Below are 72089 nucleotides of genomic sequence, written 5' to 3'. Positions count from 1 at the left end.
CCGAAATAATTTTGTTTGACCTTGATACCATTCAAGGCTTAAAAGTGAAAATGGAGTTGAATTTATTAATTTTCAATGAATGAAATGCCGGAGAGCAACTTAGTTTGCTAAGGCAGGAGTTCTCTTGCCATGCATGGAGAAGTGAGAATCCCCTCTACCGGTCTCTTATTTGAACATATTCTTTTCCTTGAATAAATGGACCACAAGCTGGCTTCCCCAGTTAGCTGTACCTCACTGTGGGGTAACAGCCAGCAGTAAAATTTAGTGCAGAAGTATATACTATGCCAGGAAAACCCACTCTTAACACTGCAGAAGTTAAGACCATTCTCAGAGGAAAGTATAAATTCTTAATTCCTACAACTCTGTGCCCTTTCCCTCTTCAGCAGACCTACAATTAAGGTATGGAGAAATTAGATAGATATATAGATAGATAGATAGATACAGAGATGTGGCATTTAGAGATATGGACATATAGAGATATGAATATCTATATCAATAATGGGTTTATAAACCACTAATGATATATAAATATATATCTCCCACTCCTCCAGCATTCTACTGTCTTGAGTATGCTGTAAGGATGCCCCAAGATTTTTCCCTGCTTCTTTTTTCTTCTTCTTCTTTGTTTATTTATTTTGAGAAGGGGTGGGCAGAGAGAATAGGAGGGAATCCCAAGCAGGCTCCACACTGTCAGCCTGGAGCTTGATGCGGGGCTCGAACCCACGAACTGTGAGATCATGACCTGAGCCGAAATCAAGAGTCGGACGCTCAACTGACTGAGCCACCCAGGCGCCCCCTTTTCTCTTCTTATTCTGCACATTTTCCTTGGGCATTCTCATGGCTTCAGCCACCACCTACAGGCTAATGGATCCCCAAATTTCTAAGTATTGTCCATATGTCTATAAATGACCTCATTACCTCCTTCCCTCTAGGAATGCCATTATCACCACCTCTCACAAACTCACTCAAGAATTTCTCAGGCACTTCAAGGGAATAGTTTTGTCTGATCTTGAGGCTATTAAAGACTTAATAATGAAATATTATCACACAGCCTCTCATTAATATTATCAGCATTAGAAAACTCAGGACCATCCTAGGTCCTACCTCTACTTACCCCTTACATCACATGTGTTTCCAAATCCTGTTGATTTAATGTCTCTCACATCTGGCTTCTTTTTTCATCGCAGTTCTTACTCTCAGAATTAAGCCTTGATCGCCCACATGAAGAGTTACTCAGGGACTAGGGAGGCAGGCTATTGTATGTGGTGCCGAAGTATCTGAGTCAAGGTTTGAATCCTAACTTGGCTGCTTACCAACTGGGTAACTTAATCTATCTACACCTATACCTTCTTGTAGGGTTATTTTGAACATATTAGCTCAGTGCTGATGCTCTTGGGGTTTTGCCTTTTTTACACAGTGAGCCTTCAATAAATGATCACACCTTGGGGTTGTTGGAGGGGGGGTGGGCTAAATGGGTCAGGGGCATTAAGGAATCTACTCCTAAAACCATTGTTGAACTAGATGTAATGAACTTGGATGTAAATTTAAAAAATAAAATTAATAAATAAATGAGCACTCCTTACTAGAAGTTTGCCCTATCTTGGGTACCCACCAGATACCAGGAATACCTCCTCTGTTATAACAACTCAAAAGGTCTCCAGACATTGCTAATATCCCCTAGGTGAACAAAAGTCACCCCCGGATAAGAACCACTGTCCTGACGACAAAGTCCAAACTGTTTTCTTGACTCACAAGGCTGTTCACAAGCTGAAGCAAGGTTCTCTCTTCTCTGCTTCTTGCCACCCCATCCCATGCTTCTATGCGCTAGTCGCATCCTGCCTTTCTGGCAAAGCCAGGTCCTTGCCCAGAGCTTTGCCTCCCCTTGAACACGGTGTCCCTCTGCCGTGATGCCCTCCTCCCACCTCCCCCCTAACAACCTTTTCCTTTCCATCGTACATCCAGCTCCAATGTCCCCTCTTCCCTGGGTCACCTGATCACAGATCCTTTCACACGACAGTTACTGCTTTTATTTCATACTTTTTTATCTTGCTTAGTACATTCTGTGTTTGTCCATCTGCCTACTCTACTTACCCTTACTGTAAATTAACTTCTAGAAAACACATATCGTAATCTATTTATCTCTATCCCCCCATAGTTGATAATATGGCATCTAACCCATCATAGGTATTTCGATAAGTATTTTCAAACAAATTGGACTGCCCTATGTTCCTCCTATTTACTGAGCCCCCTCTAAGTGGTAAGTAGTGTATACTTTAAATTTCCCTTTACCTACTGAAATATTCTCATCTTAATTGTCATTTGGTTAGACCCCTTTGTGACAGTCAAACTAACAACCTAATCCACTCTTGGGCAGTATGTGTTAATGACATGGGCATTCCGCATCCCAGAAGCCGGTTGCCAGGGCAAGGGACTGTGGGTAAGCACACAAACTCCACAGGCAGCTTTCCTGGGTCCAGATCAGTCTTGGTTTTGTTCTTTGTCTTAATTGGTAAAACGAGGGTGTTGATGGTATTAACTTCAGGGTGTGATTTTGAAATTAAATGAGGTAATGAACCTAAAGCACAAATAAATATTGCATAAAAATTGGCTCTGATTGTTAGATTTATACGTCTGTGTAAGAACCTATTGAAATAACGCCTTTATTGCTGTGCTAAGACACGCAGGGAAGTCTGGTGACAGGCAGGGATTTTAGAATGTGTAAAATCATGCCATGTAAGCAATCTCATGTTTTAGTCCTTAGGGCAATCATATGTCTACCATATAACAAATGCCCCCTCCCCCCAAAAAATGATGTCTTCTTCCTCCCACAACTTCTTCATTGATCTTTAAATGCTTCTTCATTGGGGCGTCTGGGTGGCGCAGTCGGTTAAGCGTCCGACTTCAGCCAGGTCACGATCTCGCGGTCTGTGAGTTCGAGCCCCGCGTCGGGCTCTGGGCTGATGGCTCAGAGCCTGGAGCCTGTTTCCGATTCTGTGTCTCCCTCTCTCTCTGCCCCTCCCCCGTTCATGCTCTGTCTCTCTCTGTCCCAAAAATAAATAAACGTTGAAAAATAAATAAATAAATGCTTCTTCACTATGCTTCTTGAAATGCTGACTTACCCTCACATTTTATATATATATATATATATATATATATATATATATAAAATATAAAATACATGTGCGCCCAAGTATGTGTATATAGGTGTTGTTTTTTAAGGACTACCCTTACTCAAACATGCTATACACATCTTTCCCTTCACCTAAATGTTAGGAAAAAATTGGCCTCTGGCAGTAATTACTAGGCAAGTTCAAGTGCCAGTCATCCCAGTGTTTAGAGCTGTACTCCCTATGTGTTCTGCAAGAGCAGTGGGTGTCTGTATCGGCTCAGCTCTACAAGCAACTCATTCGACGTGAACCTACAAACTCTGAGGGGAATATGGAGGTAGGGTATATACGGGTAGAAAAGTGTCGGACTGACTTATACGTCTCCTATTTCTACCATGTCTGGCCTTCTTCAGGGAGGAAAAAATCCTATTAACAGACATATTTGGTGTACAACTTATTCCAGTGCACAGCCTCTTCTGAATCTATTGTGTGTTGTCCCTGAAAGTATTGTCCCCTGCAACGTCTTCACTCCATACATGTCCTTTATCTCATCCATCTTGGGAGCCCTTGAGTCTTTGCATAGACAACCAAAAAAGTAGTTTGGATGGGCTTCAGTACATCTAGAACCTTCAGCGGTCTCAGTGGCTGCATTAGAAAATCACGTGATCGTCAATACCAGTAAATGACATCATTTGACAGCTGTCAGAAGCACAACGGTCCAAGCGGGATTGCTGAACCGGGATTCTCCACTGTGAGCCTGATTCGGTTTATAAATATCTGTATCACCATGTGCATGTTACTTTTCTTCTCTGGACCAACCTCATCATTTTTCAAGTGGGAATCATAACATACGGAGAGGTTGTTTTAACAGTCAAACAAGATACCGTATGTAAAGACTCTTGCTGTTTTAAAGGTTTACATATTAGTGTTGAACGTTAAAATATTAAAGCTTAAATGTCAAAAATTTTATACGACCTTATTGTCATACTGCAGAAGTTTTGAGACCATGACCTCACTTCTTGACATAGCACATTTGCCATATGTAGAGTGCCTCTGTGGGACAGAGACTATGCCACCCTCTGGAGTCACAAAGAAGAAAGACACAAATCGCCTGGAGGAGCTTAGAGTTGGTAAAAGACGGGCACAACAGTGCATTGAGCTGTAGTAGGAACTATAATACGGATGATGTAGAACAAGCAACAGAAACACCAAGGAAGGAGGACTGAACGCCCCGAGTTAAGCCATCCTCGGCAGTACATGTTCACGTGTGTGCTTAGAACTCCAGAAAGCCAAGTTTTATCAATTTGTATGCTGTCTTCATGGAGCTGGATGAGAATATACAGACGTGGAGGTCAGTGTTGTGGTGGGAAGCATTCAGAAGCTACTAATGGCCAATATTGATCGCAGCAGGGTTCATAGAGCAGCTTTTTAAAAACATTTACCCCTCTAAAATCAAATTGGGTAAGTTTATCTAGACTTCAAAGATTTCAGGTTTTACATGTATTTACCGAACATTTACTGTGTTCCAGGCACGGAACTGGATGTTTTTACTGCATTATCACATTTAAAAGCTAAATAAAGATGGAGGTAGCTTTAATTTAATCCCATTATAAGCTTCTGCTCTCCGTCATGAGGCCGTTGCTATATCCTGGCTCACAGCCCATACTCACACTACTTTGCTGGAATTCTGTTGAAGAAGAAATCTGTTCTAACCAAAATATTCTAAATAATTTAGCTGCCAGCCTGGGAATAAAAATAATATCTCTTTGGTAATGGATTTTTTTTTTTTTAAGGAACTGGCCTTGAATACCTACATAATATCACTTTTCTTAATAAACATTTACATGCTCTTCAAAGTTTTCTGGTAATTTGTTCAGCAAATGTGTAAATAAAGGAAGGGGATTTGTTGATGTATCGCTTGCTTGGGGTGGCCGCAACAAAGTGTCACAAACTGGGTGGCTTAACAGCAGACATTTATTGTCTCACAGGCTGGAAGTCAGAGATCAAAGCGACCGCAGGGCTCGTTCCTTCTGAGAATCTGTCTCATGCCTCTCTCCAGCCTTTGGGTGGTTTGCTGGCAATCTTTGGTTTTCCTTGGCTTATAAAATCATTACCTAGTCCCTGCCTTCATCTTCAGATGGCGTTCTACCTGTGTACATGTCTGTCTACATATTTCCGTTTTTTAAAATAAAGACACCCACCATATTGGATTCCAATCCACCCTAACGATTTCATCTTCACTGGATTACCTCTGTACAAAACACACCCTACTTCCAAATGAGGCCGCATTCTGAGCTACTGGGAATTAGGACTTTGGCATATAAATTTTAGAGGGACACAACTGAACACGTGAGAGGTGGTAAAACACCTCTCTAAATACTGATCCTGGAGGGGCGCCTGGGTGGTGCAGTCGGTTAAGCATCCGACTTGAGCGCAAGTCACGATCTCGCGGTCCGTGAGTTCGAGCCCCGCGTCGGGCTCTGGGCTGATGGCTCAGAGCCTGGAGCCTGCTTCCTATTCTGTGTCTCCCTCTCTCTCTGCCCCTCCCCCGTTCATGCTCTGTCTCTCTCTGTCCCAAAAATGAATAAACGTTGAAAAAAAAATTTAAATACTGATCCTGGAGAGGATTATAAAATTAATTCACGATAGAGGTATATTAAAGAGCTAGAGGGTGCTTCATGGAAAGATCTGAGGTATTACTGATTGCAAACTCCCTGAAGAAAACGTAAATCATTGCTAACAACTTCTTGAACTTCAATTTACTGATTTCATTGAGGTTAGTGATAATCATTCAATTACTTTTGCATTTCACCACTGATTACTAACAGCAAGAGGTAGTCACTGGTAGGAACAGTATCTGTGCGGTCACAGCGGTTGTGGGGGGGGGGGGCAAACACACATCCATGTGCATGCATATGTAACAAAATAAACTTTGAAAGTGCTTTCAACCCTTCAAACTTTGAAAGTTAACTTTTTAAAGAATACATATTACCCTCAAATGAGGCTTTGCCAGATGGGTCAACCCAGTATTTATTTTTCATTAACACCTTTCTTGTATGATTTTAAGGAAGTCTTTTGCAAATGTATTATGTGCCCCAAATAAGATTTAACTAGCATTTATAAATGTATTTCATCGTCATTTCACATTTATTATCTTATTTGATGCTAGATCTAGGAGGGCCATAGAGTACTGAAATCTCTACTTAACTGAAGAAAAAAGAAGGCCCAAGAAAAATGAATAACATATCTACCATCACACAGAATCCGTTGGGGAAGAAACTAGGTTGAGAAGCCAGGTTTCTTTCCACTTAAAGCAAACAAAATACAGCCAAAAACTTCCCGGGAGATACAAAGGTACCCAAACACATGTTTTGTCACATTGTGAAACTGCACAATTCTTAACACTAAAGTTGTTGAGTTACCCATTTGGTTTTACCTTTACCTCTTCCTTACTCTGATCTGGGTAATCAGGAGTTAGAAGCAACCTGACCAGAAATGGTGCCAAAGATGTTGATGAAAGGAATTTCTCCTACAGCAGCATGAATTGGTTTCACAATAATGCAGCTCCATGAGATTTAGTGGATTTTGCTTTCTTACGGATTAAAAAGCCTTTCTTATATGAAGCTAATTCCCGGGATGTAAATAACCCATCAGAGGTCAGGTTGTAAATGTCCATAGCCGAAGTCAGGGGTTGTAACCACCCGAGAAGAAGAAACTCTAGAAATCGGATGGCATTTGTGGAACGGAAGTCACGAATCTATGATCTATGCCTCTCTTGGCCATAAGTGACACAAGCGTTTCATTCATAGTCAGTCACGCGGTCTCAATGAGTGAAGCGCTCTCCACAGACTTTGCAAGTGCATGTTCTGCACCCAATCCTAACCTCTCTTCTGGGTTCTCATTCGCCTACTGGACATTGTACTCACTGAACCATCTTGTCATTTTGTTCACGGGCTATATCAAAAGCTAAATTCACAATCTTCCATCAAAACCAACTTCAACTCGTAACCGCATTTCTGGCAGGTGTTCTTGGCACACCCTGGCTCAGAAATCCAGTCATTTTTAAACTGCCCTCAAGCCACCCCCAAGTACTAAAAATTATTTCTTTAAGTGTTTCTTTCTTTCCACTGCTCTGGACAGGACCTTAGTTTAGGCTTTAGTGCTTAATTCCTACAAGAAAATAATGGCCTCCTCCTGCCTCCCATGTGGGTTTGGGCCTATAGAAACAAGTCTTGGCTTGCTCAGGACCCAGCCAAAAATGTACCTCCTCCAACCCCTATAAACTCATCTCCATGAGGAGCAGGCCACATTCAGTTCTCTGTGACTCATTAAGCCCACAGATCTACTTTCTCTTACATGGAAAGATGGGGTGGCCGTCTCATCAGGCACCTTTTCCGTCAGCCTCCTCCAGCTCCCTTAGAAGTTATTGATCCTGTCATGAGCTTTTCAGATGGTTAGAGTGCATGAGTCTTAACTGACGTCACAGAATAGCCACCTTCTGCCTGTTTCCAAATAACATCACCTCAAATTGTTAACAAAATCTCAACTCCTCAAAACTATATTGACAGACTATTTTGTTATTCTAGACTATGGTGGTTTAAAACAAAAGATTTCTCTGGCTATTTCTCCTTATGCAATCAATACCTTTTTGTAGAGACTTGGAAAATAAAGAAAAACAAAGAGAATGGTTTCTTAAATCATCCTATAACCACTTAAAACACTATGAAATTGTTCTCTTTCCCCTACCAGTACATTTTAATTTTTTTACGTTACTTCATCTTCATTCTTGTCCAATGTCATTAAACTATCTATACAGTCTTCAGGTATATAAAATGTATTGTAACTTAATCGATTACTTCAATTATTAGATATTTGGTTTGTTTATAAAATTTTGCCATTGGTTAAAAAATCCTTGATGGATATCCTTATGAATTTTGTGCACACTTCTGAGAATACCTACTCATCACAACCTCACTAACACAGAAAGTGACACCTACTTCTCAAATATCTTAACAGGTATTCAACTACCAAAGTGGATGCTTTCATATGAATGAAAGACTGTATTTCTTTTCTGAATTGTAAGATTATATAAATTGCCCTTTTGATATGGCTGTTACTTCTTTCTTACTGAGGTATAAAGGTTCCTTACAGATTAAAGATGTTATATTGTGATGGAATTTTAAGCTTCAAAATGCTCATGGGATTTAGCAATCGGGAGTCATTTATGACTCTACAGAAGTAATCTCAGTGGAGAGGCTGATATGGGATCCACTTTGCCAAAATTGAAATATGAAGGAAAATAAGGAATTAGAAATCTGGTATTGAAGTAAAGAGAGAAAAGAAAGAGAATATTATGTAGAGACAGAAACAGGATGTAATGTAAGGAATTGGTTGTGTATGTTTGTTAGTTTGCATTACTGGGTATGGGAAGAAGATAGAATGATCAAATCATGAAATGAGATTCCAGAAGAATAAGAAGTATATGAGACTGAGAATCTAGATAGATAAAAACAGATTTGGGAAGGATGAGAGAGACTCTTTCTCAAGAGTTAAAGGTGCCTGAAAATGCAGACATCTGGAGCTGTGGAAAGACCAATGAAGGAGATCGATTTACCATTTTCATCTCTAGGATATTTGTCTCCTTTTCGCTAGCTGAGACACTGATAAAAAAGAAAAATGACATGAGAAATGGCAAAACAATGTCTTCACTTGAGCAGCATAAAATCAGTTTTCCTCCAAAGAGATGGATAGAAGATTTGTTTTTATAAATTCTTTCAAAGTCATAAGGGCTTTGACTCTAAGGTAGAGGCTCAAAATTAGTTGAAAGAGGCATTAGAAATATGCCTAAGGAGGTAATTAGAGAAAAGACAAAGCTGATTAAAATAGGACTTTTAAAGAGAGGCTTTTTCAATTATTATTTTGAAAGAGGATAGAGGGTAGAAAGGTGTACCTACCTCTCCTCCTTAGCATTTTCTACAGAAAAAGCAATTAAAACCATAAGGTGTAAAACTTCATTTTCCAATAGGATGACAGAATCTACAAAAAAAATACCTAAGAGAAAACAATTTCACTGAGTGCCAGACAGTGGGGAAAAATGTAGTTCTTCAAGTAACATAGCAGCGCTATGAATCCATGTTCTATCACTGCTATAACAAATCATCACAAACTTGGTGACTTCAAACAACTCAAGCTCATTATCTTACAGTTCTAGAGGTCAGGAGTCCAACACAGGTCTCACTGGACTGAACTCAAAGTGTTGGTGAGGTGGTGTTCTTTCTGGAGGCTCCGTAGAGGAATCCATTGCCTTGCGTTTTCCAAAAGCCAGGGCCACCTGCATTCCTTGACTTGTGGCCCCCTCCTCTTCAAGGGGAGCAATATAGCGTCTTCAACTCTCTTACTCACTCTCCTGTCTCTCTCACTTATACCCTCATGAGTATATTGGGCCCACCTAAATAATCCAAAATAATCTCCCCGTCTCAAGATCCTTCAGTTATTCATACCTACCAAGTCCTTGTGCCATGTAGCACATTCACAGGTTCTGGGGATTAGGACGTCGACATCTTCGGAGAGCCATTATTCACCTACCACAGTAGACTATGTAGTGTCGTTGGTAACTAAAATGCTCTTTGAAATCCTCATTTGGTGATAAGCCAAAGCTAGGCAAGGATCTCCTTCTCTGGTTTAAGAACACACACAAAAGTAAAACAGTATTTGATGTATAATTTATATGCTGAACTTTCTTTATCCACAGGGCCTGTATGCTGAGGTAGGGAACAGCAAAGACAGGGGGAGCACTTTGCAGCAGGATTGAGTTTGAAACCCTTGAAGAAAGGATTTAAGGAGGCTCTGAATTCAAAATTGTGTCCAGCCCTGAAGTTTGAAACTGCTAAACCAAATTTGTCTCATCATCAGCCCTGACTCAGTATGAGGTTTCAGTGTTTCTGCCTTGTTTCTAGATCACTTCCTTATGATTACTTTTACCTCTTCTCAACTTACCTTCGATGTTTACCATCTTGCCCCATTCACTTTCCCCCATCTTGAATTTGCCCTTTTGTGTAGGGGACTGATATGGTCCTTCTTACCTCAGTCCCCTAGTTGGTTATGAGTTTTCCCCAGGCCTTAGAAAGTTGTCCATTTCTGACCTTCTCTGGGTACTGAGCTAGTGAAGCCTTTCCCTAAAGTTCGCCCATCTGCCCACCATTCCTTCCAAGTTTACCACGGCCTCTATGAGAGGTAATTAGAAAGTCCTAGAGTTCTAAGTTTTAGTTGAAAATTGATTCACATTTTCCTAATGATAGTAATCAGTTTAGGAGAATTCCAGATACAAAATCAACTTCAACTAATCATTTGACAAAAGGCCCAGGGGAATGCTTTTATCACTATTCCAAAAAAAAAAAAGTTTATTTATTTTGAGAGAGAGAGAGAGAGAGAAAGTGCGAGTTGGGGGAAGGGGTTGGAAAGGGAGAGAGAGAGAATCCCAGGCAAGGTCCACATTGCCAGCAAGTATTTTGTGAGTTCAAAATAAAAGTAAATTCCTTTTGGGAATAATAATCAAGATAGATACCTAGATATTTCTAGCAAGTGTTCCTAGAAGGAAACTAAGACTATCCATCACTAGGCTAAGGACTCAGATTAGCAGCCATGTTCTATTTGGTTTATGTTGCCAACGGCTCCAACTGGTAGGTGTTGGTTAAATATGAAAAAAGGAAAGAGGAAAGCCTGAAGGGCGAAAATCTTGAGGACATGGGGCATACTTCTATTCAAGGAATAGGATTATCACTTTGGGATGGGGTTAGGGATGGGGACATGGTTATAGACCTCGAAGAAAGTGATGGATATGTGTTCATGGGGAAGAATGCAGGACATGTCCAGTTGGAGAGAAAATGGCCAAAATTACAAGGGCAAAAATTAAAGAATCTCAAGGAGCTTGTTGTGAGATCAGCTTTGCTGGAACAAAGAAACAGTCCAAAGCTCCAGGAAGTGCCAACTCTTGAGAAACAATGGATCCTGGGCTGGGGGGTTTAGGCTGACCCCCTATAGGTCCTGATCTGCAGGCTGGTACACTGAAAACAGAGAGAGAGAGAGAGAGAGAGAGAGAGAAAGAGAGAGAGAGAGAGACCAAGTGTAATGAACTTCAGTCCCAGGAGTGTCGGTGCCATTGTTTGGAGGAAGGGAAGTTTGTGTGTGTCAGGAAGAGGAGACGATTTGTTACCTCATGGGCTTCTAGGTGCATCGTGGTATGCATCATGATAGAGATCAGAGTCTGAGCAGTGTCCCCTTTGCACAAAGGACTGCTCCCTTATCTGAGATCCATCCACACGACCACATGGCCTGTCCTGCCAGATGGAGGACATTTTTCACATAATGCACTTGGCAGTGAAAGCAAATCTATTTTAAGCTGACTGTTCATTTTTCATGATGTGCATTACAAAAGCCCTGGTATAGCCCAATTCATTTATAAGTGGACTTAAAACACTTTAAAATACAATGAAGCTATTTGGCTAAATGCGGACTCCCGGGAGTTGGGTTCCTGTAAGGGAGAGTGAGATTTAGTCTCTCTGTACCTATCTTAAAAATGTATAAAACAGGCAGGATTCAGGTTGAAGTATAACAGACTTAGTGGGGTCCTAACCCACGGAATGGAAAGACCACACAACAGAAGGATTGGAACTTATTAGTGGGGATGGATGAACCACTCTGTGGTTTAGGCTGAAACGCCTGGGATTGCTTTTCAAATGTTTTAAATTTGATAATATATATACATATATAGACACACACACATATATTAAAAAAGCAAATGCGTTTGCCAAAATCTTTCCCCTGTCTTCATTCTTCAGCCCATATGGATTTTAAATGTTTGTAATCCATGCATCTCTGATGTGTTCGCACAAGGCCCTTGGAGGACTGGCTCATAAAAGATTGCCCCCTGAGGAAATTTCTGTACAAACCTTTTCTCTAAGAGTTGCCATGTTTTGCTCAAGCCTGGACCCTAACCCTTTGCCCCACTTTTCTCTGAGCAAGCAAAAAAGTGTGGACGTTCAATCCATAATTCACTCCTAATTCTCTAAGCTGTATGACTCTTTAGATTTCTTTTTTTCTCACTCAAGAAGAGAGGTTGGCCAGGAGAGTGGGGACCTGAAGGCTCTCTGGTCCCCTGGCTCCAAGTCTAGGATGCTGATGCCCCCATCCAGTTGGCCTTCAGTGACTTCCAGCTTTGCTGACTGGCTTTCTAACTTGCTCCTAATGCAAAAGTTCCTTCTTTTGTTTGATTTTTTCTTTTTTCTTTTTTTAATGTTTATTTATTTTGGAGAGAGAGACAGAGAGATAGAGTGTGAACAGGGGAGGGACAGAAGGAGGGGAAGATACAGAATCCGAAGCAGGACCCAGGTTCTGAGCTGTCAGCACAGAGCCCGATGCGGGCCTTGAACTCACAAACCGCGAGATCATGACCTGAGCTGAAGTCAGAGACTTAATTGACTGAGCCATCCAGGTACCCCAAAACTTCCTTCTTTTGAATGTAGGAAATTAATTACTGAAGGAACCAGAATACGTAAGGTAGGTTCTAGTTAAGGGCAGCACTTAGCTCTGGCAAATGGCAGGGTCAATAAAAAGAAAAAAGGCTAACCAGCGGCCCTCAAAGTTTCTGGAAACTTACCCTTCGAACCCCTCCCTTTCCACTCAGCATGCTTGGAGTGTGAACACCAAAGAATAAATGCCAAAGGAAGAAGGTGGGAAATAAAAATGAGCCCTTCAAGGTCCTTTACCCGGCTTTACCAAAGAACCCTACAGAGAAACACAGAATTGAGAACTCCCACTGCCATGCACGCCTCTAATTAAGTGAGAGCAAGTGCAATGCAGGAAGTTAGGATATCAGATAGGCTTGGGTTCAAATCCATTTATTTCTTCCCCTACTAGCCAAAAGACTTAGGATTTTAGCTAAGGATGCTTAAAAAAAAAAAAGAAACAAAACAACAACAACAAAAAACATGAGATGAAAGATTGACACACAGAAGTCGGTTGCAGTTGAAGAGGTTGATCTAACACCTCCCTGGGGGAAGCAGTGGATGCCACGGGAGCATCCTAAGGCTGCGGGGCTGGGACTGGTCGCGGCACATGTTCCTCCAGGTTTCCTCACCAGCCTAGCGGAACCAGGCTGCCATATTTATTTAGGGCAGACTTGAAGTTCAAAGAGCAGCATGCAAGAGAGGAAAAGGCAGAAGCGGGAGCAGGTGACTCTGGCATTTGTCCACCAGGGCAGAGAAAACAGTGGGTGAGGGCTGGCGTAACCAATATGACACATGAGTCCTCCTTGGCCAAGGGTCCTTCCTTCCCTGCCATCTTCTCCAGTTGCCCTCAGCAGCGTGGGAGACTGGGGCCTGGGGAGAGGGGGAGGAGAGGATCCATCAGGAAGACGGAGAGCAGATGCCTTGTCACCCTCCCCACCCCAGCCCCCCTCCCCGCCCCCCCCCAGCTCTGCAAGGCAATGGTTTCATCTGCTTTTCATGGATTCAATGGACTATAAAACAGCAAGAAAGCAAGTGGAAGGACCCAGAGAAGTGGTTTTGAATCTGTGCCGGAGAGTGGCCTCTATGCATTCCTCTCTGTAGGCTCAGGAAAGAGGGATGAGGCAGGGCAGGGGCCAGAAGGAAAGTTCTTGGGGGTCTTGCCCCCCCCACCCACACACACAACCTTGTTGAAACCAAAAAGTTCTGCTTTTTATCAGTTTTAGGGTTCTACTAAGGTTGTATGTGAAGAAAGGCAGCTGCTAATAATGACAATAATGTTTTAGCTCTGGGACTTGTGTCGGGGTCCCTGGCAAGGGTAAGTGAGGAGGGGGCTCACACCCACTGAGGCCCCTGGCGGGGAGTGACTGCTTCTGGAAGGCCACAGCCAGCCTGCAGCAGCGGCAGGAGGTGGGGCCCAGCCGAGCCTGAGAGGCGGCGGCACAGACAGCAAGGGCAGTGGAAAGATTTCTGTCTGTCTGCAAAGAGTTGAGGGTGAGCCTCCCAGAGGGCAAGGGAAAGAACCCAATTACTCACCACCCTCCGCTCCTGTGACTGATTTCTGCCTTCATTTTTGATATTTAATTGATTATAAACTAACCAGAAATCCCAAAGGAGCCCCCAGCCTCCGCTGAGGTAGCCGTTCAGCTGGGGCACAGTCAGAATCTGAGGATTTTGTGGCTGAAATGTATAGCGAATGACCCGGGTCTGGCCGTCTGTGTGACACACAACAGCATACATTGCATGACTCATGGAAGTCAGGGATGGAAAAGACCTATTAGGTCATTTTTTCCATCTTGCAGCCATTGCAGGTTTACTCTCTGCCAAGGTGGGATTATATTCAAATATTTGGTCCAGTCTCGTTTAAACCGATTCAAGTAATAGGGCTCCCACAAGCTCCCCTGGGATCTTAATTCCACAGGATCATTGATCTCAATCTTCGGAAAATGTTCCTGATGTTCACTTTAAATTTTCCTTTGCTCAATTTCATCCCATTAATCCTGCTTATTACCCCTCAGGCCACCCTAAATAATATCCCTTGTTCTTTCATGTTGACATTCCTCCAGCACTGGTAGGGAGGAGACCGGGGAATACAAAAATGTCTTCTTGGCTTGGCTTACAGTCCTAACTATAAAATGAAGAATAGAAATGTTCTGAATAATAGCTTAAGATATTGAGGCGACTGTGTGTATCAGATGAGAAAGGGTTTTCCAGATTGCCCAGGAATAGTTGAGACAATCAATGGCAGGTGTTTCTGAGTTAAAACTTTACATTCTGAATATTCTGAGTCAGAGAGTAGCAAAGATGAAATGTCACATAATCCGCCATACTGCCACCTAACATGGATAATGGGCTATGTCCTCATAGCCTTTGGGGGAGATAATTCTATATAATCCTCTGATTATTTTTCCCCAGAGGGCAGGGATCACTTCAAATAGCCATAAACCACATTAGTTAAACTCTCAATGAGTAATGTCCCTTTCCAGGGCACAAGGCAGAGCAGACTTGGGGGCCAGTAAAGGCAGCCACCACCAGACCGTGAGGCCCCCAGAGTGGGAGCCAGAGCGGGCTATCCCGCGTACTCCTCCAAGTGTTTTCCAGGTGCTTGGGTGCTTACTAAAATTCAAATTGTTGGGGGTCCCTCTCGGACCGAGTGTGATTTTGGTGGCCAAAGCCGAGAAACCGACATTTTTAATAAGCTTCATGACATTTGAAAAGCTGAGACCGTGGGGTGACTCTAATCCATCACCATTTGGGAACCCCTTGGACTAGAGTCCAAAGAGAAGGGTTTGGCTGGGAATAGGACCGATCAGGAGCCAGAGACGAAGTAGGCTCAAGACTGAGAGCAGGAAAAGGCCAGTGAGCAGTCGTTGGTGGGTGCAAAGGTACAGCGTCCATAGCCTGCACTTACTGGTTGTCAGAGCACAGTGCGTGGATGTGCAGGTAGAGTAAATAGGTAAAAGGTCTGGCTGGACGTTGGTCCATGCAAACAAGGGCTGAGCCCAGATTGGCAACTTTTTAACTTGTTCTTTGCCAGCTGCACACATTACTCATGTAAGGGAAACCTGACGGCGAAGAGAAGGAGAAAAATGCCAGATTTCAAATGTGTCAGCCTGCACACACACGTGTGATGTCAAGGAGTCTCACGCCTGACTCTGGCCTCTGGTTTCCCGTGAAGTAGTCTTAGCACACAAACTAGTGTTTCAGCCAAGAACGTGGACGTGAGTGTTCACCTGTTTATTTTGATACAAATAAAAACTGGAGAGAAACCGAATGTCCAAGAAGTAAGTGGAGACCACAAATTGCGGTATATTCTGACAATGGAATTCTCCGCATGGAAAAGAGATGGATAATTGATACCTCCCACAACAGAGACGAAGCTCAAAAATACTATGCTGTGAAAAAGTCAGACATAAAGGAGTACATGCTCTAGGATTCCACTTATACAAAGTTCTAGAAGAGGAAAATCTAATCTTAAATTAGGATCTAAATAGGATTGATGGCTGCTTCGGGACAGGGACCCTCGTTGTTAACAGAGAATACGCAAGAGGAAACTTTGTGAAGACACGAAAATACTCAATATCCTGATTGGGTTGGCGGTTACACTCGGGCGTAAGCATCAGTACGCATCAAACTGTTCAGTTTAGAGGGCTGCATTTAATTCTACCTAAATTCTACCTGAATAAAGATGATTAAAAAGAAAAACCCAATTACATTTGAGATTTTTTTCCCTAAGCTAAATTTGCCTTCTGTCAAAAATGTCTTTTTTTAATTCTCCCCTAGCCTGCTAATGACCAAGACCTTATTAATAATTCAACAAATATTTCCTCAGCATCTATATTCCAGGTTCTATTCTAGGCACTGGATCAATTTACTGAGCAAAACGTATGAAACTTCCTACCTGGTGCAGCTTACGATTAATTCCCAGGAAAGAGAAGATTCCAGAGTACCCAGTCCCAGAAGATAGTATGTCTTTTCATTACAAGCTTATGATTTCATTTTTTTGCAGATATCTTTATGTGGCGTGACGTCGTGAGGCTCCTCTGTGTGAAAGGTATAGATTTATCACAATAAGATACTGATCATAAACAATTGTGAAGGAAGCTCAAGAGGAATTCTTTTTTTTTTTTTTAATTTTTTTAACGTTTCTTATTGAGAGACAGACACAGAGCATGAGCAGGGGAGGGGTTAGGGAGGGGGAGACACAGAATCGGAAGCAGGCTCCAGGCTCTGAGCTGTCAGCACAGAGCCCGATGCGGGGCTTGAACTCACAAACCGTGAGCCAAAGTAGGTCACCCAAACAACTGAGCCACCCAGGCACCCCTCGAGAGGAGTTCTTAACGTCTCATTTTCCCAGTGTGACTGAGCCAGACTGATTTAAAATGGAAGTGATCCCGCCACCTTTCTCTGTGATCTTGTACAAGCCCCCAGCTCCTCACTCCCAGAGACACTCTAGGTGCTCAAAGAGATGATATTGTTCTGTAATAAATCGCCGTCTATTCAAGTAGGGTGTTGTGACACTTGAGAAAGGGGTTTCTGATCCTTCTAGTAACCTTCACATCCTCGAAGTGTCCACAGTTTGAATGGCACAGGTCTTGTTTGCTGTTCCCAGTCAGAGCTTCGGTGTTCCTGGTGCCAAAGGGACCCTCTCCGTTCTCACGAACACCCTTGTGCCCAATGCCAGACTGCAGCGCTCCCTTGCTTTTCAGCTTAGTCGCCCACCCTAGGCCCTCTGCCCAGAGTCCCTTCCCACTGCCCTATGTCTTCCCTGGAAAACACACCCTCTAGTTAATACACTTAGCAAAAGCTGTCTTCTATGCCCCTTGTTGGACGTGTCTGGATGTCTTTTGTTCCTTGACCAGTCCTGGGGGGGGGGGGGTGCGGGAGGAGGGGTACTCTGTGTCAGGTCTAACCACCTAGACATTTACCTCGGAAATGTCCACTTGTAGAGCCATCAGCTGTGAGTATCTCTCGGGGGTATGTATCTTTTTAGGCTGAACTGGGAAAGGCTCCTGCAAAACAAGGATTCCTGGGGAGCCTGGGTGGCTCAGTATGTTAAGCATCGGACTATTGATTTGGGCTCCGTCATGATCTCACGGTTCCTGAGATCAAGCCCTCTGTCTGGCTCTGCACTGTTAGTGCAGAGGTGTCTCTCTCTCTCTCTCTCTCTCTCTCTCGTTATCTCTCTCTCTCTCTCTCTCTCTCTCTCTCTCAGCTGTGCTGACAGCTCAGAGCCTGGAACCTGCTTCAGATTCTGTGTGTGTCTCTCTCTCCCTGCCCCTCCCCCACTCACACTCTGTCTCTCTCTCTCAAAAATGAATAAATGTTTAAAAACATTAAAAACAAAACAAAACAAAACAGGGATGCCTGGGTGGCTCAGTTGGTTAAGCATCCAACTTTGGCTCAGGTCATGATCTCACGGTTTGTGGGTTCGAGCCCCACATATGGCTCTGTGCTGACAGCTCAGAGCCTGGAGCCTGCTTTGGATTCTATGTCTCTGTCTCTCTGCCCCTCCCTCATTTGCATTTTCTCTCTCTCTGTCTCTCTCTATCTTTCACTCTCTCTCTCTCAAAAATAAACATTTAAAAATTTTTTTTCAAACAAACCAACCAACCAACAAACAAAAAACACAAAGAAGTGTTCCTATCTCTCAGAGCCTTTCCAATACATGGTTATAGGACAGGATGGGATAAAAACAAAGATGTGATGCTTACTGGAAATAAACAATGTCCAAGAAGGAAAAAAATATATATCAAGATGTATTGTTGGATTTTTGTCTTTTCTCTTATTCCCCATCCTTACACACACACACACACACACACACACACACACACACCACAAACAAGATACAGAGTAGAGGAAATAGAGTAGAGTTAATGCACCATCTTGAACAGAACAAAAGAAACCATTTTTAAAATACAATTTGGTAACACAAGTTCGTCAGAGTCAGTGTTTATTTTTAGGCAGTGTTATGTTCCAGGAATTAGACTAGGTGCTTTCCCACACATCATCTCGTAACAATCCATTGAGGTAGGGATGACCTTCCTCGTCATAAAGATGAGGAAACTGAGACTCACAGAGAGTTAAAGACTTGCCCAGAGTCACCTAATTCAGTAAAGGATGCAACCAGACCCAAGAGTCTGCCCTTCTCTCTGACTCTTAGAGAGAAAAGATGGTTATGGTCTTTTAGGGAACAAAAGCATTTTATAATTAATAGCACATTAGTTTTTAGCCTCTGCTTACAGAATACCAAAATCCAGCGTGTGCGTTTGTTGAAGAGGAAACACCAAATCTAGCGCACTGAGGAGGCAGGGCTCTTAAGGTAGGGGTCTCATTTATCACAAGTGGAGTTATCAATCCCTTGTGAGTATGCCCTCCACCTCCCCTCTGCTTCAGTTTCTTGGCTCAAGCCCCACCCTCTGACAAACAGTAGTTAGAAACCCTCCTTGAGTAGGTCATCTGTGCCCCAAAGGGCTAAATCTTCATTGAAACTTCTCACTGGTGGTCGGAACGTGGGAGACGGGGGTATACAGGCAAAACATGGTTCAACTTTCAGTCGTGACTTCTTCAGTGAGGGTGGGGACTCATGGGTGCTTGGATTGACTTCCCAGACCCAGAGGAACACCAGGACCTGTGTAGAGAAGCCCCTTCCCACCAGAAAAGTTTCTCATCAACCTAGAGACGGCCTGTGCCTAGGGAGGTAGTGCTTAAAGCACACCAGTGATTTCATAATGTTTTTATTTCTCTGGGAACACAACCTACTAATAATATGTCAGTTATTGTTTTGTTTGGTTTTGTCTGTCAGACACTTGAATTTCAATCATATTTTTTAGGAACAACTTGTTTCAAGCCCTTTATGGCTGTCTCCATAAAGAATGCTTACTAGTAGGGGCGCTTGGGTGGCTTGGTCGGTTAAGCGTCCGACTTCGGCTCAGGTCAGGATCTCACGGTCCGTGAGCTCAAGCCCCGCGTCAGGCTCTGTGCTGACTGCTCAGAGCCTGGAGCCTGTTTCAGATTCTGTGTCTCCCTCTCTCTCTGCCCCATCCCCATTCATGCTCTGTCTCTCTCTGTCTCAAAAATAAATAAACGTTAAAAAAAATTAAAAAAAAAAAAGAATGCTTACTAGTAATTGATCCATCACAGATGTATTCCTGAAGACTTTTCTGGAAATCAGATTCGGAGGAATCAGAATCATAGCACTTAAACATTAAAGGGGTATACTATGAAGGGAACCATCAGTTACTGTACTAATCAAACAAAAACTTTTCTTCAAGGAAGAAAGTTGTATTACACCTAATTCATCTCATTTGCTCATACAAATTTCTTTTAGATCCTAAACCACCTTAACGTGAGGATGTCACAGATGATGAGTTGGTACCAAAGCGAAACCTATACTAAAATTCCTTTGGGGGGCCTTTGTCACAGCCCGTTGTGAAGAAATAGCATGGCTGACTCTGCTTTGGCTAACAACACAGAGACAGAAAACATGCCCGAGACCAGAGCTGAACATTCATTCACATGGGATAGGAGAAGGTACAAGTGTTGAACACATATACTAAGACCTGCCAACATTTTTCACTTACAAGTTTCTGAAAGGATGGGATTTCATCCTGGACTGGCTAAAGAGGAAAAGGCTAAGCCAAATTTTTTTCTCTGATGTAAATATGTGGCTTCCAGGAATTCCAACAGGAGCCGCCCCTATGACTCCAAGGTCAAAATCCACAACTCAGGGGATTTCTGTTCACGCAAAACCAGCTGAGAGAGGGTGTTTTCTAGGGGGGCAAGTCCACTTCCTGGAAGCTGTTAAGTTTTGGAAGTAAATACACCTACAGACAATATTGGGGATACTGAGACTCTCAAGAAGACAAGTCAAGCTTCCCAATGTCAATCTTCATTCAATTATATCATTTGAAATGGATCCAAAAGGTGCATTTTCTCCTCACCACTTTCTGCTAAAACATCTGAAGATTCCAGAAGGTCCAAGAATTTCGGCCATGAATGAAGATTATTCCAGCCTCCGTCTTCTCTGGATTGTAACCTGAAAGATAATTCCTTGTCCCATGCCCCAACTGCCTACTTCTTACATATGCCTGCAGGATGTTGATTTCACTCTGATTAGTTAAGCAAATATGGCGGTTACCTAGTCCATTCAGTTTGACGCTATCATCTACAAATGGCTTGCATTAAGATCCAAATCAGCCATCTGAAATCTGAAACATGCTCTCCTATAGAGCCTTTTCTTGTATGCCAGATGCAGCCAAAAAATGACAAAAAAGGTAACTGTGTGAGTGCTATTTCTGCTCAGATTTTCCTCTTCTCTGGAAAATTCAGAGAATTGGAGGCACCATCCCTTATTGACCCAATGCAGAAAATTGTGACTGTCAGTGATGGAGTGAACTTACTGGCTGTCTGACTTGGGATTAAAACATTAATGTGTGGTGGGCAAGATAGGTCCAAATTTAATAGCTGCAATTTATGAAAAGAAAGAGCCATCGGGGAGGGGAAAGGCAGAGGTCTAGGCATCTGAGCAGCGTTTGAACTTTTTCCTTTAACACAGATCTCTGCTTTTCTAAAAACCCAACTCTGTCAAATTAGTTGGGTCATTGTTCCTTGGGAGTTTTATTTCTCTACAGGGAGAATTTCCAACACACAGCATTACTTCTTTTCATCCCTAATTGTGATGCCTCCTGCTAATTGAGAGCTGGGCCTTGTGGTTTCCAGAACACTAATTTGTGATGGTAAAACCTTTACCCATCATAAATTATTTCATTGTTCAACAAGGATGTAAAATAATTAATTGGCTCTTTGGCAGATAAGTTCAGCATTTGCAGGATCTGTTTTATAAGAAATTTTATTGATGAAAATGTGTCTAAAGCTTTAGCAATGCACTTGGCTTTAGCATTTGGCAGCAAAGAGGCAAAATCTTAAAGCCAAAAACCTCCCTAGGGCATGAAGCAAAGTACAACTTTGCATCTATATTCCTGCTGTAGGTCATTGGGGGTCTCCTTTTACAGACAATTGGCAAAAGACTTCAGTGGCTGTTTTATGATCCGTTTTGATTTTGTATATGAGCAAATCTCACATTTCGGCCATGAGACATACCCATGTTTTACCGCATTGCCTTTAAACGATTTTTCAAGAAGTTGCATTAACTCTTAAAATTGACAAGAATAAATAGAGGCACCGTAAATTTTTAAAGTTGAAGTCATAGGCATCACACGCTAACTTACTTATTGTTAGGCTGTTGGGAATGGGGAGGGGGGTGTTTGGGTTATGTTTTTTTAAGACACAGAAATGTCTAAAATTCATCATCAGCGAATATGCTTGGCTGTCCTGACACGATGATTTTTAGGAAACTAAACGGGGTCTATATGACACCGATGCAATCAGCTCAGTCCAACAAACGTCTCAGAAGAAAATCCCTGAAACTGATTGTTTAGTGATGAATGGACAAAAGAACCAGCCTGATATTTAAGTTGATACCAGATGAACGGCTTCCTCATTTGTAAGCCTATCTGTATCTTGTACAAAGCTGGCTCAAAGGCACCATGGAAATGCTAGTTGACTGAATTTGTGCTTTCAATAAGCACTCCATTCTGTTTCAAACGGAACATCAAGAGAGGCAAAAGTGATACAGACAGTAGTTGCTCCTTGAATGGGGGCCATTTGCTGTACCAACGTGTGTTTATAATAAACACTTCCAGATTAACATGTCTGTTCCCACATTCAACTGTACTCTTCAAAATTAGCCTAATTGGGGGGAAAAATGCTGGGGAAAAGTAACACATTCAAAAACTGCAAACAAGGAGGTTACACATTTGTGTGAATAATTTCCATTGTATTGTAACTAAGACCAGAAGAACAACCAAGAAAAATGGACTATCAAGCATAGTGTTGACATCTCTTTCTTGCTAACACAACAGAGTTCTGAACACATTTCCATATAATCTCTTCTTTTCAAGAATTCATTATTTGGCTCCACAAAGTTTTCTTGAGACCAAAGCAATTTACTTAGACATTTTGAAAAGTGGTGACTCTTTTTAAAATTCTAAAGAAGTAAAACTCCACAAGGAAAAGTACCAGGGTGGGGTCAGGGAGCTGAGGTAGTCCTCTGGGAGGGGCGAAGGGAGCCCAGTGCTACCCTGGATGTGGCCTCCTCACGGCCCCGCTGGTGCTCAGGGCCCTCAGGTTGGGCAGGGGCCCAGGGAGCACCTTGAGGTCCTGCAAGTGGGGAACTGCTGGTGTTCCAGGAGACAAGTCTCCTGTCTTCCCTCTCCTTGGTGCTGGCTCCTGGGGTATTGTGGGCATGGTTGTGAGCAGTCATGTTCCTTGGTGGGGCTCTGAGCTGTAAATGGTGACCACAACCTCCAGAAGAAGCAGCAGGAGGAAGAGGAGGAGGAGAAAGAGGAAGAGAAAGACAATGGGGGGAAAAAAGCCTTCAATGAATTACATCAGATGGCCTTCTCCAGAGAAACAGAACCAACAGGAGATGGGGGGGGGGGGGTGAGGAGGAGAGAAAGAGAGATGGAGAAATGGTATATATATACATGTCTGTCATCTATCTGTCATCTATCTATCTATTATCTATCTATCTATCTATCTATCCATCTATCTATCCATCTATCCATCTATCCATCTATCCATCTATCCATAAATAGATGTTAAGGAAAAGGATTTATTTTAAGGAATTGGCTTACGTGTTTATGCGGGCTGGGAAATCCGAAATCCACAAGAGCAGACAGAAAGCTGGAAATGTAGGCAAGATTTTATCTTACAGTGTTGAGGCAGAATTTTTTTTTTTCTTCATGGAAACCTGCCTTTGCTTTTACAGCCTCCATCTGATTGGATGAGGCCAACTCCATTATAGAGCACACTCTCTTTTGTTTAAGGTCAACTGACTGTAAATGTTCATTGTATCTACAAAATACCTCCACAGCAACATCTAGTCTGGCGTTTGACCAAACAGCTGAGCACCATCGCCTAGCCCGACCATCACAGAAGTCTCGTGTGGGCTTTATACAGGAACCCAGCGAGGAGGAAAGAATGTGAACAGAACACGGGAAATCTCCTGCCCTTCTTTCACCACCGAAGGGTGACAAGACCCAGAGAAGTTAGTCACCTCTACAGTAACTTTCCAGCCACCCTGGTTTGGGACATCAAAGGGAATGGATCTGAGTTATAATTATGGTTTTGCTCCAGCAAACACACCGCCAAGTAGTGTGGGTTCAGGAAATCACTCTTATTTTCACCAATCTCAAGGAAAGGGGCTCTTTCTGGACTTGGTGTCACCGAGAGAATTCTCTGAGGAGCATTGACTGCTTCTGCCCAAGGCTTCCCCTGCTGCATCGGAGGGACGGGAACAGCAGTGCCGTGGCTGTGCTGGGACCCACACACATTAATCATCTTAAGTGGAGCCAGTCATCTTTGTCACATCATTGGTCAATCAACTTCCAAATATCAGAATGAGGTGTTGGGTAGAGTTGATCCGATTTGGGTGAGTAAACTGACTTGACTTGTTCATTTAGGAAAAAAGTTTGACATGTGCTCAGTCTTAGTCATGGGCTGCTTAGGGTGTTTTTCTTTCAAACTACTCCTCACAGAGGACAACCTCTTTCCAAAAATGCAGGAGACAAGTGGGCACAGTGACACCAGTCCCCGAATAAATTGCTGCACTGCTTTTTCTGTGAGTAAAATATTATAAATTCAAATGACCTCTTCAGAGCATTTAAGGTACAGGAAGTGAGTCATAGAAAGAACCCCCTACGGTCTCTGAATTCTGGCAAAAAAAAAAAAAAACCCAAAATGAAACAAAACAAAACAGCCTTAATTAGTGAGAAGGTAAATTTGAAAAATCTGAGTTAATATTATTTTGAAAAGAAATACCATTTATGACTTTAAAGTTCTTTCAAGTATAATAACTTCAAAGTATTTTTTAATCCAGCTCTTTTGTGAATGTGGTTTTTTTTTATTATGTGAGAATAAGATGAAAACATGCTCATGGAGAGGAAAGCTGTTATGGCAAAGCAATATATTATAATTAAGTACTTCATGTTCTGTTAATGTTTGCTGGTTATCAGAAGGATGAATAGGAAACTTCTACGAAAGCAAATATAAACATTTTAAATGGATGTTTGTTGTGTTGTGTTGTATTCTCTTTCCTCTGTGCCTGTTAGATTATACTTCATAATTTAAAATTAAGTTAAAATTTGAAATTTGTTTTCTTCATGAGGAAAATAGTTCAGTATTCCAGAGCTCTGGGAATTTATCCTCAACGGGTACTTGATAGACTTTTTTAATTTAATGGGATAGAACCCATCCTGTAAACATCTCCTATCAGTGTGGGTTCTCCAGGACCAATAGAATGTGTGTATATGTAGAGAAAGGAATGTATCGTAAGGAATTCGCTCACATGGTTATGGAGGCCGACAAGTCCCAAGTTTTGTAATTGATAAGCTGGAGACTCAGGAAAGCCATGGTTTAAGTTTTAGTCCAAGTGCAGGAAAAAGCTGCTGTCCCAACTCCCAAGAGGCTCAGACAGAGAGAGTGAATATTCTCGTACTCCAACTTCTGTTCTAGTCAGGCCTCCTATGGACTGGATAAGGTTCATCCGCCTCAGGGAGGGTAACCTGATTTCTTCAGTTTATCAATTCAAATGTAATCTCATCCAGAAACACCCGCATAGACACTCCAGAACAGTGTTTAATGAAACTTCTGAGGACCTGATGGTCCAGTCAAGTTGACACATAAAATTAGCCAGCACATCCCCCCAACCACCAGCACACACACACAAACACACACACACACACACACACACACACACAACCTGGCTAGAGATCTACTAAGAGGGCAAGTTGGAGGCTATGCTGGAGGAGAGTGGCCCTGCCCTATGGGGATCTTTCCTAAGAGGAGATGACTTACCGGAGAATAGGGGGAAGACGAGGCCTTTGCTTGCTGCACAGTTTATATCCTCACTTGTACCCACAGACCCAGATGCGAGCAGGCCCTCAGATGACAATGTCGCTGAGTCCTGTGGAGCTGGCGAGGAAGGATTTCTGCATTCAGAACGTCAGCAAGCATATTCTAATCAAGCCTCAGAGGTGAGCACTACTCCAAGCCCCCAGACCTGACCAAATCTGGGGAATCCACACACTCCGGGAGGAATGTGTGGTGGGCAAAAGGACCTGTACTTGGTCCATACAAACTGGAGAACCTGAACTGCATAAGCCCTGGGTTCTAACAGAGGTCAAAGGAGAGAAAAATAAAGAAGATTATTGTTAGACTTCCCAGCACTTTGGCAAGAGGCAGGCACCTTGAAGGATTTGTTTCAACTTAGAAAAAAACGGGTAGACATTTCAACACCTTGAATATTATGTTTCATTTCATGCTTCTTACAATTTTAATGTGTTTGCAAATAGTTGCTCTCTCCCACAATAAACTGGTTGCTAGGACAACCCTTTTTCCCCTCTACTATTAACCTACCTACAGGCTTTATTTGAACTCTGCGTCCCATTCATTTTGTCTGTTCCAGATCCCAACACAAGATACAGAATTACACTTAGTTGTCTTGTCTCCTTAGTCTCCTTCGGGCTGGGTCTCTCCCCTAGGCTTTCCTTGTCTTTTATGATCTTGACACTTCTGAAAACTTGTTGTATAGAACGTCCCTCAGTTTCAGTTTGATATTTTCTCATGGTCAGAGTGACGTGATGCGTTTTTGACAAAAATACCACACAGGTGACGTTTTGTGCTCTTCAGTGCATGCTATCTGGGGGTACATCACATCCACATATCTTTTTTTTTTAATGTGTATTTTTGAGAGAGAAAGAGAGAGTTGGGGAGGAGCAGAGAGAGAGAAGGGAGAAAGAGAATCTCAAACAGATGCCACACTGTCAGCACAGAGCCCGACACAGGTCTTGAACTCACAAACCATGTGATCATGACCTGAGCCAAAGTCAAGAGTTGGACACTCAACCAACTGAGCCACCCAAGCTCCCCTACAGGATGTTCACTTACCTTACTGGTCATGTTAAGCTTGATCGTTTGGTTGAGAAGGTGTCGGCCAGGTTTCTCAACTACACAGTCGCTACTTTTTCCTTTGTAATGAATAAATGTCTTGGGGAAGATATTGTGAACCTGTCCCTCCCCAAACATCTGCCCATTGATTCTTGGATTGACTGATGACTGTCACCTGCAACAATTATTACTGCAGTGTTTACCTAATGGTGATTTCTATTTCCCTCATTTCTTCTGCATTTACTAATTGAAAGTTTTCTGTAGGAAGTCTTCTGTAAGGTATCTTTTCCCCATGCATTTATTGATTCAGGTAATTTATAACAGAATGGGTTTGTGGGTATTTATTTTACTTTGAAAGGGGGGGGGGCTACAATTTAATACTATTTATTTTGTTGCTTAGATTGGTCTAGCTTTGGCCAATGGGATCACCTTCAGTTAGCCCTTGTGTCTTTTCGACATGATCTCTCTCTCTCTCTCTCTCTCTTTCTTTTCTTTCTTCCTTTCTTTTTTTTTTTTAACACTTGCTTCCAATTCAGGCTTCACAGGATAATCCAAGCTCATCTCACATTTTCCTGTCCCAAACCTGGAACCGACCACTTCTCCAAGGAATCCTGGTTTCTTCTGTTGAGAGATGACATTTAGGAACTAAGAACTGGACACGCGTATTATCTTTTTAATGGAAAGTTACTCCTCAGCCTTTAAATATCATCTTGAGATATGAACCCCTAAAGCTGGTACCACAAAGCTGATGCCATCTAGAACATTCACTACTATTTTGTAAAATGCCCCTTCTTCTCCCACTGCGTATTGTCCATTCATTCAATCAAAACTCTATGCCCCGATACTGTTTGGGGCCCTGGGTAATAAAACAGTGAAAGAGATCAGTTCAGTCCCTGCCCTGTGAGGTTTACAGACAAGTAGAGGAGTTAGACTTTATAGAAGAAATTACAAAGCAATATGCTAAGTACTGAAATTGAAACAGCGTGAGGTATTTCAGATCACGCGGAAGATGTGGCGGGGGGGGGGGGGGGGGGGGGGGGGGGGGGGCGGAGTTGAGCATGGGGCGGTAAAGGAAAGCTTCTCAGAATAAATCCTACCGAGGCCAGAAGTGTGAAAAGGGCTTAGTCTCAAACAGAGGGCACTGGGGTAGGAAGCAGAGAAAGAGAAAACATTTTAGACATGGGTAAAAGCCTGCACAAAACAGAACATAGCCTGAAAATTAAGGGAAGTGGCGAACAGAGAGTGTGGTGTTGGCTCGAGGCATATCGAAGGGATACAGCTAGAGGGCAAAGCAGGAGCCAAATCAAGGCGGGCTTTGTTAAACAGATTTAAGGGTCTGCATTTATTCTAATAGCCACTGAAAGCCACAGAAACCTTTTTAGCAGGAAAGTGGCATGATCAGATTTATACCGTAGACACATCACTCAGGCTAACCTGTGAAGCATGGATTTGAGGGGCACAGGGCCAGCAACTGTTTTAGCAATTAGGTGACATGATGTAACTGAGAGAAGGGAGAGAAGTGAATGAATTCTGGTGATATTTAGGAGGTAAAGTCAGCAGAACAAGATGATTTATTGAACGGGGGAGATGAGAAGGAAGCAGAATTCACGGGAGACCACAGTCTAATTGTGTTGTTGAATGTCCCTCAATTTGCCTTTGTCTGGTTGTTTCCCCTTGGTTGGTTTCAAGTTATGCATTTTCGGCAGGAGTATGACATAAGAGATCTCTGTCCTTCATCAGGAGGCACATGATTTCAATGGGTCCCATTTTTAGTAATGTTAACTCTGCTCACCTAGTTAAGGCGGTGTTTGCCAAATCTCTCCGGTCTGAAGGTATCTTTTATAACATTCTCACTAATAAATAACCTGTGGGAAGATGCTCTGAGACTAAGTACCTGACTACCCAACAAACTTTGACTCAACAGCTTTAGTAGCCATTGATGATTGTTGCCAAAATCAGTTATTCTTGCCAGGCTTGCAAAACGGTGATTTTCGAATTCTCTCCTTTGCTGTTTATTAGTTATCCGACAGTTAATAGAATACAGATAAATGAACAAAAAAGTAAATAAAGCTTCTTCTTCACTTTCTTTATTTGTATTTTCCAGTATCACCATGGATGCCTGATTATCTTATTCAATGTATTATAGTTCACTATTGTGGGCAATTTTGACGGCCAAATTTTTCCTGATTTAATTGGTGGAAGCCCCTTTAGGCCGGCTTCAGTGACCTTTTCATCTTTCTCACACAAAAAGATGCTTCAGACCAATGTTTACTTTCTTTGCTCCAGGCCTGGGACCAGCTATCCGACCCCCTTCCCCCACGAATTCCTGTTTCTTTTCAAAAAGAAACAAATTTACAAACCCAGATCTGAGCACTAGGTGTGCTCAGTCATTTTTGATTGCGAGATGACCAATTTCTTAGAAAAATTACTTTTGAGACTCTACTGGGGTCTAGGGAAAAGATGCACACTTCCAGAGAGAATTTGCATTGGTTTTCGTGAAGAGTCTAGAGACATTACCAATCAATAAGATTTCAGATCAAATTCACAGTGGGAGTATTTGGGGGCCACCCAACTAGTTGGAGTCAGGGCCTGCCTCTTCCCCTGATCCCTTTGTTTAGCTGTCTCCTGAAGGAGGCCTAAAGGAGACCAGCCCTTAGGCCTCGTTAATTGCTGTCTGATCACTCTGTTTGAGTAAGGGAAGCTTTGCTACCAGTCTTTGAGATTTCATCTGAGCCCACGAAGGCTCTGCTCTGCTGTCTCCCTCCCTGATTGTCTGATGAACTAACTGACCTATGGTTTTGCGCACGGCTCTTCATTAAAAGTGCCTATAGTCTTGAACTTTCCAACACTGTTTTAAATAAAATGCCCCCCAATTCCTTTGGGGAAAAGCTTCAGAGATCTCTGTGCACTGCCTCTTTTGGCGAAATTTCTGAGCCATTGTTCTGGGCACTGGGTCGAAAGCTAGCCTCTGGTCTTGATAACCCTCTCCCCTGCCGTGGACCCTGGCAATTCCAAGTGAGCTTGGCAGAGGGTTGTTGGGGCCCCAGTGTTCCCCATCGTGCCACGTCTGAGTTACAGACTCAATCCGGTGAGAGGGGCTAGGTGGAGGAAGACAGCTCCCGACCTAAATTCCTGGTATATTGACCGCAAATTTCACACCTTCACCTCGGGTTGAAGGGAATGAGAAATGCTAGCAACTTGCTACTCTTCTTGGTAAGGTGCCATGCTTCTAGGTTGAGCACTGAGTGGAGTGGGAGTCATGTATTTTTGGCTCCTCTGCCCGGAGTGAAGCCTCCAGCAAGGTGAGCTGGGAAAGGAGAGACAGAGCAGGTCAGGGCTCAACCACCACAGACTCTCACCGTTCTTACCGAGATTAGATTTTCTTGAATAAATATTTCCTCATTTGCCCTATGTTTTTAGGCCAATTGCCAGAGACTTTAAATGGTTGGGGTTTTTTTTAATACGTGTTATTTTCTCCAGTTACACTTATTTCACTGGAGAGTGGGTCCGCAGGGCTCAGGCTGCTGTCCCAGCATCAGAACTCCCACTTTTCCTTTAAATTTTATGTTGTTTGTTTGGCATAGAATAGCCATACATTTTTATAGACTCAGATCTATTCATGTTTTCTTGCCTTATTTGTTTTACTTCTTTTATGCTTGGAAATTCATCTTCACCCTGAAACTTGACATTAATAGTCACCTATTTTTATGTTTTCCTAATTTGACACCTAATTGTTAGTACATCAGAATTTATCTGAATATAAGATGCACGATTGCTATCAAAATTAACTTTTCTCCAAATGGAAAATATCCTAACACCACTTGTTGACTATTCTGTTAGTCTCTCAATTTTTTTTATTACCCTTTGTCATTTATTGAATTGTTACATAAAATGTTGTTCCATCTATATTTTTACAGACATCTCATTGCATGAATACTTTTATTTTTATATTTTAAAATCTAAAGCCTTCATTATCGTGAATGTTCAACATTACCTTAGCTGTTTTCATGAATTTATTCTGCCACGTGAACTTAAGACTTATTTTGCTAACTCACAAAACTTAATACAAGTTCGATCAGAATGAATAATCTGTTAATCAATTTGGAAAAGCCAACACTTTTTCTATATTAAGTTATTCCATATGAGTCATGGAAACCAAAAACCTGCTTTTTGCTCCCTTTCCTGTTTCTATTCTCTCTAGGACCTGCACCACAGCCCTACACATGCTTTAATGTATGTCCTCCTTGTAAGGGACGAAGAGTTAATGATTTGTCTGGAGACTTCCAGCACAACAGATAACATCTGAGGAATGACCAGGCAAAGCCATCATGTGCATATTCCAGACCACTGGTGCTAGACATCTTGACGCCAAGATCCCCTGGGTCCAGGGAATAAGTGACTTATGATGGACACCTGGACCCTGTCCTTATTCTGACCAGTTCCTGGATGCCCAAGAGGACACGTGTATCAGGCCACAAACATCAATAAAAACCCGAGACCCCAAGCAAAAACAAGACTCCATTCTTTCCTTTCAGAGTCTCCCAGACACTCTGTCTGTCTGTCCCTGCACTGTCTCTATACCTTCAATAAACTCTTCTTTAACCTCTTGCTGGCTCATCTTTGATTTCCATCCTGCACACAGCCAAGGACCCTTTTGGCTAGTCCTGCAGGACCTCTGTGGGACCTCAGACCTGGCCTGCTGGCATCCATAGAGGAGTGTAATATGCTTTTTCATTAATTTTTACCATCCCTTAAAGCTCTCAGAAAATTTGAAATTTTCTTCCTAAAAGTCCAGTATATGTATTGTTCAGGTTACTCTTAAGGGCTTTTTTTTTTTCATTGCTTTGTTTTGTTTTGTTTTTGACAGCACACATGACTAAGATTTTTCCAGTATGTTACATAATTATGTCTGTTATACAGGATACTACCAATATTTGTGACTGTATCACATCTGTCCACCTTATGAACTCTAATGAATTTAACAGCTTTCAATTTAATTCTCTGGGGACATTAAGCAGCGAATTCAGATTATCGACAAATGAGGATTATTTTCTATCCTCCCCACTGCCTCCATCTTCAAGGACAAAGTATAGTTCCTTACCATCTCATTTGCAATGTTGAGTGCAGAATTGAGGTACTTTGCAGACAAATTATATCCAACATCCATTTATTTAAAATAGCCAAGAAATATTGAGTGGTTTTCTTGTTCGAACTACACAGGCAGGCGATGTCTAGGGCCCCCAGCAATACTGCCTTCATGTGCAGATATAGACCCCAGAATGTCACAGAGCAAGTGCTTCAGGCATGGCTCCCTTCATGCAAATGAAGAAGGCAGATGGAAATCATTGTGATGAAAATCTAATTTTTCAAGAGCTTTGGTGTGCATTATCCACATTGTCCAAGCATTTGCCACAAAAATTTAAGGTCAAGCTGGCCTTCCCAAGACCCTTCCTGCTGCCAAAAACCGTGTGCATGTGCTCAGGGTATAGAACTCAATTTAATATCAGCCAGAGTCAAATGTAATTAGAAAGACAGACTAACTGGAAACAAAATATCGACTGTATTCCAGGATCAAGTATACCTATTTTAGATATCTAGTATTATAGAGCGATGGGCCTAATTCCAGGGTTAGTATAGTGCAATGACAATGTCTGTGCCTGACTAGTCCGGGAAACCAGGGTCAGAACCCCAGCTTTCTTTCACTAGCTGTGTGACCTCGGGCGCTATACCCACGTTAGTAAAGGTTGGGTTTGATTCTAGCCCAAAATATCTATGGCATAAACTTAGCTTTATTTCTCTCTCCTCTAAAAGTCTGGACTTAGTTATTAAGGGAATTATATAGAGGCTCAGCCACGCAGTGACCTCACAGATTGCACTGACGTTCCCAACCTGCGGGCGTGGCCCTCCTCTTCATGGTTCAAGATGGCACCTAAGGTCTCAGTCATCATATCTGCATTTCCAGTAGGGAAATAGGGAAACTTGAAGGACTCTATAAAAGTCTGCTTTTTGCTTCTTTTCCTGCTTCTATTCTCACTAGGACCTACAACCCCCTTTCACACATGCCTCATAATGCAAATATTGTAAGGGACAGGAGTCAATGATTTCTTTAGAATAGATAACACTCAGAAGGACCAAGTGAGAGTGACCAGATGAAGCCATCATACACATATTCCAGACTCCCAGCGCTACACATCTAGACGCCAACATCCCCTAGCTCCAAGAAATAAACCTGGACCCTCACCTTTGTTCTGACTGGTTCTGAATGCCTGAGAGGACCATACGGTCCTCAATAAAAAACCCGGAACCTGAGCAAAGATGACGCTTTCTCTCCTTTCCTTCCTGAGTCTCTCAGGCACTCTGTCTCACCTGCACTCACTCTATACCTTTAATAAACTCCGCTTTCACCTCCTGCTGGCTCCCGTTTGGTTTCCATCCTGCGCTTGGCCTGGGACTCTCTTGGCTGGTCCTGAGGGATCCCTCCTGGGTCCTCAGACCTGGCCTGCCTGTATCAGCAGGATAGGCAGCACAAACTAAAAAAAAAAAAAAAATGACAACAAAACAAAGAAAAAAGACACAGGGTGAACATGACTATCTTTTAAGAAAGATTCCCTGAAGCAGCCACACAACACTTTTCATTTATAGCCCACTTTTCATTTATAGCCCATTTCATTTATAATGTAAGTACAAGACAACCCTCACCTGCAAGGGACATTGGGAAGAGTTGTCTCTATGTCAGGTGGCCAACTAAAACTCAGATTCCACTTGGAAATAAGGAATCTATGGGTATGGGTAGACAACTATTTGTGTTTGCCATTATATTTCACTCTTAGCTGTTTTAATTTCCTTGCCTATAAAACGAGCATAGTAATAATAATCTCATAGACTGTTGTAAGGATTAATGTAACGGCGGTCATAAGTGTAAGATGCTTAACCTAATATCCTACATAAGAAGCATTCAATAAATTTGGCTATAATTGCAAAAAAAAAAAATCACATCAGTAGTACATCCTTTATTGGTCTCTGCTACAAATACCATGTTTTCTATAATAGGTATAAGTTATCTGAGGAAGTACTGTGAATATCAAAACTTGACAGCCACGAGTCTTGGCCTGCGTGGCCCAAACGCACGACGGCGTCGAGTAAGCAAGTTAAAACCTAGGCAAGTAGAGCCGTTGGCCTTTGTCGCACAGATCTGACAAGTGAGTGGCAACCCGGATCCAGAACCCCGAGCCTCCTAACTCATATTCCAAACCTCTTTGTCGTTGATCCGGTCCCTTGCCTTTCACTGTGGCAGACACTTGACTGCTGGCCAGAGAACTGGAACACGGTGACGTATAAAATTTCCCCACTGAAACACTAAGTGCAACAAGGGGACGGAGCAATTGTGCACGTACAGTAAGCAACTTTAAATGGTTGATTAAAACAGTTCCAACCGTTACATTAAAACCTAAGAAGAGGCAGTAATTGAATTGAACAGGTCTGAGTTGTAAACTCTGTTGCTATCTCTCTAGGTCATGTATTCAATCCCCACCCTATTTTAATACAGACTATAAGAATAAAGCCAGTGTCAAATGTGTGCGTATCCATTTGCCGATCGTACTGGAGGGGGAAAAATGTTCTGTTGTCCAAAGAAAAAGGTTTTCAGATATAACCATTTTTATTGAACCGAAAGCATATGAGTAAGGCCTTGGAATTTGAGGTTCTGTAAGAAACGCAACCCTTGTGGGGAGAATCACAAGGCTAAATTCTCCTGAAAGAGGACCAAACTTCCTTTGCCATGCGGGCCACAGTTTGAATGAGAGTGTCAAGTTCTGATCTGATAGCAACTACTCACCCCTGGGACCCCTCCAGCAGGGAGGGTCAAGGGCTCTCAGAATAGCCAGATACGCTAAGTTCCCGGGGATGTTCAGGAGGGGCAGCATGAGGAAGGAGGCACCGAGAGAAAAGATCCTGCATCCTGAGGATCCTAAGACTGAGGATGTGTTTACAGATCTGCTGTCAGGTGGAAACTGCGTCCTAGGTTTTACCATCTCATTCTTTTTACCCACCTAGATCTCTCTTCCTCCCTCTGGCCGAATTGCATTTGAGATGCAATTTGATTTGCATTTTCTCTAGATTTTGTTGTCAAATGCAATCATAATAATAGTAGTAGCCGCAGTAGCTACCTTTTACTGAAAGCTATTCTATTCCGGATATTCAGAGAGGTACTTTTTGTACATTAACGTATTCATTTAATCCTTAGAAGAACTCTATGCGATCAACCTTGTTATGATGTCCATTTAACAGATATGCAAAGCGAAGCAGAAAAGAACAGATGAATTGTCTAATGTCAAACAGCAGGTCAGTGGCAGGATGGGGATTTAAATCTGGTTGATTCTAGATGATCTTAGTCACTACCTTGCGTTAACTTCCATATATCACTTATTTTTTTCTCCACTATACCAACTAAATATACCGTTCTCATATCATAATGATTTTCACTTGCTGGTATTTTGCTCTGGTGTTAACAGCATATGTTCTTCCCGGTGCTGATGACCTCTTCATGATTTTTGATTCCAGGGAAAAGACTATAGGAGAACCTAGTGTTAGTACATTATTTTGCACATAGCAGATATTCAAAGTATTTGGTTGAATACTTTGAAGCGTCTGAAACACAGCATTTTCCCTTTGACTTTTCTGCCTAAGGAGTAATAGAATAGAAATCTGCCTCATTTGGGGCACCTGGGTGGCTCAGACGGTTAAGCATCTGACTCTTGGTTTCGGCTGAGGTCATGATCGCGTGGTTGGTGAGTTCCAGCCCCGCGTTGGGCTCTGCACTGACCGTGTGGAGCCTGCTTGGGATTTTTTCTCTTTTACTCGCTCTCTGCCCCTTCCCCACTTGCATGCTTTCTCTCTCTCTCAAAATAAATAAAACAACTTTAAAAAAATGACTGGAAAGAAAAAAGAAATCTGTGTCATTCATATGAGGACATTTGGGGAATTTTCTTTGGTTGGTTGACCTGCACTGCTTAGATTTCAGTGGCCCTAGAACTAATCTTCACATTTAACAGCTAATGATTTGGTTACTTCTCTTTTTTCTCCAGATATCTTCAAGTGATGAAACAGTTTCTATCCAGGAAATCAGTTCTTTGTTAATTTTGCACCTCTGTTTACATACATATACATATACAACTTATTTCTAAACGACAAATTGATCTGGTCAGATAGTAGCTTTAAAACATTAAGGATAAAGTGACTATAGAAGTGTGTATTTTATTCCATTGCTTGTTATAAGACCAAAAAGAGATTTCACAGATGTATGTTTTGCCAGAATGTTGCCCCCGATTATTCATGGATTCAGTGTCAAAAACCCAGCTCCCTTATTCCCTTCAGCTCAGGCCCAGAGGAAATAATCCAAAGTGATGTCAATTGGCTGTGAGCCAACATGTGACCGAAGCCCATGCACACTCAGAGACGACCCAGACTTAGATCCATATGAGTCTCCTGTGATCTCTTGACTATGACCCTATCCTGCCCTGTCAGCAGTGGTCAGCCCCTCGGGTCTGTCCTTGGTGCCGTTCGTCTCCTCTTTCGCGGAGCACTGCCCACAGGAACGTTCTTACTTCACCATCTGGGACTGTTGTACACAAACGCTTCTGTATATATAGTAAGTGATCACAAGCAAAGGCACGGGTTTCAGTCCCATAGGCAGCCGAGCAGTGCTGACAAAACCTTAACGCTGTATTTCGCGGAGCTAACGCAAAAGAATATTTTTATCTGTTGCCTCCTTGTAGCCTTACAGGTGCCAAGTGCTGGACATCTGAAGACTTGCAGAGACTCCACAGCAAGCAAAGAAGGAAATCCAACTGTTGTAGAAGCACAGGACACAGCCTGCCTTGAACAGAGTTTTCCAAATCACAGAGCTCCAGAGAGACTTGCATGAGCCGCATGGCAAAAAGCCTAAGACACAGAAGCACAGTTACTAAATTAGCTCTGCTTTCGGTAACATCCCTTTCGATTAAAAATCATTACATACAATGGAAGTAGATGTTGCCTTAAAAAAATGATCAGGTATAGCATGTAAGCTATTCAAAATTATTTCCATGTCCATGGCGCGCAATAAATGAAAGTGCTAAGTAAATAAATGTTCGGTGATGATGATTTTCTAGCAAACACGTATTTGTCCCACATATACAGAAAACACGCATGTAAAGAATGGTTCCGGGGCGCCTGGGTGGCTCGATCCATTGAGTGTCTGACTCTTGTTTTCCGCTCAGGTCATGGTCTCGCAGTCATGAGATGGCACTGGCCGTGGAGCCTGCTTAAGATTCTCCCTCTCCTGCTCCCTCTGCCCCTCCCCTGCTCACATGTGTGCACAGACGTGCCCATGCTCTGTCTCTCTCTCTCTCTCTCTCTCTCTCTCTCTCTCTCTGAAAAAAATAAAAAGAGAATTGTTCCATAATGCATTTAAAAATCCTTCCTGTGGGGGCGCCTGGGTGGCGCAGTCGGTTAAGCGTCCGACTTCAGCCAGGTCACGATCTTGCAGTCCGTGAGTTCGAGCCCCGCGTCGGGCTCTGGGCTGATGGCTCAGAGCCTGGAGCCTGTTTCCGATTCTGTGTCTCCCTCTCTCTCTGACCCTCCCCCGTTCATGCTCTGCCTCTCTCTGTCCCAAAAATAAATAAACATTGAAAAAAAAATTAAAAAAAATAAAAATAAAAATCCTTCCTGTGTCTTTAGCTCCAAGCATCAGTTCCTTGGCACCAAATAAAACTGGCCCAGAAAGCCATACCAACACAAGACCATTTTCCTCATGGAAGGGTAATCACCTTGATGGCTCTATCCCTGAAAACTAGTTATTTTTTTTCAAATCAATAGAATTCTTGATGGAAAAACAAACATTTGCTCACGTTCTAAAGTTAGTCACCTAACCTGAGTGCTCTGTAACTACCCCTTGTACCAGCATGTGGTTTCCAGTGAAGGTTTTCAAAGCCATGTCCGAAGATACAGCATGGTCCACCGGGAAAGAAGAAACATAAATTAGACCCAAAGATGGAGGAAAGCAGCAAAAATAAAATCAAGTGTGCAGAGTAGAAAAGTGAAAACCAAAAGCAGAAAATCACAATGCTGTTAAATGGTCAGACTACATGTAAAATAAACTTAGTTTCTGGTTTACTCAAATAGTGATGACATACTTTTTCTTTTAGTGTTTATTTATTTATCTTGGGAGAGAGAGTGAGCAGGGGAGGGGCAGAGAGAGGCGGGGAGAGAGAATCCCAAGCAGGCTCTGCACTGTCAGTGCCGAGTCCAATATGGGGCTCGATCCCACGACCCTGGGATCATGACCTGAGCCGAAATCAAGAGTTGGATGTTTAACCCACTAAACCACCCAGGCGCCCCGTGATGACATGCTTTTTAAAAATCTCCCTATTTTAAGAAAAAGCAACCACAGGGAGGAAAAATAGGCAAGATGACTCACTGAAAAGGAGGATGTAGTAAACAGAAGATAAAGAAAATGGGACAGTAAAATAGGTAGTTGATCAGAGTTGTAGTGAGGGCAGCAAAGCTCCATGAAAAGAGCTTTCTAATGGACACTGAAGCCTCCTGAGGAAACGGAAAGCCCCATACAACACCCACAAACTGAAGAGTAGATGAGACAAAGAGGGAAAAAGGAAAAGGCAAGGAAACAAACGCAGACTGTGGAGACAATGAATAACTTCCTGACTGAAAAAGCATATATAAGCATCAGTGAATCGGCTGATCTGTTAGGTGGTCAGTCAGCGAGGCACTGACCTGGCCGGGTCTAAGTGCAGAGCCGTTACCCGCTTCCCATATGGTCAGCAACTGGCAGTCAAGGCTAAACCCACACTTGGGGAGAGGGCTTGTAGTTGATTATTGTATTTCTTTTATCTGCCCCATTCACATTTAGGTATTAGTTTGTGCGTTCTGTGCGACTACGCTTTTCTTTTTTTTTAAGCATTTTCGTTTGCAGGCAGTAAGAGATTTACTGTTGGCTGTATAACAATAAGCAGGCAAACCGAAAACAAGACAAAAGCAGATTTAGAGATGTCACGGGCACCGCAGTCCAACTGTAGTGGGTTTAAGAGAGAGTGGGGAAAGAGCAGTTGGAAACCATAGCACGGAGACATGTTTTGAGGAGTTTGCCTTGAACTGAGGAGAGACCCGGGACTAAAGGAGATGAGGTTTTTATTTCTTAAGATGGAAGAAAAAGCATGTTCTCTGCTGCTGCACTGGTTTCTCCCCCTAAAGAGGGGGAAACGCTACAGGAAAGGAGGAGAAATGCTACGTCAGTGGCCTCAAGCAGGTCAGGGGGATAGAGGTCTAGGGAGGGATAGTGGGTATATGTGAGGATAGGAGCCTGCCAAAGGTCTCTTCTGATTATTCTTGTTTTCCCCCATGAAACAGTAAGTGAGGCCCAAGCGTGAGGAGTAGGGAAGGGGCACTGGAGATCTGAAGACAGAGAAAGCACAAAATTGTGATCGAGAAGAGTGCAAGAGGCAAAATAGAACAGGGAAGTATAGTATGACTGCCAAATGGCGTTCCAGTTCGACTGAAGATGAACAGATTTCGCGTGAGCTGCGCCATTTTACTCAGGCCTACCTAACGGCGTTGTCAGTGCAAGTGTGCAAGAGGCAGAGCATTGTAATGAGCCAGACTTGAGGTTTTTACTGAGTGTGATGAAGAGAAAGTGGGGCGAGGAAGCTGGTCATGTATGCAAGAAAGTGATTGGCCTCCACTTCCATGGAATCTAAGCTGGGGAAGGTTGAAAGTATGAACATGAGCAGAATGAGGGACAATGAAAAAGGAGTAGAAAACAATGGGTTTGAGCGCATCCGTAAAGTTTGAGAATTGCTTGTGTTTGGGGATCGGAGGAAGCAGGCAGCAGACGTAAGAGGTGACCGTCTGAGAACCCGGTGCTGAAAATCGAGATGGGGGAAGTGTGGCCAGCTTCAGAGGGAGTGGCTGAGATAGGGACAACATTGTTAGAAGAGAGGTTAATAATCTCAAAAAAAAAAAAAGCGTGTTGGAAGGATCATCTGTGTGGTGACTGAAATCCTGCAGAAGGCTGATAATGGTACCGTACGTTGCAGAGAGCGATAGTCATCTAAGACTTCACTACTCAAACGGTAGCCTGGAAGCAACCACATCACCTGGGTTCTTGTTGGTCATTCAGAAGCTCAGGCTCCATCTCAGAAATCCAGAATCAGAATCCACAATTTAGCCATATCCTCCTAGACACGCATGTGTCCATGGAAGCTTGAGAAGCATTCAGTCAGGAGCAAAACATCTTGGCGAAATGAGGAGAAACCCAGGTGTTGAATAACTGTTAACAAGGAGGGCAGAGTGTGGTGGGGGGGGTCTGATGACAGACTCGAAGTTGTAAGATTTTAAGGAAGAGAAACAGTGAGTGGTCTGGAAACCACAATGAGAAACAGGACAACCACCCCACTTCCGGGATGAGTAGGAAGAATAGCCACCATTTGAAAGGATGCCCAGGGAGGCAGTGTCCCCAGGGAGAGCCTAGGTCTCATTGGAACAGAAAGATAAAATACAAATCTGAAGAAAAGGTTGAGTATGCTTGAAAACTCAGGAAAATACGGGGGTTGCCAAATTACGGGCAGTGGGTTGCAGAGGGCACGGGAAAGGAGGCTCAGGGTTGAGGAGGTGCAGGAGATGGCCTTATGGCAGTTAGAGTATAGAATTGGAGGGACACCTGGAGTCTGGGTCTTACCCTGGTGACTGACTACATAAACAGACATGAAGGAGGAATGACCTGTTCCTGGCAGAATTCAGGCAGATAGTGAAGCCAAAACTGTCAGTGTGGTGGGATAGAGAAATGTGGGTGCTCAGGGGGGGCCCTCTTCAATTCCAATTATGGAGGCTGGGAGGCAAAAACAAACAAACAAAAGGAACCAGTTCCACTTTTTTCAACAGAGGGATAAATAAATGCAGTTAGATGAATGCATACAATGAAACACTACAGTAACGTGAATTAAATTAACTGGGACTATGTGTTTTAACATGGCTTCAACCCAACATAATGTTCAGTGAAATATGCTTCGTAAAAGTTCTGATAGCAAACATTCAGCTTGATACCATTTATGTAAAAAGTGTAAAGACAGCAGAAATAGTGAATACTGCTAATGAATATATATGTATATATGCAAGGATATAATAAATATATGCTTAACCAGAAATCCTGATGATGACCCACCAATTTTAGGAAACTGGTTACCTCTGGAAGAGAAACAAAGAGAAAGGATAGAGATAGAATTTTAGTTATTATTTGTAAGGCTTATTAAAGAATAAAAATAAGGGGGCCTGGGTGGCTCGGTCGGTTAAGTGTCGGACTTAGGCTCAGGTCATGATCTCACAGTTCACAAGTTTGAGCCCCGCGTGGGGCTCTGTGCTGACAGCTCAGAGCCTGGAGCCTGCTTCAGATTCTGTGTTTCCGTCTCTCTCTGCCCCTCCCCTGCTCTCTCTCTCTCTCTCCCAAAAACAATAAAAAAAAATAAAAATAAAATAATAAAAAAATAAAAATAGATCTGAAGCAAATATGTAAAATATCAACACCTGTTCTGTCTTAGTGCACACATGAGTTTCTGTATAATTACTTGAAATGCTTTTCATTTTAAAATAATACACTGAAATGATAGATAATGGAAGAGGGATTGTAATTCACTACAGAGCCTTGGGAGACAGGCACTGAGGTTCTTTAAAACTCAGGACCTGGCCATTTTATCCAGTTACCCCTTCTTTCTTTAGGGTGTAGCCACAAGAGCTATCTCAACCTACCTTGTCCTTCCCCCTGTCCCCTTTCTCCAGGGCAAATGCATCATATTTTCTTGTGCAGAACAATTTAGCTTTCACATCTGCCTCTCCTTCTAGACCCTTCCTGGGGTATATTATTTCACAGCTAAATGGTATTTTGCATTACCTAGATAGTTTCTTCCCCAAAAAGGAATTCAATGCTCGTTGTTCAGTAACAAGGAGAAGGGAATCAATATATTATCGCAAAAAATACCTGCAAAAGCCATATGTTCCATCCTTTGCAAACAAGCACACTGATGCAACTGCTTTTCTCTCAATAGGGTGTGAGTTTTGAGCTTATTTTCTGGTGATAATGATGATGATGATGGGTTGGAGATATATTTGAGAGAACTTCTGCTGGAGTGAGTCATGTCATGGGATTTAGGTTTTTTTCTCAAGGCAGCATAACACAGACTCAGAAATCAGAAATCAAAAGCAACTGAATTCATCTGCCTGTACAGGTCTATACAGAGTACAGAGAATAGTGTATGAGCTGAAAGGCCCACATTTGCTGAGAAAACTCACCTACTTTGTCTTCAAAAAGTGTCTTCAATTCATCAATCAACTGAAGTACAAATGTCAGTCGCTGAGATCAGTCAACATGTCACAATGCAAACTTAGCCACTCCAGTAGACAAGATTTTTGTCTTCAGTGTAACTCAATAATCAAATTTCATTTGTAAAACTGGTGAGTTTTATTTAAATAAATGCATGGACTATGGGAGCTAAAATAACAAATGCAATGTTGAACTGCATTCATAGTGTCCAATCAAGAGCAATGCTCTAGCAAAAGTGTTTCTTGATCTTTCCATTATCACCCCCTAAGGAGCCTGTTAGATATCTTTTCATAATTGTCATCTGTCCCATGAAACTTTAACTTGAGAGATGTGGTGTTTATCTCTCTATGTTTTGTGTGCGTGCCTGGGCTTTATACATAGAAAGAGTATCATTTCCTCTCCAAGAACCAATTTGTGCCCCTTGGGGGTGATATCCCACTGCTGAGGATGCCTTCTGGATGTCAAGCCTGCTGTTATATTACATTAAACTTACAAACTGATTTTAGACCCAATCCTTCTTTCTTTTCTTGTTTAATCCTCAGTGAAACATAAATATATTAACATATGTGAAGTTATAGAGCTAATATTTACTCAAAATGAATACTGCAAGTAAACAGGATCAATGAACTATTTTCCACCCATCCTTCATTCAACACTAGCAATTTGATCATTACCTTAAAAGCAGAAAGTTTTTAATGACCAGCCATCTGCATATCAGCTTTCCTTTTGTTCCTTCTTTCGTTGACCACACTGGTTCTAAAACTTTAATGAACAGAAGAATTTCTGTACAGGATTATACACACAATATCCTATGTACTCTCTATTATGAGTTAGTTAAGGGCTTTCTCCAGGATAATTTTGACCGTACTCAATTTTCCTCTTGCATGCTGATTTTAGAGCCTAACCATTGAATGATTCCACACAATTCCGTGCATTATTCAGACCCTAGCTGAATCTGTACTCAGTTATGGGCACTTTTTTTTTATTTTATTTTATTTTATCTTATTTTATTTTATTTTTTGAGAAAGAGACAGTGTGAGCAGGGGAGAGGTGCAGAGGGGGAGAGCAAGAGAGAGCAAGAGAGAGAGAGAGAGAGAGAGATGGAGAATCTTAATCAAGAATCAGACACTTAACTGACTGAACCATCCAGGCACTCCCTGGGCACTAGTTTTAAGACAGACAATGACAGACTAAATTATGCTTTACTAGAAGATCACAACTATGGCATGAGAAAGATGGTTACATTAACCAGAAGCAGTTAGCCTTAGGGGAACTTAGCTTAGGGGAACCCCAGTAACTATCTTCGAATATATGAGTTACTAGTGAGAAGGATTAAACATTAAAGCAAACCATGAGCTCAGACACTGATTAGAACCCTTTGACCTCAGGAAGATTACATAACCATTCCATGCCTTAATTCCCTCAACTAAAAAAAGATGGAGATTATTAGCATTTATTTTGTCAAATGACCATATTATCCATGAGGTTAAAGAGACAGTTAAGTGAGTTAATATATAGATATAAAGTGCTAAGAATAGTGGTTAATAGGCACTATTCCAGTGTCAGTTCCGGGAAGTTAACAGTTCAAAGGTACAGATCACTAATTTCAAAAACTGCTTCTGCATAGCATGGTGAATGCCCCTTTGCTGGAAGCAGTCAAGAAACTGGTTGAGTATCTGTCCGTGATACTACAAAGCAGAACAGACCATAGGCTGGGGGGCTGGGCTAGGTGATCTCTCACACTCTGTCAAGTCTGAAACTCAATGTGTATGCAGACCCACCATCTACCTAATTACCTCCAACCTTAAGCTCCTTGGATACTTGGTCTGAGGGAAGCTGTTTGCAAAATTGACCCATAAACAAAATCCCACACAGCAGTGGTCTGAAAATCTTCCCTATGTGGTTAGTGATGTGTCTTCGTGCCTGTTCAACCGCAACGCTGAGCACATTGGCTACCTGAACATTGGAGCCCACTGACCACCCCCTTGGTCCTTACACTGAAAATTCTTTGTTAGCCACCCAATGGCTGCCAGTTCCTGCTGAAAATATGTCTCGACCTTAGATGGACTGTGTTTTCCCTGATGCCAACAATGAACAGCCTTCACTACTAAGAAAGGCACTGTATATCTGAATTCTTCTTGTGATACCCAGTGCAAATGGTTTATTGAAAGCTACAAACCAAACAGCTTTATTTTTAAATGTATGCATAGCTCCAAATAGCTCGGGGCAGGCAATTATTTCCACTTAATTCGTAAAACTGACTTAACTAGTCATCAACAGGTCACACAGGCATGGCCACAGGCGTAAATTGTAAGTCCAGTTTGAAAAGTTTTAATCCAATAGTCTTCTCTTGATTTTTTTTTTCCTCTCCTACCTTTCTTTAGTACCTGACAACTCTTATTACCTCGTTATTAAAACTGTCGCTTTCCCTGACTCAGTGACTTGCAAATCTGCGGACTCAAAATCCTTTACACGCATTCAGCCTGTGTCGGTTTCCACCCCTCCCTACCCTCCTTCTCAGTGTGGTCCTTAGGGTTCCGTTCTTGACACTCTTCTGCCAGTGAACTCCTCTTTTTTTTGTTGTCTTTAAATACCATCACTCTCAAGTTGTCCAACAAGGCTCCCAAGGGGATGGTAATGAAAGAAGATGGAGAAATGCTTTGATACAGCGTCGTGTTGATTTGGACACCATAAATGCAGTTCAAATTGCATTTGTTGTTGTAGCTGTCATATTGGATGCCTTCTGAATTTATATAAAATGTGCCAGTTTTGCAAAACAATTTTGACGATTGGGTTATGGTGAAAAGATTTTTTTTTAAAGCCTAACATGGTCGATTTTGCATTGTAACATGTCAGTCTAACTTAATGGCTAACATGTGTACTTCCATTGAAGACACTCTTAGCTCAGGTCTGCGGCTCAGGCACCAGCTGGAGGATTCTACTTAGATGATGCCTCTGTGCAAAGGCATCTACGACAACCCCAATCAAATGGTGTTACCCCTGCTCACTCCCCACAACTTGACTACTTCTACTCAGATTCAAATACCCAACCGCCTTTGATTCATTTCCTCTCTTCATCTTAATACTTTCCCTGTAGCCCACCAGCCACGATGCACCCCTGACTTTCCCCATAAAATATCACACCCTAACCTTTCCGTTGCATTGGCATTTAAGTCTTCACAATCAAAGGTCTGGATCACAACAAAAGTTCATGTGTTCTCACTGCCCATGACCTCCTTCCTCTCAAATGCAGCACATTAGCCTCCTAAAAGACTAGCTTTCACCAATTCATTAATTCTTCATCCAAGAAACGTTTATTGAGTGCCAACCTATATGCCAGGAAGACACTCCAGAGTGGTAACCCCATGAGACGTACCCCGTAAATCTTTGTGGAGAATTTGTAAAATTCTCATATTTATTTAGATTTAGTGAATATTCATTGAGCAACTTGACACTGGTGATTCTTCCTAGAGGGGGAGTGAGTCAAATGATCTGGGTTGCAAACTTTCTTAGCATAACAGTGCAGCAGATTGAAAATTGTTCCTCCGGGGCCACTGTGAGTGCCCCACACAACCGTATTAATGCTTCAATGTCCCCTTCCAGTTTGCCATGGTACAAAGGACAAAGTCAAGGGAACGTGAGAGGAATAAAGACGTTCTTATTCTTGTTATTTATTTGCCTAGCCCATACCTCCACATGGGGTCAGGCTCACAAATGAAAGAAGTATGGAGTTGTTGTTTCTCAAGGCTCATCAAAAAAGCCTTTGACCAAAAATATCCCACCTTATTGGGCCAGTCTCATAGTAAAAAGTCACAAGTTAGTTTTTGGAATTACAACATCAAGTGTTCAGCCTAAAATGTTATTAGAGGAATGACATATTAAATCATGATTGGCCTTTCATTCTTTACTACCAATTAAATTATGTTCAACAACACTTCAATTATTTTACAGTATCTCACACATCATTCCTGATGCTGTCACTCTAGGTCAGGCCCCATCAGGGCTGACATGCAGGTGTGAGCACTGAACATCTTCGGGATGTATCATTGCCATTGACCATACAGCAGTCTGCACATCCCCAGCAGCCTTTCCTCTTACCTCACTCCCATCCAGTTAGAAAAAGAATTCACCCCTTTGGTGTAATCCGTATACAGAAGAGTATAAAGAATAAGGCCCTGCCTTTTCAAACAGAATTTTTGTAATATATAACATCGGTCCCCTCATCTCACATAGTTCCATTCACTGTTCCTGTTCACCTACTGGCCTTACATTGAACGTGGTAACACTTTTTTTTTTTAATGTTTATTTATTTTTGAGAGAGAGAGAGAGAGAGAGAGCAAGTGGAAGAGGGGCAGAGAGAGAGGGAGAGAGAATCTGAAGCAGGCTCCAGGCTCTGAGCTGTCAGCACAAAGCCCGATGTGGGGCTCAAACTCATGAACTGTGAGATCATGACGAGCCCAAGTCAGATGCTTAACTGACTGACCCACCCAGGCACCCTGAACATGGAGACACTTGATCATTCTTTCCCTCCAACCAAAACTGTCTTTCTCCTTCTCCTTTTCCAAGTCATGGCCATTCCCTAAGTCCTAGCCTACATTCATTTGGTTTTCCACAAAATCTTCCCAGAAGACTCCAGTTCAGTCCTCTCTCCCCTCTGAACTCTTTCAACAAATACCACCTGGCCCATTCACTTAGCACATGTTCTTTGAAGAATAAATTTTTTTTTAAGTTTATTTATTTTATTTTGAGAAAGAGAGAGAGAGCAGGGGAGGGGTAAAGGAGAAAAGGAGAGAGAGAATCCTAAGCAGGCTCCACACTGTTAGCACGGGGCCCAGTGTGGGGCTTGAACTGATGAACTATGTAATTACCACCTGAGACAAAATCAAGAGTCCGTCGCTTAACTAACTGGACCGCTTCAGTGCCCCAAACAAATTTTTTAATGTACGTGTTTCCTTTTTAAGACGTTATAAATTTTTCACTGGCATGATCTATTATTATTTTTTATTTTTCATTAAAAAGCAGACATTGTTCATTTTGAGAAAATTCAGGACACTTTTGCACTTATGAGCATCATTCTGTGTATATATCGTGATTCAACAAATGATTTAACAAAACAGAGCAATACACACAATGGACACACTGACCAAGCCAATGGGACAGATATAAAGTCATAGAACATGGGTAGGGAGCATCCAGTTGAAGACTGGTGTGAAACAGAAGAGTTGACTAAAGAAACTTCGTGAACATGAGTCACTGCTAGGAGGACAATATCACTTAAGCTACCAAATTGGACATGCGGGATAGGTGGGGGAAGAATTTATTGAAAAGATATTTGTCAATTACCTTCTATATAGGTACTGTGTTAGGCTCTTGAGGTCATCGTCTCAAGGAACCCATGATGATATATGTTCTAGAGTGTCGTGGGCTCTCACAATCCAGGACCCTTTTTTTGAGTTTAGCCAAACTGTATTCAATCCTTCGCAATCATCACTGAGAACATTAGAGACTTTTAAGCCAGTTTTTCTTGACGGTTTAGACTAAAAGTTGCAATGTAATAACATAAGGAATAAAAAGTAATGACTTCATTGCAATTCAGAAATTCTCTAATTTTTACAAAAGAAACCATCAGTCTCCAAGCACAGATCTGAAGCTGCCAGGCAAGGAAAAACCTAGGCTCTAATCCCGGTTCAGACTCAAACTGGCTATGGGACGATGGGAACGGCACCCAATCTCTCTGAGCCATATTTCTGTCTCTATAAAATGTGGGTACTGGACTAAACGATCTCAAAGACCACTTCTACTTCTAACGTTCTATGATTCCGTAATTGCTGTGGGTTGGAATTTAATACAAGGCTGCTCTGCCTCGGATCCCACCTATTGGAAATGAGTGGGGAGCCAAAGGTCCTCCTTAAAGATGAGATTTCCCAAGAAGTCAAGGCAGAATGTATGCACCAAAGGCAGAACACTATTCTTTCTCTTCTATAATGTGCTTCACTCTTTTGACTTTGCAGAGAGAGCTTGAACAGCCAGAGGTAAGAATATGCCCACACCTTCTCCTTTCTACAACCTCTTGCAGTGGTCCCAAGGTACCCTTCTGGCTAGTATTTTGATGAGGACCACAAAGGGCTTTTAACGCTGGTAGTGTCCCGATAAGGTGTCTTCTCTGAGACCTCAGCAGCGAAGACACACATGGCTAGGCATATCTTCCGTAGCAGACGTGCTGGTGCCTAAGGGCTCACAAACGCCCATGTTTACAACTCTCTGGGATCTCTCGAACCGAAAGGAAGCACATAGTTGAACAGGGCTATAGGGAATGTCCCCACATAACTTTCCTGTATTTGAAAACGGCAATACAAAAATTGAAACTTCTGCTCTTGAATTGGCCACAGAATTGTGGGAAAAGTTTTGGATGAAAAGAAAATCAGTGAAGATTGGTCTTTTGGCTCTGCCTTTTCATAAAAGGCAAAAATGACTCTTCCCTTAATGAAGGATGGCTGGGGGAGGCTTAGAAGATTCACTGATTTGGTTTCATTTTAGTTGGCTTATCTAAACCAGATCCAAATGATCTAAGACTTTGGGGTTATAAAAAGGGACTGGAATTCTTAGGGCAGACATGCAAAATTTCCAAGGCTCCCTATTTCTTGTCATCCCTTCAACAATGTGGTGCCAGCAAAAACCAGCTAATAGAATCTCATGATCCAAAATTAATTTGGAAAAAAAAATAACCAGCCAGAATTTTTTAACCTAAAAAACAGGGTGGCAATTTAGGCTGGATTTGCATTTTCGGCAAAGGTTCATGTCAGTCTCGCTTTAACGTTTGTGGGCATACTCAGGTCTGATTTTATTTTTTGACCAATAAAAATAATTGTATATATTTAAGGTGTTCAGGGTGATGCTGTGATATATGTATACTTTGAGAAATGATTGCCACAAACTAATAAACGTGGCCATCATCAGGTTTAGTTTTAAGCCTGGCGGAGATCTTGAATGACTATTGGATACCAACAACGTTAAAAGAATGCTATGACCCCCGGAGGCTCACCTGGTTTCAGTCTGAAAGTAGGTAGCTTCCTCCTTAATTACGTCCCTCTGGGGGAGGGAAGAGGAGAAACTGAAAAGGCTTTTTTTTTCTTTCACGTTTATTTATTTATCTTGACAGAGACAGAGACAGCACAAGCAGAGGAGTGGCAGAGAGAGAGAGAAAGAGAGAATCTCTGTTGCCAGCGCAGAGCCCGAGGCAGGGCTCGAACCCACGAAACTAAGAGATTATGACCTGAGCCAAAACCAAGAGTCAGATGCTCAGCCAACTGAGCCACCAAGGCATCCCTGTTTCGTTATTTCTAAGTGAGAATACTTCTTCTTCGAGACCTGAGTCTCCATGAATTGACTTTCATAGTTGATAACAGTTCTCTCAGTATTTGTATCTTTATACTAATTGCTTCTGAATTCTGAGATAGTTTCCCAGTTTATTGTCTATTTCCTTCTTTACATTTTCTGTAACATTGAATTTTCATTTTAGTATTTTAAAACAGAATTTAAGTGGATTGTTGTTTTTGTTTTGAAAATTCTCATCTCAGCCTGCTTCAAATAGAAATAATGTTCTCATTGAGAACAAGATGTTCTGTAAATATTTCTTATACCTCAGGAAATAAATCTTTTCATTTTTTCTGAGTAGCTAATGCTTTGGTTCTCTTATGCCACAAAAGATTCAAAGTCTCATGTTTGTTTTTCTGTTTCCTCATTCTTGAGTAAGGTAATGAACATGCCCTGATATGCTGGTGTAAAGCCCGTGTTTAATATCCTTCTTATACATAGAAAGATATCCATGCCTGGTGTTGGAAAACAGTAATTTTGAAGGCATTATTCTCACCAAAGCCTACGTGCTAGCCATTTTCTCCACAATACTCTGTTGCTGGAAAGCAATATTGCTTTTGCCCAGCAGCTTCTAAATAAATGCAAATTCTTTCACCAGGTCAGAGGTCTCTGTTTTTACCCTTCAAGCAATACAAGTAGAATCTATTTAATAGACCCTTCCGGAATCCCAAGAGTAAGTAGAAAAAGACAGCTAAGAGGAACACCCCTGAGTGTAGTGTCTATTTCTATAGAGAGTTTTATGCTTCTCATTGGTCCCTGATGCCTTACTACAGAAAGGGTTTTCCATGAAGCTTGTAAACTTCGAGCTTAAACTCTCATTTGAGTGAGAGTTTTAAGGCTTGTGAAGGTCTCCAACAAAGTGTTTTATATAGCCAATTTTTTTCTTAATGTACAAAACTAAAGGGTGCCTGGGTGGTTCAGTCAGTAAAGCATCCGACTCTTGATCTCGGATCAGGTCATGGTCTCACTGTTCGTGGGATTGAGCCCCACGCTGGGCAGTGCAAAGCCTGCTCGGGATTCTTTCTCTCTCTCTGCCCCTCCCTTACTCATGTGCTCTCTCTCTCAAAAATAAATAAATACAATATTTTTTAAAACTTTCAAAACTTAGATATTCTATCTACTCCATCTTTTCCTTATTTCAGGAGACTGCAAGGTAGCCATTGGCATTTCTGAAATATCAATACAAGAAATTAAGTTTGAGATCTCTTTAGTTTGCTCGGTGGAATATATTTGTGTGGATCAGAGACATTTCCATGCATGGTTAAATTCTTGCTTGTGATGCTAGTGTAGGAATGGCTTCCAAGAATACTCCTACTGGCCACATAAATGACCCATCCCAAGTTGTGATGGAAAGATGCAGGGCCACAATATAAACACATGCGATAGCCCCCACACAAGTATGTGGAGTATTAGAGAAGAAATAAGGTCTAAAATGGATGGCATCCAAAATTATCTCTGGAAAAGTCTTCTAAATCTTACAGATCAAATTGAAAGAAACTTGATAAATGTTTTCCCAAATTTGACAACCTTCTGAAAACTTGCAACATTATGAATGAGTTGTTTGAAAAAAAAAATCATTAAATTGTTAGCATTAAAGTGTGCACCTGAAACTAACATAACACTGTATGTTAATTATACTTCAGCAAAAAAAAAATCGTCGATATTAAAAATAATTTTGGATCAACCGTAAAAGAGGTAGGATTGAATCATCTTTCTCTGTCTGGTGTAGAAAAAAAAGGTATTACAAAATCAATAAGTAAAGAGGCACTAAATAATTATGTAACCAAAAATTAATTGAAATGAGTAATTGTTAATTAATTTTAATCATGTTCTTTTTTATTTTTTATTGCAATATTTTTCACAGTTTTAAAAAATATTTTAATTTGTGGTGATTTCTTTTCCCATTCTAAATAAATGTTAACTTTCACATCAAATTTCATCTTTGTAATTTTGTATTTCTTTAGGAGAATCCTTAATATTTTATAACTTTCAGACCCCACAAAATCTGGACTCATGTTTCTGATTCACTAGAGAGGAGTCTGTGTAACTCAACAGTCCTCTTTCCCTCGACCTACTCCTGCTGGTCAGTAACCTACTCAACTGTCCTTCTTGCCCTCCAGCCTCACCTTCCACCACTCCCCATTGCCACATGGGGACCGCAGCCAGTTGCTTCTTAGGCTGCTGTAATTTTGAACTATACCCAGCACACTTTCCTTTCTTGCCACCATGCCTGGAGCATTCTTTCCCCACTGTCTGAAAGTTCTCTCAACCTCGGCCACCTCACCTACCCAGCTTGCCAAATTCTGCTCAAGCATCATTCCCCTGATCCTTCTTGGACGTCTCCAAAAGAAGGTCATCACCCCCTCCTGTGAACTAACTTTGGACTTAGAATCCATAGCTTTTAGTATTGCATACACTATTGTGATTATTTGAGTGCATGTCTTTCTTTCTCAGTAGACAATGGGATCTTCAAAGTCACGAAATATGTTTTATGCATCTTTACCCAAAGCTCGGTTGATATTGTCAGGAAACAGTATATGTCACCCCCAAATATTATACATTGGCATAAGGATTGTTTTGAACTGAGGGCAATTAAGAAGCAGGAAATGTAGAAAGATCTCTCTTCCCTCCCTCTATTTGCCTAAAAGCCGGACCGAATTTCCCTTTGTGAAGATATTCCCCCTTCCCTCTCCAGAATCAGGAAGAGAACAACTCTCTCCGCTGGAGACAAAGTCAGCACTGGGATAGGTCTGCAAGCAAACTTTAGTGAAATAACCCTTATCTTCCATTCGTTCCTCCTGTATATTTACCTTCCCACAATAAACCACCTCTAGAAGCCCAAACCCCTTTGTTAAAATGGCATCTAAGCCCCCAGGTCTAACCCACCTCTTTGGGTATTTAGCTCTTTTCTTTGAAGGGTTCTGTGCACATAAAAATATTAAAATATCAACATCAAATAAAACGTGTATGCCTCTTCTGTTAATCTTCTTTTTCTCAGTTTAATTCACAAGCCGCAGTCACTTAAATTAAGAGGATACAGAAAGCTTTTTCCTCCCTTTCAATATTAATTAAACTGCAGTGAATTATATAAATAAGGCCCAGTTGTAGTTTATGATATGTAAAATTAAGGTTAAGCACACAGCCTACGATCAAAGATTAGAACAAATCTAATAAGCTCAAACCTGAGTGTGAACCTAGTCTATGGCCTGAGCTAATTCATTTAAGTGGGCCAAGCAAGGACTGCTAATTATGCATGTAATGGGATCATCTTCTGGTCTAAAACCCAGTACTGTACCACCTTGAACACAGATTACATCACCACATCACTTGCTGTGACACTCAGGGAACTTGAAAACAAACTTCACATTACTTGTAACAGAGGCCACACTCACGTTAGCTCAGAAACTGCTATTATCACAGGAAAGGTGGATTTTTTTTTGTAACCTGAAGTTAGTAACTTCCTCAAACTCTTTGAGATTGAGAGGAGCCAACACACATTTTGCCATTGGGTCTTCCTGAATATTAACAATCTCTGTTTACTTTAAAAGAAAATGTACTCCATATGTTCCAGAATCATTTGTACTTAAATCGCCACATGGGAGACATAAATAAATATTACATGTACATATGCTTGAACATTTGTAGATGTGGAAGAGACTACTTTTATCTTTAAAATGAGGAGTTCTCATTTTGATGTCTAAGAGGGAAAAAAGAAGCTGTGGGTTCTCTCCCTGGCTTGGCTACTCATTCTATACGTAATCTCAGGCACTGGGATGGTGTCCTCCTCTTGAACTCGAGTCACTATAGCAAATCCTTCTGGGTTCAATTGAACGACATGCTAATTTAGGACAGAGTTCAAACCTCCTGGTCTCATGCCCTTTTGTCCCACTGACAACCAAGGGACCAAATCTTCTGCACCCTAATTCAAAGACAGAAATCATATATTTGGCCCCAAAGTTCAGTTGCCTGACCCTGCAACTAAGTCATCATTTGACTTCGAAGAAGGAATCTGCTCTGAGATTTATCCATCTCAAACTCTGGAACAGTTTGTTCACTGATACAAGAATGATGTAGCCTCTTCCACCTTGATCTTTTTAAAATATAAATCGAGGGGAGAAAATGTTCTCTAAAAAGGCACCGTTCAAATGAATTCCCATACCCCGTGTACAGCTTCTAGTACATTGTCCTTATAACAAGAAGAAGAGAGAGAAGGAGGAGGAGGAAGAGGGGGAGGACAGCGAGGGAGGCAAAGGCAACTCACTAAGGCTGTGTGACATCCCAGCTCAAGGAGAGGCTAACACTTCAGCTTCCGGTAGCATGACTCTGATACACAAGCAACAGCACCAGGCTCCCAATGGTTGTAGAATGCGTCGCAGGAGCCCCACTGCTCGTACACAACTACCAGGGCCACTGCCGTGGACTAGTCGTATTATCATTCAGCCCTATATCACTCAGCAGAGTATATATGGATCTGACCCTTTGCACCGTTTTGTCTTTCTCCCATGTCATACCCTTATCTATTCATGTCGACCAAGCAAAAAGCTATTCTGGTCCTCTGTCTCTTTAGCTGCTGGTGGCTATAACCATATTGAGTTTCAGATTGATGAATTCTACTTGACATCTCTTAGACTTTTCAAAGATACCAAAAATTAACATATTAAGCATAAACCCTTGATACTTCCTCAATTTTTAGGCTTCCCTATGTTTTTCCTCCCAGGGAAAGCGGCCACCATCCCCCCTCTTCGAGAGCAAAACCCAGCAACTCTGTAGACTCCCGTCTACCTCAGCACCCGTTCCCAATCCCCAGGCCCTGTTTCACCTCTATACAATTCTCACATATTGGCTTTCCCTTAACATTTGCAGGGTGCAGGGCAAGAGCTTAACATACTCTATGTCTAAATATTTAAAAGCTATGAATAAAGTAAGCAAGGTATCAGGTAACGTGGTTCTCTTCTCCTGCCTTGATAAGCATATCTTCACGATGACTCAGAGAACAGGGTTCAAATGAAGAGTCGTCCATCTCTCTGGGGTCCTTATTTCGTGACTAAAGAAGAGCTGGTCTGGGTACCCTGTCATCCCCTCCCGCCTGCAAGGGACACTGTGGAGACACATGGGCATCCAGACTTTATGTCTAAGCCCTGTGAGCTTTCTTCACAAGCTCTGCACAGAGATCCTCCTAGGCCACCCTGGGGCCCAGGACCATTCACTCTACATGTTCAGAGCACACTTGGGGAGACACGCTAGAAAAAGGTCAGCACAGACGCCGGAGGTGGACACAGGGCCACTTGGGCCATTTGGGCTGAATGAGTGGCTGAAGAGCCCCCGGTCCAGGTTTAAGTGTCCTGAAAGCAGAACACGATGTTGACTTATACATGCTTGAGAAGCCCGATATCTAACACAGGCCTGATTATATACTAGGTGTTTCATAAGGATTTGATTTAAAAAACACATGATTAGATTAATGAACTTTCATCTTTAACAGCAGCGCACAAACTGGCATGCTTTGACCCGTTGCCTTCACAATGCAATCCTGCTGGTAAAAAACAAAACACACTCAGTCCTGACGCCTGCCCTATTGTACGTTTTACAGAATGATTTACCTAGAAGCAAAGGCAGCCTGTTTGTCAAGTTTAAAGATGACATAAAACTGAAGGAATGTGGAAGAAACTAATGGAATATGTACCAGAAAAATGATTCACAATGATCTGCAACGATGACATAGAATGATTATATAAAACCAAAAAGGGCTTCGTTTAAATGAAAGTGAAGGCTTCACTTCAGTATAAATACTTAGTTTTGTTGCTCTATTTGTTACCCATAACCATCTCTATGACTTTATGTAAATATATGTGTGTATAGAGAGGCACAAACTTGTATACACTTTTAATTTTTAGAGAATAGGGATCACTTGGCACATAGTGTTGGGCAATCTACTTTTTTTCGGGTTAACACCACATCATTAAATATTATTCTGAAGTATAATTCTCCAATATCCCAGGAGATATTCCATAATTTATTGAACTATCATAAGATTGTTGTCAGTTCTGTTCTTTTGGACATTGTTGCCATGAACTTTCTTTTTTATTTTTTTAACATTTATTTATTTTTAAGAGACAGAGCATGAGCCAGGGAGGGGCAGAGAGAGAGAGGGAGACACAGAATCCAAAGCAGGCTCCAGGCTCCAGGTTGTCAGCACGGAGCACAAAGCGGGGCTCGAACCCATGAACCGTGAGATCGTGACCTGAGCCAAAGTCGGACGCTTAACCGACTGAGCTACCCAGGCGCCTCACCATGAACATTCTTAAAAATAAATGTTTGCCCAAACCATTCGTTCTTCACAATGACTTCTAAAATGTGATTGTCGTCACCTACACTGCAAATTCGTTTTCCAAAAAGGCTCTAGCAATTTACTTTCCCACCAGTGCTTTCCCACCAGTGTGAGGATCCCTGTTTCCCAGTTCCTTTGCCAAAATTCTCAGTTCCATCTTCGAAAATCTTTGTATAGGTTACACGTGGTATCTCAACGGTTTTGACTTACTTTTTTTTCATTATTTGTGAGGCAGAATTCTTTCTCAGATTTTTATCAGCTTTTTGTATTTCCTCCGACAAAATGAAACTTAAAAACATACACTTCTACATTTGTTTCTCCAAAACTCAATAATGTAACTAGAGAATGGAGAAATTTGGCTTGATAGCAGATTGCATGAAAAGGAAAATTTTTTTTTTAAATGCAAAGGGAATATGATAGCTGCCTTTAAATATTTGAACAGTTAGCATATAGTGAAGGAATAATGTTTAGTTTATATTTTTTCCGAGAGGAAAAAGTAGGGCAAGCAGATGGAAAGTTACAGGTTGGCAGACTTTAGCTCATCTGAAGAAAGAACTTTTTCACTGTCTCCGCTATCCAAAGATGGAATGGATTGTCTCACATAGTGAGATTCCTGCCACTAATGGAGTTCAAGGGTATAAATAATCCACTGTTGGGAAGTTGGAGAAGGAAAGTCCTCCTGTATTGGGTTAACAAGAGACTTTGAATGTGTCTTCAAACTGCATGATTCCTTGCTCCTGTGAGCCTGGGCTCACAGAAATTTCTTTAATAAACGTATTACTATCTACTACTATTATTTTTTTAATTTTTTAAGTTTATTAATTTATCATTAGAGAGAGAGAGAGAGAGAGAGCATGCAAGTGGGGAAGGAGGAGAGAGAGAGAAAGAGAGAGAGAGAGAGAGAGAGAGAGGGAGAATCCCCACCAGGGTCCACATCATCAGGGCAGAGCCCTATATGGGGCTTGAACTAACAAACCTGAGCCACAGTCAGACACTTAACCGACTGAGCCACCCAGATGCCCCTATCGACTACTTTTTATATTAACTACTGTGTCCAAGAGAATGGAAATATCTTTAAAAGTACCATTTTTATGTCATCTAATTAAAATATTGTAGCAGTTGGGTTTTGAGATTTGTGTTTTTTACTCTTATCAAGCACAAAAACTTATGCTCTTCTTTAGGTTTTTATCTGTTCAACTTCGAATATGTTTATATTATATTATAAACAAGATTCCTGGGGTTGTTAAACTTTAAAGTAAATTTTTAAGAACGTGAACAGTTTAATAATAGACTAACAGAAATTAAAGGCATTGTCTAGTTAGCGAGTCTGCTAGAATTTGGGAGCACTTTGCTGGCATTTAGTTGAAGCCACATATGCCCTTAAAAGTGATAAAACTAGAAACTCCTAGGTGGCTCAGTCAATTAAGCATCCAACTCTTAATTTCAGCTCAGGTCATAATCTCACAGGGTCATGAGTTTGAGCCCCGTGTCGGGCTCTACAGAGACAGCATGGAGCCTACTTGGGATTCTCTCTCTCTCCCTCTCTCTGCCCTTCCCCCACTCATTCTCTCTTTCTCTCTCTTTCGCAAGATATACAAATAAACATTAAAAAAGTAATAAAACTATTTTGCATGAAACTAATCTATACCTTTTCACTCAATTAGATGTGTCCCCAATAGTGAGTTCACAATTTCTAGTTTTGAGGGTTGGTTCCGCTTGAAAGCTACAGGTGGTAAGATCAAATCATGAAACATTTTCATCTTTTATATAGTACATTCCCTCTCCTTTTTTCTCTTGGGTCACCTGTAAAGTAACACCTGTGCTTCTTTCCCTCCCTTTCAAGTTCTAAAGAAAGAAGACTGTTGGACACATCTCTGTCAAACCCAGAGGAGTATAATCATTCCACAAGAACAGGCTTCTTAGCTGCATTAAGCTGTAGAAATCAGCCTTTACATTTGGTTTATAAAAGCTGGCATCACATTGCAGAGCACAGGGATTCTGAATCAATTAGTCAGATCTAAAGCTTTAATTCATCGTAATACGGTAATGAGCTAGGCATGCTGTGGTATGCATTAGCGCCCGACTCTTTCCAATATTCCACTATGGATTTTTTTTTTTAAGCCCAGCTTGTTAAGTGATACCAGCCTACATTGTGTTATATGATCTTGCTGATACTGCAGATAAAACATAGCTGCTATTTATTTTGGTAATTTAATATGGTAGAAGGGCTTAGAAAATTGTACTGCTCACATGCTATTTCAGGGTAACAGTGACCCACCCCGGTCCGGAGAAATCGCGTTAAACTGGGTCCGGTGTTTTCCATTCTGTTTTGTAGCAACGTGTTTCTGGGCTATGTTTAACCCCAAGAAAGCTGAAAACGCTGGCTAGGTCAGGAAGAAAATCCCCATAGATTGGCTGTGATGTAGCATCAGAGCAGTCTCTATTTTCATCATTTATGGTTTTCATACTCCCATTTCCAATTTAGGGTACTAATAGCTTCTTTTTGGAATGCTTACTTTCTAAAATTATGTGCGGGGGAAGAGACTATATCTGGCCTTCTTCACTTGGCTCATAATGGAAATGCACCCAAGCAGTATTAAGAAATTCCAGGTGCTAGAAAAATCTATAAGCCATCCAGAAGAACCTTTCTTGGTTCTGTCAGGGTCAATCTAATGAACATAATGAAGAGTTCAGGAGTAAAAACTGAGAAAGAGCCAGGCAAACCTAGCTGCTGGAAGTTTTCCCAAAATGCTATACTTTCTCTTTTCCATGCCTTTGGATATGCTATTCTATTTGCCAGGAATGTCAGTCAAAATCTCTTGGAGGTAGGTTGGGGTGTCGCATTGGTTCATATCTAGGTAAAGAGAAGGGAGGTCATCTCATAATCACAGGGAGAATTTTCCAAATACTCGAGCCTCTTTCCTCTATACTTCCTGCCCCCACTGGGAACCCTGGTTTATAAAATACTAAGTAACTACTGACTGATTTGATGTTTTGGCACATGTTTTAAAGTTTATTTATTTATTTTGAGAGAGAGAGAGAGAGAGTGAGAGGGGGAGGGGCAGAGAGAGAGAGAGAGAGGGAAAGAGAGAATTCTAAGCAGTTCCGTGCTATCAACGCAGAGCCCGATGTAGGGCTCGAACTCATGAGCTATGAAATCATGACCTGAGCCAAAATCAAGAGTTGGACACTCAACCGCCTGAGCTACCCAGGTGCCTCTGTTTTTGCACATTTAATAGAAAGAAAGATGAGTGAAATAATATTTCAGTCACTCAATCTAACCCTTCACTTCTTTTTTTTTCCCATCTACTCTTCTCTTGTGATATTTTTGAAAGAAAGCTATATGTCAGGACCTCTGCTGAGTGCTGGAAATGGAGAAATGAATGAGACTTCATTCCTGTGAAGCTCATGAAGATCTAGTTAGGGAAACAAGAACAATATAAATAATTCATTTAATGGGCAAAAATATAGGCAAGACATTTCACTGGCGTGGAGATCCAAATAGGAGGGAAAAATGCAAGGAGATGGGCATTTGTTAATATCCTTTGGTTGGTATTTTGAACACAAAACTTGTGTAATTTCTCAGAGTCCCTCTGCCACTTCCTTCGTTCATTCTTAGTCCATGTTCCATGTGTGCCAAGCTCCCTCCTCCCTTCTTAACCTGATTGAAATGCCATGTTATGGAGCACGGGGTCTGGCTTCCCGAGAGGCTGCAAAGAGACAGATGCTGCAACTTAGAACTTGAGGACAATTAACACCCAGAGGTGGAATCTTGACTAATGCGAAACAAGAGACCAGAGGGAACTCAGCACATAATTTGTCTCCCTGTTGCCTTCTGCAGGGACGACTCTGAGGCGTGATTCTCCTTGCACACCTACCAGAAATGTCTTCCCCGTGAAGTGAAGGACACACTATCGACCTACCTGTTACGTGTCTTTCAACTCATTGTGAAGCAATGGCCAATGAAGTAACCCATCACATCACACTATTTCCCATCTTTCCTTGTCTCGAGGTGCCTTTTCCTTCAATCCCACTATCTTAGGCTTGCACCTCTGAAATAAATTGTTGACATTTTAATCCTTGCCTCAGGCTCTGCTTCCTAAAAGATCTAGAATATGAGAGCTGGATTTGTGACTATCTGATACCACATAGCCCTGAACATTTTCTGGGGCAGCTGAATCCCAGGAAGCCCTAATGGGGTCTTCACGATGAAGAGACTATTGCTGGTGACCCAGAGTAGCTGGCCTTGTTCTGTCCTGTCCACCTTCACTGCCCTAACTCCCACTGTCTTGTGAAGATAAAAACTTTTTTTTTTTTAGTGTTAAGAGACATGGAACACCTCCACAAATTTAAGTTTCATGTCCAACTGGAAATTTGTTTCTATATGTGCAGTTTGTCAGAGAAAAAGCGTTGTTTTTGTATGAATACAGAGTGTGATTTATGCAAGTATTAACAGAAAAACATGATAAAATAATGTCTTTATAATGTATTTATATATTTTAAATTTTTTAATGCTAATTTAATTTTGAGAGAGAGAGAGAGATACAGCATGAACAGAGGAGGGGCAGACAGAGAGGGAGACATAGAGTCTGAAGCAGGCTTCAAGCTCCAAGCTGTCAGCAGAGAGCCCGACACGGGGCTTAAACCCAACCTGAGCTGAAGTCAGAAGCTTAACTGACTGAGCCACCCAGGTGCCCCTAGAAGAATTTTTTACAGAAAAAAAAAAAACTGGATTAAGTCCTCTTAATCTTGTTTTCGCATCTTGGCTATTGTACTACGTGTCTGTTGACACATGATTGGAGTAAAAAAAAGTGGTTTGTATATGCAGCAGAATAGTATTCTGCCCTGAGAAAGCAGTACGTCTTGCTACTTGGAACGACGTGGATGGACCTTTTGAGCACATTATGCCTATTGAGATGTCAGATAGAGAAAGACAAGCACTTTATGGTATCACTTGTACGTGGAATTATAATAAACCACACATAAAAACAGACAATAAAAGGGTGGTTACCAGGGAAAAGGGAATGGGGAAATGAGACAGATGGTTAAGGGTACAAACTGACCAGTAGTAAACAGAGATTCATAATGCAAAATACAGTAAATGTGGACAACAAAATGGTGTCATAATCATGAAATTTGTTGAGACTAAAACTTAATTATTCCGACTGCTGAAAAGAAAGGGTAATTGTGAAACCTGACAGACTTACTAATTATTACTACAATGACAATCATTTTACAATATATAAATGCGACAATATATAAATGTCGCATGCCGTAAGTTTACTCAAGGCTACGTCACGTGTTTCTGTTGAAAAAAGACATAGACTAACAGTAAGATGTTATTCTCTAGACTGAAAACAAAATTATTTTGATACTGACAAACTATTTTCTAGTAGTTGTAGAACCTCAGATGAGGATACGTTTACCCACTTTATGGTCAGTGGAACTGTCCTCTTCATGGTGTTTTCATGGACAAACGTAGCTCCGTGTATTGCAAAGAAGCTGTCGTTGGCTGTCTTGTCTTCCGCAGCTGATCCTCTTCCTGGGTAGATTCCAGGGTTCTGTACAACAAACAACCTGAACGTTAGTTTCAAAGTAGGAAGAGACAAATTCTTGCACATTCATCATCAAGCGGCCACGAGGAGCACTTCTCTTCCAAATCTAACTTTCTGCTTCCTGAACTAATGCCATGCGTTTCATATTCCTTCAGTTCTCCATCCTTCCCTATAAACGACGTGGGCCACTTCTTTCCTATTGGTTTTCTTCTCACCCTTTATCTCTGGTAGTAGCAAAGTTCTCTGAACCACTTCTCTGCCTTTCTTCCCCACTTCTTGCCAAACTGTGCATAATTTGTATGACTTTTCAAAGTATTCCCTCAGGAAAGGCAAACCACTTCTGTAACTTGTGTTGCAAGTTACAAACTTGTGTTTGCACACTTAACCTTTATCTCAGTATCTTTCCTGACACCTGTCTGAAATCTTCTAAGAAGCACAAACTGATTAGTTAGACAAGTCAGTGTTCTAAACTTGCAGCAAATACCCATAGTTCAAAGGCAACAAACTTCCAAAGAAAATAAAATATTCACATACAGCCACCACCCTGCTAGAAGAGCAGCTCCATGAGGGATATTTGATTGTTTGGTTCACTGTTTTATCCTCAGAACCTAGAGCCTGTGCAGCGCAATAAACATTTGTCAAGTGAGTCAATTAACAAATAAATGTGCAAAGTCCTATTTAAGATTCATGCAACCCCAGTCAGGATCGTGTCTAAATCCAAACAAACCCTAAAAGTTCATTGCAAATGCTACCGTTCTAAGAAGACTGTCCTGAACCCCACTCCATCGCTAAAGTATTTCTATCCTTTGAATTGCCATAATGTTTTAGCTGCCCATCTCTTGTGACCTTGATCCCTTTCTCCCCAGAAGCATACTTACACTTGCACTTAGATCTTTGAGTTCTCAATACCTGGCCAACCTCCATGTTGTTGAATAAGTAGTGTGTGTGTGTGTGTGTGTGTGTGTGCGTGTGTGTGTGTGCGTGCATGTTATGAAACCATTTCAAACTATTACCTTTGGAAATGCCATAATTATCTCAATCAAAATAATATGTATAGATAACGGGAAATGAATCCCGATAATGCTCTGTCTAAACAACAGAACAAAGTTTTCTTCATATGCTCAGTAAGAGCGTACTAAGTCATGTGATCCATGTTAGAGGTTTGGGGTTGGGGAGAACCAAGGCAAAAATTACATCAATATCATGTTTCCCCAGAATAATTACCTTAGTCATTCATCTGCTGATTTATCTTCCACCATGCACATACTTATGACAAATTATATTATTATTTTTACTTATAAAAGGAAAACACAGGATTTCCCCCTCATATATTTCTTCTGGTTGACCCCAAATTTGCTTTGAGTCCATTGCTCTAACACTCACTCTGATTTTTCTCTAAACTTCTGGATCATAATTCACCCAGATCATTAGCAATTTTCTTCCCTTATTGCATGATTTCTGTCTGCCCCTGGGTGGCTTTATTTTAATTAGAAAAAAAAAATAGAATGGAAAAGTTTCAATTGTAAACACACAGGGGTTCTGTTGGCAAATATGAATTTGGCAGAAGAAAGGCCCGTGGTCAGCTTAGCTGAAGTTTATTGGCTCAAAAACAAGAACAATTTTGAAGGAAATTAGGATAGTTTTTTTAAAGTGACAATTTTCTCCATCAGGTAGATTACACTATTTCCTGTTATTTTATGATACTGATATTTCACTTATACATTTTCTCCAGCTCCCATAAAATTTTCCATCTGGAGTGTACTTTTCTAATCCCTTTGTAAGCCTTTGGATTCAGTTTCTTCTTTTCTTTCTCCCTTTTCTTTTCTTTTTTTTTTTTTCTTTTTTTTTTTTTTTTAATGTGTCAGTCTCCAGCAACCTTTATCAGATACCAGGGAACATAAGTTTACATCTAGCTAAGGAGCTTACCCACTCACAGAAAGCTACCCGCATAGCCCTGGAGGGTGGAGGCAGGACTAGAAATCAGGTTCAACTACTAAAGTTACCTTTGCCTGAAACTTTAGCTCATGCCTTGAATGGCTTACAACTAAAATCCTTGCAAATTAAGACTCCTAGGGCTTCGAGCCGGTAGACATTTTTCCACACAGGAGATTAAAGAGCAGGTACAGCCGAGGTTTCTTTCAAAAGGGAGGAACAGCAATTGGCTGAGGTCTGTAGGAAAGGAAAAATAAAATAAATGCTCTTTAAGAGCTTAAAGAGTACCCAGATCTTTTTCTCCCCTTCTCTCCCAGTGGAACTGTAAAGTCTTTCCAGGCAAACGACCATGCAGAAGAAAGAGACAGAACAAAGGTTGTAGCGTTACGTGGATAAAGTTACAGACTGATTAAAACTCATGTGATGAGATTTTATTAGTGATGGAACAAAACGGGAAACATTTTCTTTACCCACATTATTTCCTGTTTCTGGAATACGGTCAGTTGTTTCTTTCCTTTGTCCAACATGGCAGATCAGTTGGCATCCCCTTGTTCATCTTTGGTGTTTTTTAAAAATTTTTTAATGTTTATTTATTCTTGAGACAGAGACAGAGCGTGATCAGGGGAGGGGCAGAGAGAGAGGGAGACACAGAATCTGAAACAGGCTCCAGGCTCTGAGCTGCCAGCACAGACCCCTGTGGGGCTTGAACCTACGAACTGTGAGATCATGACCTGAGCTAAAGTCGGACGCTCAACCGACTGAGCCACCCAGGCGCGCCTGTTCATCTTTGTTTATTGGCCAAATGATGGTTTAGCTTCCCCCACCCCTGCACATATCCTTGTCTTCCCTCCTATTTCTAGTGGCCCTATTCCAGGGGTTTTGCCATGACTTCCAGAATTTTAATAGCATCCCAGGAAAAATTGTTGGTAGAAAAATATGAGAATGATAATAAACATGTTTACCAGAATTTTTAAGTAGGCAAGCTGAGAATAAACACTGAATTCTAAAAGCTGAAGCATCTCCTCTGCCCAAATGAAGAAGGGATGGACAGGCTGCTGGTTATGTGGTCACACCAGTGATTTGGAGCAAGTTGCATCCACGGCCAGAGAGAACATGGAGGGGTCTCGGTGAGCTAGATAGATAAGAGACACTAGCAATGCCCAAGACACTTCTTGCGAAGAGGATGCTGTGGCATGAAGGGCCCACAATATTGCGTTCTTCCCTCTCGGTGATCTGGAATGTTCTGGAGTATAATTCTGGTGTTAGGATATGGGCTCTCTGTTTCACTTCACTAGCAAAGTTAACACAAAAATTTACACAATTATCTAGATAATTCCTATCAAAGAAAAACTACTAGGGAAACAAAAACTTCATTACATTCAAAGTATGTTTTGATTGCTTACCAATCAAAATCAAATGGGTAATACTACCTGACAAATTAAATGCTTGGTTTATATCTGCCCAGTGAATAAATGAATGAGTGAATGAGTAAACTGAACAAATTGCAGGCTTCTATGTCACTCTCTACTTTGCCTAAAGCAACAGTACAGCAGCAGCTGAATTGACACATTTTATATTAAACATTTCACATATATTCCCTTGGCATTTTATCCAAGTTCTGAAAATTGCCAGCCATTTAGACGCTCACGGACTACTGTTAGACCATTGCATTTTTGCAAGAGGAAAACCTCTTCTTAAAATTATGATACTAACCAAAAAAATCAATCTGTCTTTGGTTGCAAAAAGGATGAAAATTGAATTTTTTCTGAAGACTAATATTATCTGTTGGAGAAAAATAATAGATGGACATTATCTAGAGAACAATTTACTGGAAGAAGACCATTGTCATCACGTGAAAGACAATGTCTGGAGAAATGGCATATGAATCTATTAAAATTACAATAATGATGTATTCATTAATTTTAAATAACATGTTATCGTTGCTCTGAGCAGTGGTCATATTTGGAGTCTGATTTTTCTTACCCTATTCCCTTCCCCACTTAGAAGTCAAAGTCAAATACTTTTGTGACTTTGCATCGCAAGAACAATGCATATGAGCAATGTCAGTGAACACACAGGAATGTGGGCTAGCTTGATTTTGTGTAGCTCCTTCTAAGATGCTCAAATTTGCTCTCCCTCATGCTTTCAGGAATTCTCATCCACACCACTTCTTATTACCATAATTTGTCAAACTTTCACTTCAAAATTATGTGTAAGTAAGGGGAAAACATTTTTTCTCCTCTCTGCATCCAAATTATCAAAGCAACATGTTTGCAGTTTTTACACTGAGACAATAAATCCAATCACCTAGGAAAACATGAGGTAAAAGTCCAGTAAGAAGGAATTGAAAAGTTCCCAGTAGACTGATTTTCGTACTTAATTGTATAAGCTGAGGAATTTACCCAACCAAACAATTGTTACGCAAATGACTTAGTAATGCTAATGCTTTTAGATAGGGTTAGAAAATCAAAATCAAGAAACTAAGGTATGTTCTTTTTCATTTAACTTTAATTTTAAATACATAGACCATATCTTAATCTTTTTTAAGTGTATAGATCAATTGTACTATATAATTAGATTCATATTGTTGTGCAACAGGTCTCCAGAACATTTTCATACCCGTTAAACATCTCTCCTCACCCTAGCCTGGCAACCACCATTCTATTCCCTGTTTCTATGAATTTGGCTACTCTACATACCTCCTATAAATGGAATCATACGGTATTTTCTATCGTGACTTGCTCAGTTCACTTAGCATAACTCAAGATGTATTCACGTTAAAGCATATGTCAGAATCTTCTTCCTTTGTAAAGTTGAATAGTTTTCCATTGTATGGATGTATCACATTCTGCTTATCCATTCGTCCATTTGTGAAGCCATTTGTTTATATTGGCAGATGTTTGCAAAGATGTTTGCTAACCTGTTGTCACCATGTGGACATACTATCTCCTTCCCCTGAAATAAATGATACTCATATCAAAAAGGAAAAAGGGGAAATAATTGCTTACTCGGGATTTCCCACAAAATGATCTTGCCAGACCCAACCGATATATAAGTATTTTGACGTGTCAAAATTGAGGTGTCTAAGTCACTGTATTTTATCACTTGTTAGATTTAAATAAAAAGTGATTAGCCATAAAGATTTGTTTGTAAGCCAACTCAAGTCTATGCTTCTAGAAATTCATGCTGTAAGACTGCAGAACTAGTTTTGGGATGTTAAATTTGAAGGAAAACATACTTTTTATAAATATATTAACTCAGCCCTGGACCATCTCTGCATTGTCCTGCCTATATTCTGTTGGTAATGCACCCATTGTGGCAGCTAATATGCCTAAGAAAAGGAAAAATTTCTTCTCCCTGTGCTACCTAATAACCCAATTAAATTTAAGTGTGATAAGGGACCTGGAGGTGAGAAGATCTCTAATTTGGATTTAATAGTTACAGGTTGCTAGATGAAATACAGGACATCCAGTCAAATCTGAATTTTAGATAGCCAACAAAGAATGTTCCAGTATATTGGAGTACCTGGGTGGCTCAGTCGGTTAAGTATCTGACTCTTGATTTCAGCTCAGGTCATCATATCACAGTGGTGAGATCAAGCACTGCATCACGTTGGGTTCTATACTGACAGCATGCAGCCTGCTTGGGATTGTCTCTGTCCCTGTCCCTCTGCCTCTCCCCTGTTCATGTGAGCACTCTTTCTTTCTTTCTTTCTTTCTTTCTTTCTTTCTAATTAATTTAAAAAATGGTGTGATATTAAAATTGTATGTAATTACTTAAAAAAAAAAAAGAATGTTTGAACATAAGTATACCCCATGCAACATTTAGGCTATACTTATGCTAAAACATTCTCCACTGGCTATCTGAAATTCATATTTATTTCTTTTTAAAGTTTATTTATTTGTTTGCTCTGGAGACAGAGAGAGAGCACAAGCAGGGGAGGAGCAGAGAGAGGGAGAGAGAGAATCCCAAGGAGGCTCAATCTCACAAACTATGAGATCATGACCTGACCTAAAATCAAGAGTCTGACACTTAACCAACTGAGCCAGGTGTCCCTGAAATTCATGTTTAACTGGGCATCCTTTATATTTATTTGCCAAATCTAACAATTGTAGGTGATTCCCTCCCCGATCTGTAAGAATTTGAACCTCAGGGTGCTTGGGTGTCTCAGTCAGTTAAGAGTCCAACTTCCGCTCAGGTCATGATTTCGTGGTCCGGGTTTGAGCTTTGCATCGGGGTCTGTGCTGACAACTCAGAGCCTGGAGCCTGCTTTAGATTCTGTGTCTCCCTCTCTCTCTGCCCCTGTCCTGTTCATGCTCTGTCTCTGTCTCTGTCTCTCTCTCTCTAAAAAATAAATAAACATTAAAAAGTTATTTTAAAGTATTTGAACCTCAAAAAACAGGTATGAGACAATCAACCCAAAGTGTAGTAACACTAGAGGCCATTCAAAGAAACTGACCAGGTGGCCATTGTGCAGGAGGCTGTTCTGGAGCTAAATAAAGGTCTGTAATTCTTGGTTAAAACACACACACACACACACACACACACACAAGAGGTCCTCTCCTGCCTGCCACACAGCAAAGAGCAGTAAGGCAATGAGGACCATGGACAGGCGAAGGGGCCATATAACCATCAGATCCACATAAGCCAATCCCAGTAAAGACACAACCCAAACAGGGCAGGCCACTAGTGACCAGGGAGACCCCAAGGCCACCAGCCAGAGTGACAGAAGCAACAGCTATAGCTATAAAGCAGCTTATCAGACACTGGCCTCAACAGCCACAATGAAAGAATTTTATGAGCTTCCAAAGAGGACATTTGAGCCTCCCAGGTATTCTGCCAAAGAAGGGGAAGTAGATATTTGGGAACTGCAGCGCTAACAATCCTGGCGGTGGGGGCTCATTTCAAAACCTCTTTTTAATTCCATTGCCATGGCCCCATTTTTGCTGCACACACACACACACACACACACATGCACACACATGCATGCACACACCCCACATACACTCATTCCCAGAATGACGTTCTCAAAAGCCAAAGCCAAAGAATTTTCAAAAGCAGAAAATATCTCATTTGCAGCCCTAACCATCACTCCCCAAAGTAGTTGACCCATGTTCTGTATTTCTCTTTTCAACTTGCCTTCAAATACAGATGCCTCCATAAACTCTTACATCTCAGTGAGCTCCCTAGTCCTTCAGGTATAAAAGGAAACACTTAAAGTAAAAAGGAATTATTGGCTCCAAAAATAATAAAACTAATGAATGCCAAAAAAAATATAGTACAGATAAATCTTACTAAATAACAGACTCTCAGTCCTGAGCATAACATTGTATTTTTGAGGCACTTCTCAATCTGTATCCTTGAGAGAAGTATGGGCATTGGAAGAGAATTGAAAAGCCAGTAATTTCACATCCCTCCTCTGGCTTTGAACTTCACTTACATTCTCCACTCAAGAAGCTTGACAGCTGGGAAACCAGGTACTGAAAGTCTGAGAAGTCATCCACCCACTATACATAGCCTTCCCTTTGAAAACACACAATCCATTTGAAGTTAGATAGATTGCAATGTTTGTATAAGCTCTGAGCATTTACCTGTCCTGGTTTTCTCTTATCAGTGGAAGAAAACATGAAAATAAAGAATTATGGGATTAGTCGGTGACATGAGTCACAAGCCGAGTGCAAAAACCAAGGCTTTGGATTTGTCAAAGGGAACAGAAGTACTGACTGCCTATTCTGAAGAAAACTGCTTGAAATATATTACTAAACTTTATTCTTCTTATACACAAAATCAGAAAGAGTGAATTGAATTAGGACTTCAAAAAAATGTAGGCTTGATTCAGCTCTCCACCAAGAGGACCAAAATTTCTGGTGACAGAGCAGATTACCCTGAGAGGTTTGAAAACCCTGTTGGTGTGCCATAATTACCTGTATGATATGATTAGAGGGTTCTGGGAAATATCTCTTGTATGCCCAAGTCTGGACTATTAATTAATGAAGATCTCTATGAAGACCTCTATGAAAATGCACAAAAGGTAAAAAAAAAAATCAAATATACTATATTGTGGGCAATTTACATCTTCTTTCAAAATCCTTTTTTTATTTTTTTAAAATTTTATTTATTTTTGAAAGACAGAGAGACACAGAGCATGAGTGGGGGAGGAGCAGAGAGAGATGGGGACAATCTAAAGCAGGATCTAGGCTCTGAGCTGCCAGCACAGGGCCCAACGAGGGACTCAAACCCAGGAACCGTGAGAGCATGGCCTGAGCCAAAGTCAGGTGATTAACAGACTGAGCCACTCAGGCACCCCTCAAAATTCATGTCATATGGAAACTTTGGTCAGAAGGATCCCCAGTGCATAGCTCTGTGTAGAGTTCTGCTCCTGGAAAAGTAAACCAAGTCCCCCACCGACACCCTACTGACAAATTTCTTTTCTTTGTACAACACTGTATAGATGACAGAATGCTTTTGTATCCATTTTCTCCTTTGATTCACAGAATATGTATGTGAGGTAGAGCCCATGGTTCTTGTTTTGTGTTTGAAGAACACAAAGATCTTACCAGACTCATCTCCCACCATAGTCGTCTCCCCTCGGCCCCAATCTCCCCAGACTCCCACCGTCTCACTCATGTTCCATGTTCCCAACAAACTGCAATTCTCTCAAGTGAAGTGTTTTGCCAGCAGTTCTTTTGTCTCACTGACTAATAAGGTCCGGTTCCTTCTTTGCAACACACTCTTTCCCCAAATATCCACTTAACTTTTGAAGTCTCCGATGAAAGCATGAGGAAGCTTTATCTGACCCTTTAGGGCAGAGGCACATCCTTCTCAGCATTGCCACAGGCTCCTGCATGTCCTCTAAAATAGCTGACGTATTGCTCTTGACTATAATGACTTGCTTAATGGTCTGTCTTCCCCATTCAAGCTTTAAATTCCACGAAGGCAGAAATCATGCCCAGTGTTGAAAACAGGGCCTGCTGTAGGTGGCTAAAAAATATTTGTTGAAAAGAATGAATGAAGTGACTTCCCAGCATCACAGAGGGGTCAGACCTGGAACCAGAATCTGGGTCTCTGTTTCCCAGTAAAAGACTGGCTGTTCACATGGTTGCATAGATGGATGTGTTTTCAAGATGAAAGAGAATAGCAGCCAGGTCAGAGGATGTTCTGAATCACTGGGATCACATGAAGAATTCACAGTAAATATTAATCAACAAAATGTTAAAATTCAGTAGACAAATCTGGGATGGATCACCAAACCATTCAGAATGTGCTAAAGTCACAATCTTGATGTTATCCTGGTGGACACCACAGCTCCCTCGTGAAAAACACATCATGCCATTGAAATATTAGCCATAACGTGCTTTAAAAAGCAACAACCTGGAACTCTACCATAATGTCTTCTCCTGGTTAGGCAAGCTTTGGGTTAAATGCACAGATGATAAGGCTGGCTCATACACAACGTTCTATGCAATCTGAACATATGAGCTCATCCCTTCATCAAGGACTCAACCAAATTAGTCCCCATTCTTCACCAATATCAAAGCCATCTTCAACTTGTGTATCTGTCTGCAGCCATTATATCATCTTTTTTGCATATTTATGTCTTTCTCATTTACTATCCTTTTGTACTCACCTAAATTAGCATTCAAACCCTCATTCTCAACCAAATGTTCCTGACTGATTTCTTTCCACCTTGGAACGGAAGCAAATGACTTACATTTGAAAGCTATTCCTCTCTCTCTCTCTCTTTTTTTTTTCTTTTGGCCAACCCAGTTAACTAATTGGCCTCACTGCTTTCCTCCACCAAAATGAAATGCTGATCATTTCACGCAGTTACCCTGAGTGTAGAGTTAATCTCGCTTTGAGCAGATGAGCTGATGTTAGTTTCACAATTCAGAAGGTAGAACATTGCTTATGATCTTGCAAGCATAGGCTTGCAGATCAAATGCGCTCGACCAGAAACCATCTTGAGTCTTTCCTCCAAATGCAAACCAGAAACTTCTAAAAAGATAGTTTCATTACTTTTAGGGGGACACTTAAGCCCTAGCTCTTCATATTTCCTTAGAAAGGAGGAAAGTTCCATTTCACTCCTGGAAGGAAAAAATGAGAGAAACACTTTTGTCTTTTCTCTCTCTTATTCACTCCCTAAAAGCGCAAGCATGATTATCAGATGGGCAGGAATGGAAGCAGGAAGGAGACATGTGTCCCCTAGCCCCTTCCTGCAGATTTACTGAAGATGTAAGCTCTCCCCGTGTCTACTCTTTCATGTGGCAAACACACTTGGGCGGGATTCGCCCTGCAAGGAACGGCCTGCAGTACTCCAACTGTGCCTCCAAAACTCATAAATTGGTTCAATTTATGGGGAAACAGTGAAGAAACCTGACTACAGCCTCTCCTTTAAGTCACGTTTTCCAATCTTCCACTTCCAATCCCCATGCGTCTCTGCAGTTATCTTACCTCACTATCTATTTGGGTTAAAATTACAGAGGAACTCAGAGCTCTGATGAATTACCAAATCCTAACAAGTGTCTAATTTTGTTTCCTCTCAGAGCCCTTGGCTGACTACGTTGCTCACACTTCTCTGCCACCAGGAAAAATGCTAGCATTTGGAAACTGACATACCCTAGTATGGATCCTGCTTGCTTACAGGGTGTGTGTCCTTGGCCTAAACAAATCAACTTCCTTTGGCCTCAATTCTCTCATTTCAAAACAGGACCCCAAATCATTCTGCTTTTATGAGAATGTAATGAGTGAATTGTATACAGCTTCTAGCTTGGCGTCTGGCATAGATAGGTCTTGGTTTGAATCCCAGCTCTGTCACTTTCAAACGTAAAGATGTTTCCCCCAGAGTACCCATAAAGATAAAACTAAGCAGAGAATAGAGGATGTTGTCTGCATCAAGCATGCAACATTTATCTGAGG

At 41.5% G+C, this 72089-nt stretch overlaps 1 long non-coding RNA gene across 1 annotated transcript; it reads right to left on the bottom strand.

The window, feature by feature from the left end:
* Positions 1–35856: 35856 nt before the first annotated feature.
* LOC122475991 lies at positions 35857–61414 on the bottom strand. Its single transcript, XR_006295356.1, has 2 exons — positions 61117–61414; positions 35857–36559 (listed from the first exon to the last, which is right to left on the bottom strand). It is a non-coding gene; the product is annotated as an uncharacterized LOC122475991 (long non-coding RNA).
* Positions 61415–72089: the final 10675 nt, after the last annotated feature.

This window comes from Prionailurus bengalensis, chromosome E4 (genome assembly GCF_016509475.1).
Source record: "Prionailurus bengalensis isolate Pbe53 chromosome E4, Fcat_Pben_1.1_paternal_pri, whole genome shotgun sequence".
NCBI classification, from domain to species: Eukaryota; Metazoa; Chordata; class Mammalia; order Carnivora; family Felidae; genus Prionailurus; species Prionailurus bengalensis.
This window is presented reverse-complemented; position numbering and strand designations above follow the sequence as displayed.